We start from the raw sequence: 72,089 nt of genomic DNA, 5'->3' as shown, positions 1-72,089 counted from the left end.
TACTTACGCGGAGATTAGTTTAATGATTTTAGTTTTTATGATGATGATGATGAGGGTTGGATTTTGTATGAGTTTGTTTTTGTTTGTTTTGGAGTGATTGTTGTTTCAGAAAGAATTCTTTATTAATTAGTTTTCAATATACAGGAGCTGTTGAACTCGCTGCAGTTGGGGTTTCAGCTTCTGTGTTTAATCTAGTGTCGAAAGTATTCAATGTTCCTCTACTTAATATTACTACCTCCTTTGTTGCCGAGGAGCAAGCGCTGATTGGAAAGGAGGAAGATTCTGGTGGAACTGAGGAAAATGGTATGAAAATTTTCCTGAATGGTTTCACAGTTTTTTTTGGTAGGATGTCTAGTTTTCATGGATATGGTTATAGGTTTTCTTGATCAAATATATCAACGGATAGTTTTGGTCTCATGTAGTTGTGGTAAATTTCTCAGGCATTTTCCAACGCAAGAAGCTCCTTTCATCAGTATCTACATCTTTAGCACTTGCTGCAGCTCTTGGAATTGCTGAAACTGTAGCACTCTCACTTGGCTCTGGCACTCTTATGACTATCATGGGTATAGCTGCTGTATGTCAAAGCTGATTATTGATCCATATATTGCCTAGTTTTTGTATTATCTTTCTTCATGTTTGAATTTCTTCTAAGTCTGCAATTTACCAGGAAAAACAACCTCGCCAACCCAAAACAAAGAAAATGAAATAAATAAATAAAAATTGATGGTTGCAAATACTAGATGCACATTTATTTAACCAGCTATCTGTCTATGTACAACTTTAGTGGAGACTGAAGAGGTAGAGCTACAAACAAAGTCCATCTTAATTGACAGTGATATTTTGAATTTAATTTGATTTTGCTCATAAACATGAAATAACTTGCTTATAAAATTGTTTTATTGGTATATTTACCTATGTAGCACCGACACCTGTGTCAGTGTAGGACACCTACACCTACGCCGATGCTTGTAATTATCTTTAATTTATTCAATTTTCAAATTATTATCAGAATTGATGTGTCGGTGTCGATGTCGTGTTTGAGGTGTCCGTGCTTCATAGATAATTACAAATGAAATTTTTCTCTCCCCATCATTTTATCATCTATAGTGGTGCATAACTGTTTTCAATTTTCATGAAGCATGGAAATATTGAGATGAAAAAAATGAAATTCGGTGTAAAATAGTTTTTATTTTAAACAGAGCTTTTTATTTGTGTCGGAAATGGTTCTCCTGCCTAACTTTAAGTTTTGTAATTTTTTTGCATAGTTTTCAAGTCTAATTGCATTCTGTAGTTGTGGTCAGTTAATTATTCATATTGTAAAGTGAAATGTTACCAATCATTAGAAATTTACAGTTATGCATCACATTCATCAGTTATCAGTTCTATGCTATGCTTAACAAGAAATATATCATAGCCTTTTGTTGCTTTATTGTTGGTTTGAGGTTATAAAAATTGAAAAAAGTTTCTACTGCTCTTCATGGATATGTCATTTTTATATAAATGAGTTTTACTTCGTATGCTGTACAGGACTCTCCGATGCGTGGACCTGCCGAGCATTTTCTTACATTGAGGGCTTTTGGTGCTCTACCAATTGTGATTGCATTAGCTGCACAAGGAACTTTTCGTGGATTTAAGGATACAAAGACGCCTCTATATGCCGTTGGCAAGTATTGCAACAGCTTTCTCCCTCCCTCTCTTTCTTTTTCTCCATTTACTCATAAGTTGCATACAGTTGACTCCAGTTACAATCACTTATAGCCTTTAAATAGTTCTATTTATCCAAAAATGAACACTTCAGCACGCCTCTGAAATATGTATAAATAAATAAAAGAGACAAAATTGTACAGATTTTGTAAATTTGAATCATAAACAAGTATCCTTGGCAGAGATGATCCATGGAAAATAAGTAATGAATATTGCATAGCTGACATAATTGCTGAAATCATAATTATCTGCTGTTTATACTTTTAAGAAAATTTTAACTTTGTTGGCGATAGGAACATCTCAAATTCATGGTAAAGACCTTCTTGGCCTACTATATTAAATGCAGGCTCAACACGATCTTACTATAAGGAATCATGAATGAACTGGGGATTGAGCAAATCAAATAGCTATTAACTGTGAAAACCTTTTGAAGTTTTCTTTCTTTCTCCATAGAATAACAAGCAGATCCTCTACCAATTTTGTAACTGTTTTTTAGTTTATATCTGTGATTTCCCTGGTGATTTTATATAACTTTTTACTACTATTCTTCTCTATGAGCTGCCAATTTCTTGTTTTTACATGTTCATATCTGCAAAATGCTCCCTGCAGCCCTGCCAGTGCTGATATGGAGAAATACGACTGCAATTCTAGGTAAAAGATTTTCTGGATGTATAAATGACAAAAGCTTATCTTTGACATGTCAGGTGCTGGAAACTTTCTTAATGTCATACTGGATCCAATATTAATATTTCTTTGTGGTCTTGGCATTAGTGGTGCTGCAATTGCTACAGTGATCTCTGAGTATGTCAGGAGTGCGGTAAACTTAATACTATATGTGCATTTTGCACATGTCCTTTTATTCATGTGATCTTCTGCTTTTATCATAAATTTTCTTTTTGTTCATCAGATATTTAATAGCTTTCATTCTTCTATGGAATTTGAATTGCAAAGTCCTGCTAATCCCTTTTGACTTCGACGGAACAAAATTTTTCAGCTATCTGAAATCTGGTACCTGCTTTTCAATTTAGTTGAATTGTTTTTTTGACTGTCCATGTCCTTCAAAGAAATTAATAATGATAATGAAATGATGATAGTTTAATGGAAAGTTATTGAACAGTTTTAGCATTATATCTTTGAATTTTTCCTAGACACACTTCAACTGCGCTTGGGAGCTGATTTTAAATTTTATTCACCGAGTATCTCAATATTGTTGTATCTTTAAAATGAATCAATTAAATACAAGTGAATAACATAACTTTTGGTTTTTGTTGATTATATGCTTAAATAGTACCGAACATGATATATGAAATTATCACATCATGTAATCCTTGTTACCAACCTCATCTAGTGAGAAATTTTTGTTGTTGATGAATGAATTATGACAATGCATACTTCTGCATTTTTAACAAAATATGATGTTCATTGTCTTGAAAATGTTTTACTTGGTTAACCGCTATTTCTTGACAGAAGAGACATGCGAGGTAAAGAGTACTGCAGATTAATTTTTACATTTTATTGCATTTTGTAGGTGGTCTTCTAATTGCCAGAACTTTGGCTGTGTTTATAACTATGACACTCACAACATCTTTGGCAGCTAAGCAGGGCCCTATACCTATGGCAGGCCATGAAATTTGCATGCAAGTTTGGCTGTCTATTTCTTTGCTCACCGATGCTCTGGCACTGGCTGGTCAGGTTGGATCATACTATTGCTTTGGCTTATAAAGGGTCATTTAATTAATTCAGATATATACTCTCAGAATTGTGCTTGGATCTGATTCATCCCTACAAAATCAGTTTGTAAAGTGAGGATTACCCCCACTTATAAACATATGTTGACCTGATAGAGAAAACCTGATATCAAGAGGCCCAACAAATCTTGGTCCGGGCTCTGATACTATTTTAGAATTGTGGTTGAGTCTAACACAATCCCGTAAAACTGACTTGTAAGGTGAAGATTTCTCCACTTATAAACAAAACCATTTTAAGGGCGTGCAAGGTGGACTACCGCACAAGATCCAAAATTTGTCACGGTTAAACCGTAGTTAAATATCACGGTTAAACTATGGATAAATATGACCTCTATTTGTTTTGCCACAGTTGAAATGTGGCTAACCTACACTGGATCTTCAAAAACTTAAGACGACCCTAAAAATATATTTTCATACCATATATTGTCCGATGTGAGACTCTTAACACATCCCCTCACGCCCAACACTAAGGGTTTGGTGCGTGGATATAAATGGTGGATGATTTGATAGCAGAAACTTGATAGTCGGTGGCTCAACGGATCTTGAACCGGACTTTGATATCATCTTAGAATTGTGGTTTAAGACTAATTCAACCCTACAAAACCGGCTTGTAAGATGAGGACTGCACCTATTTATACACATATGTTTAGGCCACATATTGTCCAAAATTGAGAGTCTTTCACATAAACCAATGTTTACACAAGACTTAATTATCAAAGCATATAACATAGGTAGTTTAGCTCGTTCAGTTTGCAAATCACATGAATCCAGAAAAATACAGTTTTATAATGTTGAAGTGCAGAATGTTGAATATTAAAGGGCTTTCCCCGACCTTTAAATCAAACAAATTGGGTATCATCAAGTTTGAAATGCTTGCTGACAAGAGAAAACTGATCCAACTTTCTTAGCACGGCTGAAAATACTGTCACGTATTGCATGACAAAATCCATATTTTTCCATTCCACACGATAGTAGAATGACGTTAGCAAAAAGTTCCAATATTCTTATTATTAAAAAAACAGTTGGAAAATGACAGGTTTTGAAAGAATTGGTTGTATTATTATACTTCTTAAAATGATAGAAATGCTACAAAGTCTACCAATAGTGGAATTCCTATTATTTAGAAATCAGACACAAACAAACTGTTTGAAAATTATTAATGGGTGCAATGTGTTTGACGGAAACTTTGTGACATGTTATGCATTTATTTTGCAGGCTCTTCTTGCCAGTAGTTACTCAATGGGAAATTACAAGCAAGCACGCCTCGTCATATATAGAGTGATACAGGTTACTGATTGAGTGGTTGTTTATCCCCATAATCTGCTTCCCTTTATTATCAGATTAGGACATACACTGATTCATAATTCTTCTGATCTCCTTTTCTTCTACATTTCTAGCAGATTGGTTTAGGAGCTGGAATCACTTTGTCGATGATCTTATTTGTTGGGTTTGGAGCATTTTGTACCTTATTTAGCTCGGACTCAGAAGTTCTAGATGTTACCCGGTCAGGTATATGGGTAAGAAATCACAATTTTTTTGTCGAGAATTACTTTCTATAGCTGCTTGATTGCCGCAGGCTATGAGTTGAAATGAACTTCATTTGGATGTCTTTTTAGTTTTTAATTGAAATTAATGTTTAGATTCAGATTGTTATTCATTTTATATGGATGAATCCAAGTGTTGTTAAATGGCTGCCATGGCACCAACTTGAAGTGGGCGATATTTGGACAATCGCCATAGGCAGTTTATGAGGGAATGCCTGCCATGGCAGTGCCATAGGCCGTAATGGCATGTTATATGGGAGATTTGTGGTCTTCCGCCGTCGACAACATTGTTGAATCTAATAGAAACTGGTATAAAAAATGTATTTACGGAATAAAAATAGAAGTTTATTGAATGTTCTATGGAGAAAAGATCTCAACAGAGACATAATACATATACACACTATTACATAACTGCTACTATTTATTAATTATTAAAAAACAGTAACTGCTAACAAAAATAAATAACTGCCTACTGGCCACATAAATATTCTTTATAAGAGGTCTAACAGAATCATACCCTTCCGTAATAGCATTGTTGTTTGAAGAATCTGAAACTTACCCATGTGTGCAGTTCGTAGCTGGATCTCAACCAGTGAATGCTTTGGCATTTGTTATTGATGGGATTTATTATGGGGTATCAGACTTTGAATATGCTGCTTACTCTATGGTAATTACCTACTTCAATGATTATTAGATGCTTAGACATTTCAAGTTGTTTCATCCTCTTAACTGATTCTCTTTTGTACTCCCTCTTTTCCCCCCTCTTTCTTACTTTTTTTTTTGGCTTTTGCAGGTGCTGGTTGGATTAATTTCTTCAATTTTCATGCTGGTGGCCGCTCCAGTAGTTGGACTTCCTGGAATCTGGTCAGGATTGTTTCTCTTCATGACATTGCGTGTTCTAGCTGGAGTTTGGAGGTAAAGTGTATAATTTATTTTTATGGGCAATGCAGTGTACTATTCATATTTGGATCCCAGCACAACCAGAAATAGTAGAATGATACAGGAGACATTGGTTTAAACGGAATTGACACGATGTCTTGAATCTCGATCATTAGTTTTTTTCTTCTGTCTTAATCAATCCTACTGGGATTGGGGAGAAAGCAGGATACTTGTTGGGTTCCATGAGAAGATTTTGATAGAGATAATATGTCTATTTTTCATTTTTTTTTTAAGATTAAGCAGCAAAAGCGGCCCATGGAATGTGATATGGTATAAAGATGGAGGAGAAGACTGATTTTCAAGAGATCCAATACGAGGATACTTGCTTTGCATCCTCTCCTGCTAAATCCTTGCACTCAAAGAGAATCCAGTAGCAGTACTGGACTAATATTTTATTAGAATGTGGCAGAAATTGCTGAAAATCAAATGCCAAAGTCTTTCTGGAACGAGAGAGTTTGAATGGCTAAATGAGCACAGTGATGGAGAAAATCGTTTAATGAAGGAAGCTGTACCATAGAAGTCAAATCTTATAACTTTCTGGCATTTTGCAATTTTCATTGCTGAAGGAAGCTGCATCTTAGAGCTAGGTGTCGGTAATGGCATGTGCTCTGTAATTTCTTCTATATCTTATATAAATATAAAGTCTTTCTAGGAAAAAATAGGTTAGAGGGTCTTAGTTTCTTTCTTTAGGAAATATATTTTTAATAAATATGAATGTGTTGCCTTGGTTCATGAAGGTTTCTGTAAATAAATATCTAAATATATTAATTTCTTCACAAATCATTCTTGTGTCTTCATAATTTGATTCTTTTGTGAACTATCACCAATAGTGTGTAACTGAATAACTGCTGTCACATAGTAACTAGTAATAACTATGCATGTATAAGGCCATGTGGTACATCAATTGCTTACATGAATCCCTATATCATGTCATGTCATGTGCTCCATCATGAGACTAAAAGATAAATTTTGAAAAGGAGACAAACTAGGAGGCTTTAGACAACCAAAGTAATAAGAGTTATTATTATTTTAGAGACTATTTTAGAGACCAAAGTGTACATGAAGTTCATATTATGGATTGGTAGAGTATCATGTAAAGAAGTGTCTCTTCCAAAAGGTACAAAAGGGCGTCATAGTTATAATTATAATTCAATTGAAAGTTCATAGTACACAGAGCATAGTACACAGAGCATCTTTACATTATTGAGATGCTGAATAGAAAGCAGAAACATGGTATTACTTGAATCACTGAGGTGGGAAAAAAAGACTCTGCTACAAATAACCTCACCAAAGTGAAAAACAAAAAAAACCATGTAAACAGCAAGAAACTTTAAGATCCTATATGTGAAAAACATATATCTAGCAACTTCTGCTCTTCTAGTAAGCCAAAATCATAATCAGGTTTTAAGAAACTATAATCATAACCAACTTCAAGATCTGCAAACTGCATATTATTCCAATTTTCAGGCAAGTAACCTCCCAATTTCTGGAGCTGTTGAGAAAGATCACTCAGCTTCCTACTTTGCTCTGAACTAAATCCATGAGGTGCACTTCCATTATTTCCTCTCTCTTTTAAATTACTGCTTTTATTAGTATTGTTGTTCAAAGCCTCAACTTGGGACATTCTTTCAATTGGTCCAACACTGCCACCACCAAACAAACGAATTCCCTGCACGCAAGGTAATCTCTGAGCCTCGTCATTTTCGCAATCAATAGATTGGCCTCTCAGCTTGCATTCCAATCCCTTAAGCTCATTTTTCATCTCATCAAAATGTCCATTCTTATGTGTCTTTGCAAGAGAAGCGTCGGTTTTGATGTTAGAATACTCAGAATCTGGTCTTGGATTGATATCTGGAAGCATATTGTGCAGGTTTCCAAGGAAATTGTTGTTGCAGTTCAACTCAAAGGATTCCAAATCCTCCACTGATCCTCTGATTGTTTCCTCACTCTTCACCAGAATCCCATTTTCTGCTATATCAGAAGATCCACAATCAGCTCCTGAGTTCATGGCTAAATCTATATACTCCTTCTGTACATGATAACACTCTCCACCCATGCCAGAATTCTCCAAAACCTTCTCTGATTCACTCTCTAGCAGTTCGTTTTCTCCACGTGTTTCAGATTTAACATTCTTGTAGGACTCTTGATGAACAATTTTCTTACATCTCTTATTGGTTTTACATTGGACAGTGCCAGCTATTATCCCGTCCTTCAATTCCTCTACCGAGTCGTCATCAGCAACAAAATCTTCAGAAAGAATCTTATTCTCTTCATCAGACTGATGAAGATTACCCTCCAACTCTTCAACTTTTGCAAGATCCTCCTCACCATTCAAAGAATCAACAGAACCACCACTTGACGATGAAGGTGGTGATCCACTAGGAAAGTTCAAACGAGCACTAGGTCCATACATAGCCTTAGCTGCTTTATCATAAGCAAGAGCAGCTTCATGTGCTGTAGAGAAAGTACCAAGCCAAAGCCTATTTGCTTTCTCACCAATATGTTTACCATTGATAGGCTCACGAATCTCTGCAACCCATTTACCCCAAATCCTCTGTCTAACTCCTCTGAAATTGCAATCTGAATTCTGAGGACCACCTTTACCTCTCATGCACCCTTTTCTTGAACCTTTTGCAGGAGCTTTGTGAATCTTTTCAGCTCCATTATCTCCACATCCAAGTTTTTGTTGCTGTTGCTTATTGTATTTCTTCCACTTCTCAAGAGTATCTTCCACTGAGTCCCTTCTTCCACCACTGCGTCTCTTGCGTGATTTCCTTTCTCTGCAGCCATTTCAACAAGCAAATAAACAACAAAATTTTGTTAGTTTTCTATTAACAAAGAAAAACTTCATGAATTTAGAACAAAAAAACTGACCCAGAAACAGTATCAATCTTCATACGCTTTATGTTACTGAAGAGGTATACAACTAAGTTCCTTATGTTTTTGTGTATAGTTTTGGAGTATGTATTTTTTCTAAGGGTTTAAAAGAGGTTTTATGATTTGTATATTGAACTATTGCTGCATGAAAGCGTCATCACAAACGCCACTCTTGACTTGGAAACTAAGAAAAAAAAGTTGAAGTGCTCAATTTAGTATTTGTTATTTTTTTTATAACAGTGACCTTTCTACAAAAGGAAACATAGATTTTGGATATGATTGATGACATGACATCACCCATTTTCAGAATCTAATGCATAGGCTGATGAGCTTCTAGGGTTATGACACGTGGCAGATGTTGTTTCATTGGTGGCAGCCTGTCAAGAGCTTTCTTCACTGTGAAGGGCTTGCTCTCTATTTGGTGATGCAGTTTGCAGCTAACTTTTTTTGAACAATTTTTGTTTCTGGCTGATTCTTGTATTTTTCCAAAGCATTATCTTGAGTCTTTTTTTTTATTGATTTTTTTTTCTGCAAAGTTTTCATTGCTAAATGATATAGTTGGTAGGGTGATATGCATTGAAATGTAATTTTGATTGATTTATTTATTTTAAAGGGAAATAAAAACTATATAAAGCAATTATAAAAAAGAAAACTACGCAAATTAGATACAAAATATTCGATTTAATATTTGGATTGATATATACTCTTTCCATGTACAGACATACTCATTAAATATGCATTTAAATTATATTATCAATATTTCGATATTTGTTTGGAGAAAGAAAAAGTAGACAAAAATATAAGTTTTAATATATATATATATATATATATATATATATATATAATATGTTAACTAAAAAAAATTATAAATTCATCCATTAACATCACTTATATTATCTTATTTGGTTCAGTCAATTTTTGTAAAAAAAAATGTTAAGGTCTAATGACGTGGTGTGATGACAAGGCTATTAGAACAATCTTGAGTCGGTTTGTGTAGTTAAAAACGGTTTGTGTAGTTAAAAACTGATACATGGTTTAAACTATAAGGATTTTCTGAAAACAAAATCCCACAGTTTTAGCAATGTATTAATTTTTAACTGTTGACTCAAATTTGTAGTGATAACCTTGTTGGCCACGTCACCAAAATTTATTTATATATTTTTTTAGAAATTTCCGGAAGAGACCAAATAAAATATCGACAATGAAGTTAAAAGATTAACTTATAGTATTTTTAATTAATGAACTAAAATAGAACATTAAATTAGATAAAGAATTTGATAATTAATTATGTCATTTTAAAGTTTCAAATAAAAAATTAATATGAAATATTTTTTTTATAAAATATCATTTTAGATATTCATATTTAATTTTTTTTGAATATCATCAACATTTCAAAAATTAACTTAAACTTTTCATAAAAATTAATTTTAAAATTTATCTATTCAAAATATTATGATTTTAATTGTGTTTTAATCTTTAACAATGTATATTATATAATGTTAATATGCATAAAAAAGTTAGAAAAATGACTGGCGATTTTAAAGATAGAGCTAACATTGTTCATATCGCCCGACCTAATTGCTCATCATCATCTTCTTCTCCGATTCTGACAACAATTGTTGCTTACAACCTATACCTTGGATGTGATTGGATCACAATCAGGAAAATACAAAGGAGAAAAATGCATCTTGGAATCAAACAAAAATAACAAAACTAACAAAAACTTTTGCTGAAGCACTTTTGAATGTGTGTAACATTCCCTTATTTCAGTTACCACAACCTTGCCTAAAAGGTGATAGGTTGGCCATAGAAATACTAGAGGAGTAGTATCTAGCAGGCGTTGAGGTCCGTAAACACAACCTATATGGAACGGTGGTTTGGCCTAAGGGTAGTACTCCATTGACAATTGTCGCCTTGAAGAACAAGGTAACGCCTTTATGGAAGGGAAAAGCTAAATGGGGAATCATCTCCCTAGGGAAATGGTTTTATGAGTTCTCTTTTACTTTGTTGGAGGATGTCAAGCGAGTTAGGTCTTCCCCCTCATGGAATCTACAACCAGGTTACTTGAAGCTTTTGGCTTGGTCAAAGGACTTTAACCATAATATCCATGAGAACACCTCAACTCATGTTTGGGTGCGAATGTATGGATTGTCAAAGGAATATTGGCGATCTAAGATATTGTTTTTCATTGCTAGTAGTAAGGGTACACCTATTTGCACTGATTCTTTTGCTTCAAAGCCAATGACTGGCCGAACATTTGGGCATTATGTTCGTGTTCTTATGGAGTTGGGCTTGTCTCAGACCTTGACTTATAAGGTTTTGGTAGAGAGAAAGAACTTTGCTTTCTTTGTGGAAATGGATTATGAGAGTTTACTTACCTTTTGTAGTCACTGCAACATGACTGGCCATGATTTAGAGTCATGTTTCAAAGTTACTTCAAAGAAAATAGATACAACACATCACAAGATCAACATATACCTAGGGTGGAGCCAAAACAAAAATTTCCTTAAGTAACTGATAAAATATATCAATCAGACAGAAGGGATGTATAGGATCCAACTCTAGAGGTCATTCCTGAAGATAATGCTACTGAAAGTCAGGGTGAACATACTATTGAATTAGAGCCAATCACCCCCTTAGAAATATAAAAAGTCTCCATTTGTGACACCTACGAGGACTAATGCAGTTGAGCAACATAACTATTTCAATGCCTTACCTATTCAGGAAATCTCTGATGAGGATAGCTCACAGGGATCTGAATTATTGGATGCCACGCAATTCCATCTAGAAAAAGACAAAAATGTCAAGGAGGTGACAATAGCTAAATCTCAAGAGATGGAAAAATAGTGAATTCTTCAGAAAATCATGGGCCAATATTACAGAAGAATTGGAGGATAATGATATACAATCTGCACCACCAAGGCTTTTAAGGGTTGGAACAACAAAAAAGTAAGTAAAAACAAGTATTCAACCAGGTTAAAAGTTGGTAGCTCCAAACACTCAAGATAAAGTGCCTCTGCTAGAATATTAGGGATTTGGCTAATAATCCCTCAAAATTAGCTCTGAAGAATTTTATACTCTCTAATAATTTGATATAATCATTATAGTTTAACCTTGGATTAAGTTCAATGATTTTTCTATTACCTGACTGTCGCGCCGCGAAAAATACAGAGTCGTCGCCAGGTTTTGTTTATTCCAATGAAAGGGAAAATAACGATAAAACCCCCAAAGAGAATGGTCTTCACAACCAGAGTGGATTCAGAAGTCGGTTATGCAAGGGGAAGGTATTAGCACCCCTCACATCCATGGTACTCCATGGGAACCACTAGCTTGTATCAATGTGTATGGATGTTGTTTATCTGAGTGTTACTTGTTATCAGTGAAATGAGAATAAGATGGGAAGAGAGACTAGTTGGGAAAAGAAAAATAAGTTCTAATTTAGTGTGCCTACGTATCCTCATTCGTGCAATAAGGAAGTCAGAGTTCTGTAGTTCTGCTCACAAACAGAGTATTTGTTTGGTTGTCTTATGAACAATATTAACATTCGCGTTCTACTATCAACTTGCTTGTATGCTCGGGCATGAGAGCTTTAAGTGTTTGTTTGTTTCAAATAAAATGGATGTGCTTGGATCACACTCTAGCAATTAAACATTACTTGCTCATGCATGGAGGCTTAAGCTTCGTTCACAGTAGAACATAAGTAACACGCCATTTCTGAAAAGGTATGAAAGATGCCCTAAGGCAAAAAATAATTTGATTGGTTGAGGTTGATTTTAGTACACAAGTATCAGACCCTTGGCTAGGTATGGCCAACAATCTAAATACTTGAGAGTTGAGAAGATAGTGGCATCCTAACCAATCTTTTTCATCCAAAAGAGGTTTGATTTGTGAAATGATTTGGCAAGTTTAATCGTTGGTACTTAGAGGGGGATAAGTATCTAACCTTTGGCTAAGTACAACCAACAATCAGAATACTCGGGAGTTAAGAGGATAATGGCATCCTAACCACTCTTTTTCTCTTTTAAGAGCAACTTAGATTGAATTTGTTTTATTGTTAGATGTTTTGAGGAGGAAGTCAAGCATCGAATCCCCAAGCTAGGTACGACCGACAATCCAAGTACTTGAATTTTGTGTACAAGCACGTACACCCCATTTGTTCATTCCAGTTTATTGAGAAAAGATTTTGAAAAGACACTTGACGTTGGATCAAGTGTTTGAAATTTATTGTGAAAAAGTGCGTGTAAAGAATAGAGGTAGATAGAACGAGATAGATTGAGAAGTTAAGAAGAGAAGATATCGAGAAGAAAAGATATTCTGAAATGGATAAAAGATACTTGACGTTGGATCAAGTACTCACGTTGCTTTTGTGAATTTGATTTGGAAAACACTTGACATTGGATCAAGTGTGCCTTTTGTCTTTTAAAAAGTTTTGTTTTGTCATTTGGTTTTATCTTTTTAGTTGGTATGCATGAGAACTATAAAGTATATAAACTTAAACTATTACACTTGCATGGGATGAGGGGACATGTGACCCATAATGGGGGGATGAAACCATACAATACAAACGGTAAGGGATGAAGACTAACAAGTTACATACCAAACACCATGCCTAAAAAATCAAGTGGAATGATTTCCTCAAACAATACAAGGCAAATGAATGATTAAAGATCATAACGGATTTGACCCACACTTGAATTGGACTTGAAATCTCAATAGCATGTAATCACACAAACACATGGAATTAGTATGAATTAAAACAAATGAATCAAATGGACATATTAAATGACAATGCTAATTTAAATAGAAATGGATCATGAACAAACAATCAAAGACTAATCACATAGCAAATAGAATGGACATACACAAGGCATATATCACGTAAATTGAAATGGAATTTTCAATTTCTATAAGATGATCACAAACCAAATGAATCGATTAAATGGACAATTAAAGTAAGCATTAAATCTTATGTTCAAAAATCCACCTAAACATGAATTAAGAGTTCAAATTAGTCAAATCAAATCGACAATCTAAATCACAACTGAATCTCATAAACATGGACATGATAATCACAAGGCAAATGGAAAATTGAGTGAAAATTAACCTAATGGACAAATCATGGTAAAATCAACATTTAAGCATATTATTCAATCATGAATTAAATCAACAAAATGGATTAGCGTGGAGTATTAAATCCTCATGGAAATTTTATACTAATCATTGTAAGATTAAACTACTATGGAATTAATTCTGAAAAATCAAGATCAAATCAACATGGTGATTAAACCTAAATCAAATTTTAATTAATAAATCAATTTGAATTATGAATTAACCCGATTAATAAAAAAAACCATGTTAATCCCTAATTAACAAAAATGAAGAAAAATCCAAATTTAAATCCTAACAAGAAAAAAACTCAGAAGTGAGGATTAATTAACAAGAAATTACCTAACATTAAAATAAGTTAATTGAGATAAGAAATGGATTATGGGAGGATTAAGAACTTTAATGGGCCAGGGGTGAAATCAATTGGAGGGGTGTGGATAAAGAACAAGGAAAATGCTTGGGCCAAAGGCCCAAACTCCTAACACCAAGCTCGGATCACACGAACATTGCCATGGCCTCAATTTGGAAAAAACCCACGTCAAAAAATCACAGGTTAACGCTCAACGAATAATCCTCATCAAGAACGTGATTTCAAATCTTCACTTTCCCCAATTCGACTCCATGCCGTAAGCATCACATAATCATCACGAAGAAAAATCAAGAACTCAACCTCTCACGAAGTGGTTGTGTAGTTTCAAAGATAAGATGTTGATAGGTTGTTTAGAATCGGTTAGCATTCAGTTTGAGCGAGTGAAGTTAGTTCGCTTGGTGATGAGTTAGTTGGTTTTGATGCAGTTAGAAGGTATACGTGAATTGTTTCAGTTGGAGAATTGTAATTGTTGTGAGAGTTGATTATGAGGTTGTTGGAAGGGAAGTTACAATTAATAAGGTCTGTTACAATTCCATTTTGAAGGTTGTTTTGAGTGAGTTAGAAGTTGTTGAAGAGTTTTGCACGTTGTTGTTAGTGTAAGCCCTAAAGGCCAATACTTTTGGTACTTGAATCGAATTATTTATTAATAATAAAAAGATTTTTCTTTATTATGTTTATTTAATAAAGTCCCTAGAATAGCTAGTTCGTTTAATGTATCAAGTGTGATTTAATCATGAGATTCCATTAAACATAAGAACACTATTATTAAAGTATCTGTAGTCGAGCTTTGTTAAGAAGTGGGATAACATTAAAGCATTAAGACTATTATGTATAGAGACTGATGATCACATCTCATGGATCATGGATAAGGAGTTATCAAGTCTTAAACATAGGTATGAATATTAGGAGTAATATTTATACTGGATTGACCCGCTATGAGAATACTACATAAAATGTTATGCAAAGTGTCATAAGTTATTCTCATGGTGATGGTGGTGTATACCACCCTTCGACCTGAAACCACTATGGACCCTAGATGTAGAGTAAAGTGCTTTATTGCTGATCAAACGTTGTCCGTAACTGGATGACCATAAAGACAGTTGATGGGTACTCCATGAAGCATGTTGAGGGACATGAGTGACCTAGATGAAATTTTCCCATCATGCGTAACAGGATAAATGTCTAAGGGTCCAATATTGAACTAGACAAGGATAAAAAAGTCTATGCCTTGTGTTCAATATAGACATAAGGGCAAAAGGATAATTATACAAACAAGTATTATCACCAAAAGATTTGTCAGATCACATGACACTTTAGTATCTTGAGTAGTAGTGATGTATTGCTAGATACCGCTCACTATTTATTATGTTAAATACGTGATTTAATATAACTACCAATGTCGCAAAAACCTACAGGGTTACACACAAAAGGACGGATTGATGAGAGATAAAGTAAATAAGGAACACCATAAGGTATGGTGCACTTAAGTGGAATACGAAATGTGGTAAGGTATCACGCGCTTAAGTGGTTTTTGGTATATCATAAGATATTGGCCACATACACTTAAGTGGGATTTTTAGCTTGCAACCCACACAAGTGGTTCTATAAATAGAACCCTTATGCAGAAGCATCTGATTATATGGAATTTCATCTCTCTCTCTCTCTCTCTCTCTCTCTCTCTCTCTCTCTCTCTCTCTCTCAAATCCTTCATTCGTAGCAGCTAGCACTGAGACTGAAGGAATCTGTTCGTGTGGACTGAGTAGAGGCGTTGTCACCATTCAACATTGTGATCACTCCTTAGATCTGCATCAAAGGTTTCAATCGCCACAAGAGGTAGCGATTTCTATCACTGATCATGCTCATTCATAAGGATCACTAAAGGAGAATTTTTGTAATTTCCGTTGCGTTTTGGAATGCAATTTTCCTTCAGTTGTTAATGTAGTTCTGTTAGGTGTTAGATGATTTAACTTCAGGATATGAATGTCTAACTTGGTGTAACTTCTTCCTTGTAGCAAAGTGATAATTTTAAAGGAATAATGAACTTGAAGCAATATTGTAAAGTGAAGAACAAGTCATGGAAGTGAAGCTTGGTGGAAGATAGAATTTGTTGGAAATTAACATTTGACATAATCATGACATAAGTTATTTTTTTGAATAATGATGAATCCTTTGATCAAATGCTTGTAGAATAGGTCTAAGAAAATTCATGAGTCAAAAACAAGTCAATGATCAACAATTGATCAAAAGTTAACAGTTGACCAAAAAGTCAACTATTTGACCAAAAGGTCAACTGTACCCAAAATATGTAAACCTTATTTCCTTGTAATTCATTCCTTTGATTTATATCTCAAGAAATATCCATTGTACCATGAATTTCTAATAAATGAATGAAATCTTCTTTGTATTCTAATTTTGCTCTTTTCTTTGTATTCAAGCAATCTTCCAAATTACGTAACAATCATTTCAATCCCCCTGCTAACTATGAATCTAAAATAAAGAGATGGCCTGCATCACAAGTAACATGGGAAATAAACCCAAATAATTACCAAATAATATGTGACTTGAAAACCCCCGTATACTGATTAAATCCATTATTATTGAACCTTTAACCAACTGATGAATTATGCGAAATGCGATGAAGGAAATGCTAAAATGAATTACCTAATTGGATAACTTGATAATCATGCATGCAAATGATTTAAGCATGAGCCAAATGGAAAATTAAAAAAAGTGGGGCAAAATTAGGGTATGACATGGGGCAGTTGGTTATTTGAGATTTTTTAGGTTGTTAGAAGGTTAGATGGCAATTAGATAAGTTACTGTTAGTTAGAAATTGGTTTAGAAGTTGTTATGTATATTGATGTTTGCTTTGGACTTCAAATGCTTGTATCTAGCTTGTATCACATTTGCATCTAGCTCTTGATATTTGTATTGAACTTGCATCATACATTTGCCTCTACAAATTCCATTTGTGACTGTAATAGGTTGTGCATCTGCCACTTGCATCATGTTCGTATATGCATCATGCTCTGAATCGAGCTTGCAACATATGTACCTTGCATCTATGTATCCGCATGTGCAATGAAATTGCAACTTGTATGACTGCATTGTATTAGTTTTCCATTTGGCATGAGCTGTAGAATGGGACTGGTATTGGTCTTGCAGCATCATGAGGTTAGCTTGCATCTGTTACTGCATCTGAGTTGAGACTTGTATTTAATTCTGCATTGAAGGTTATTTGGATTGTGTATTGCTTTGGATATTGCCACACCCTGAATTCTTCCTTACTTAGTTCATATGCATCCATCCATTTATGTTCATCCATTTGTAGTCATCTCATTCATCAACATCTCATTGTTTGAATAAATTTCTTATGATCATTTCATTTGGTCATAAAGGTTTATTCTCATGCATAAGTCACGGTTAACGGTTAAGAACTTTGGGCCAATTTGTTTGGTTGATATGTCTTGGCAAATTCATATGTTCATTTCATGCACCATTAGAGGTTAGTAATAAGTCTTGGTTCATTTGGGTTTTTGTGTTTAAGGTATAAGTTTTGGTTTGCTTGTAAGTCTAGAATTAATTTCTCTCAACCTCTCAGAAAAAGGGATTATTATTTTTAGCCAATTAGAACCTTACTTGATTCCTTGTCATGATCTATATGTTCCTCATATTCATTCATTCATGTATACTTTAGTTTTAAATTATTAGTGAGTGTCTCAATGACACACATTTGGTTTTTTTTTCCAATAGATTTCTCTCATTCAAGAATTATTATTGAATCAATTGTGTTCAAGTACAAATGCATTTTTATTTGTTGCATACAATTTTCATACACATTTGCATACACATTAGCATATATTTTGTTTTCATCATCATAAATTCAAAACTCAAAAAAAGAGAAGGAATCTTTTGTTCACTACAGTAACAAAATCATTATCCTGCAAGTTTTACTTTTAAACCAAAGTTCAGAAAACAACAAAAAGTCCAAGGAACAGCAAAAACAACAGAACTTGCACCAAAATTGACACTCTTTCTGCAGCAAATTAAAACAATTTTGATTCCTTCCTTTTTCATCAAACATACAACATCCAAACCCTAAAATTTCTAACATAAATACACACAAGATGAACATACCAGACCCTAGCCACCATCAAGAATTCAATTCCTAGTAGCCACTAACATACATCAAAAGCAACCATAAAAAATCATCAAAATGACTTATTGAAGATCTAAAAGTTTTCTTTCTACAAACCCTCATAGATCTCTCTCTCTCTCTCTCTCTCTCTTACAAGTTCATTGAGTTTCATTTTGAAACTCAGAACATTTTGATCTAAGACCCTTCACTCATAAATCTCTACTCACAACTCCCTCAAAGAAATCGTGCCGTTACATTACCAAAGTGAAACTTCGCCCTCAATCAAGCAATATGCAGGCAACCTCAACAAATTAACAAATATTATCCATGAAAAAGAAGGAGTAGACATTTGTTTCTGCAAGTAAAGCTCGAAAACCAAGGAAGCACATACCTGAGGTAACATATCATATCAGTTTTGACCTATTTATGTTTCCTCTCCCAATAGTAGGCCAACACCCCCTATTTATGTTTCCCCTCCCAATAGTAGGCCAACACCCCCTAGGCCCATTTTATTATTGGTTTTAACAATTTAGTTTAAGTTTTAAAAAAAACAAAAAATTCTAAGTAATAAAAAGTTTTTAGACTTTATCAAAATATTTATTTTCCTTTTATTTCTAATATTTTTTATTTTATTTATCAAAGATTAATTTTAGTTTTTTAGATGTTTGATATAGGTTTAACCTTATGATATTTCAAAAAAAAATCACTAAAATTTTAATTAGTCTTAGACTTGGTCTTGATCCATTGGATGTTCATTTGGATTGATCTTTATTTGTGTGAATACTTGCTTGAATACTTGACATTTGATTTGCTTAATTTTGTATATGGACCTTTAATTTTTAAATAAAATTATAAAGGGGATGCATAATCAAAATCAATATTTTAAGATAAGTTTCAAACATTTTATCAAGCATCAAAGTAATTTTCAAGACCTCACCATTTTCAAATCATTTTCCATTCACAAATCAAAACTCGATTAACATCGAGCTATTTTCCAAATTCAAAAATAAAATACTTAATCATACTCGAACACCATTTCAAAGGGTGAAAAGGAATATGGTCTAGAGCCTTCAAATGCTCTCCTCAATTGTTTAGATACAAGCTCCCTTACTTGACCATTTGAACAATTGTCATCCATTAAAATACTTCCAATCCGATTCACCTCAAACCTTTTCCTTAACCAAACCTAAATTAATTTTCATAATAACTTGGACGAAAAAGGAGGTGGTATAGAGCTTTCTATTCCTTTCCCCGAGTACTTCGGTACGAGTTTACTTACTCGACCATTCGAGTATTCGTCATCCATCCAAAATATCTTAACAATATTAAAAATCCTTTTACAATTAAATAAGAAATTGGATATGGTCTAGAGCCTTCCATTCCTCTCCTTGATTGTCTGGATACAAGTTACTTTACTCAACTATTCGAGCAATCATCATCTGACAAAACTCTCAACAAATCAAATTCTTTTCTCGTCGTCGTGCAATATCTTTCAAAACCTTTTCACAAATAAAATATATTTTGTCTTAAGATGATGCAAAACGATGCTTCATCCACAACCGTTAATTTGAGATAAGTGACGTTTTCCCGTGAATATTGATATGTAGAAATCCATTCAATGTGATATAAACACCCGCTCCTCACCTGTTTTGGGTAAAAAAATGTTTTCCATCGATTAATACAAGATAGCTTTCGCTAAAATTGACCAAAAAACAAATATTTTCTACCCAGGACTAAGTAAGCCTTTAGTTCTCTATTGCATCCAAAGATACGTATGAGCGAGGTTCAAAGTCTCGTCAGGAACATTAATAAAAAAATTCAAAAATATTTCCCCTTTTCTTTTTTCGTACCCTAATAAAAAATAAACATTTTTGTCTTATTCTTTTCTTTTAATAACTTGAGAAGTCTAATATTTCTAAGCTAACACTAATGCGCACAACTAATTAAGCGATTCTCGTTGAGTACAACGGACGTGAGAGGTGCTAATACCCTCTCTTGCATAATCGACTCCCGAACCCTGATTTAGTTGCGACGACCAATATCATTGTCGTTCTTTTAGGGGTTTTATCAATATTTTTACTTTACCTCTTTGGGAATAAATAAAGATCGGTGGCGACTCTATTAAGTCCATCCCACGACCATATGACTACGTTTCGCGAGCGTCGTGCTCTCATTTTCCGAGGTACAACATATGGCGACTCTGTTGGGGATTGAACTTGGGAGTTAAGCCTAGTTAGGTTGTTTTGTGTGTTTATATTTGTTTACTTGTGTGAATTTTATTTATCTTATTGTTTTTATACTCATTGTTATATATATATTTCTATCCCCTACACTACTTATTTTATCATCATTCTTCTCACCTAAAGCATATATTTCTCTAAATGTTTTATGTATCACCTTCATGTTCTTTGGTGAATGAATTTCCTCTTTAGCTTTCTCTATTCACTAAATTTTTTCACGCTCTTCTAATGGATTATCTTTCAAAATTATATGAAATAATACATCTTGATTATCATTTTTTCCTTCCAGAACTTAAGCCTTAATTCACTGGTTTTCAAATAAATATTTTTTCTTGCAATACACAAGAATGGTCTATCTAAGATGATGAGGAATTCAACTTCCTCTTTGATGTCAATGATCACAATATCATTGGATACAAAAATGTTACAAAGGTTACTAGCACATCTTCTAGGATTTCATGAGGAACTATAGTTGATTTATCTATTAAGGTTAATGCCATGTTGGTGCTTCTTTCTTTTCCTCCTAGTTTGTTCATTATAAAGAGGGGCATCAAACATATGCTTTCCCCGAAATCACATAATTTTATAGTGTTAATACCTTAGGATTGGCATTAATTTTGTAAAACAAATAATGTAATCATCTCTGTTGTTTTAATATGTTGGGTTGAAGAAGTTCAACATCTGGACCAACATGTCATGTACGATGTCACGACATCATGTCTGTGACATCGCACATGTGTAGAAAACTGAATTAATTAATTCAGTATATATTCTGGGATTAGTAAGGATATTTGGTGAATATCCTAACTCCCATGTGGAGGTCTTAAAGACTCAATCAGAAGATATATAGGCTCAAAATAAGGAGATATATATGGAGAGATTTTAGGATTGAAGACCTTGTTTGTAGCAGAAATTTTCTGCTGTATTTGTAACAGCAAAGAACAAGTTTGCTGCGATTTCTGAAGGCCCAAATCCAGTTGGGTGATTAGGTTATAAATAGCACATTGTAACCTAGTTTTTGTAAGCCTCTTAGAATGAATTTTTAGGGGTGTGTGTGAGGTAAACCTCCCAATCTGTGGGAAGGTTACCATGTGTTTCTCAGTGGTCAAAGCTGAGAGTATTTGTAACTCAAAGCCTGTAGGCAAGAGTGATTTTGTTCTTGAATGAAGTTGTGAAGCAAGTTCAAGGTGTGTTAACATTACATTGTATTTGTAGTGATAGGAATGGAAACTGGTGGTTTCTATCTAGGAGTTCCTAGGTATAGATTGCATTGGGTAGGGATTAAGTGAAGGGTTGTAAACGGGGGAGTTTAACTCTAAATTAATACTGCTGATAGTGGATCTTCTTCCTGGCTTGGTATTCCCCCAGATGTAGGTCGTGTTGGACTGAACTGAGTTAACAATTTCCTGTGTTTGTTTTCCTTCTGTATGTTATAATCCTTCAGCCATAACACAACTGGTTTTCCAGTCTGCTTGTCAAGATGATAACAGACCTGGTACATAGCCTTCTGGTTGAATGTCAATCAGAATGTCTTGACATTCATCATTGACAGCATATACTGAATAATAGGCAAGTTGGCTTTATGCTTCAGTTCAGTATATATTTAAGTCTGGTTTTCAAGTGGTAAACAGACCTGGCCAAGGATCATTGTGAAACTGTCAAACTGGATGTCTAGACAGTTGTGCATGTATGCTGATACTGAATTAGAGACTGATTGGTCTTTTACAGTACAGCAAATTTAGCACAGTCTGGTTTGTTTAGGAACATAACAGAATCAGCATGTTGTATATGTTCTGACTGTCAAACTGAATGTTGTGACATTAATTCCTGACAGCATGTGCTAAAGTGTAGGATGATTAGTTTTTCTGTTACAGCATTTTTCTCAGGCTATTCTTTAGGAATCCAACAGCTGAGCTAAAATCCAGAAAACCAACTACTACCCTACAATTAATGAACCTAACAAATGGCCTATTTGTTAGAAATCTAATAAGTGGTAATTAGATTAATGTATTCAACCTTATTTCAGGAAATACAAGTAAAAGGCTAACATACTGGAATAATGTAACAGATGATGGCCAAACCAATACTAAGACATCATGCTGATAACTGTGTAGGAAAACAACAGAAGTGAGTACTATGATGGATCTCTGTTGAGTTTGTATACCAGATGCACAGGACTAGAGGTTCCTTCCCTCTAGGGTGACATAGAAGGAGATGTCGTGACATCTGTGAAAGAGTGCGTCAGTACAGGGTTTTTAATGTGTTAACTGTCTTGCTGCATTAGTTACAATGTTGGATCAGATGTCATGACGTGGAGTAGAACATCTGAATTCTGACTATGCCAGAATTTCAAATGGTATCAGAGCAGGCATCCTGTCTGTTTCTGGATGAGATCCATGGGTGATACTTTCTGGTATCTTGCAAGGAGTTATGTTAGTACTGATGCTGAAACCTGTGAAAGGCTCTGTATTTTCCCTGAATGGTCCCTTGAAGTAGGTGGATGGACTGTTCATGACGGGAATGGTGTGTACCTGTCTCTGGAGGTTGGCAATTGGCCTGTGTGTGGGACAGTTGTGCCAGTATTGAATCACATTCAAACTTGGTATGGTCTTGGAGGCTGATCTGGTGAAATGTGTGTTCATAGGTTGAGTTGTATTATGATTTCCGCTGCATAATACCTGGCAAAACTCAAACTCTGATGTAGTTTCCCCCCCCCTCCCCCCCATGTGGATGAAGGGCTGTTGTATTCAAGATTTCATCATATTCTAGTGAAGACGTCAAAGATACTTGAGTCTCATCAAGTCCACTCTTCTTGGTAAGAATCACCTGATCACTGATTCTTGTACTCTCTTAGGTAGTGTATATGAAGACCTTGAAGACTTTCAAAGTGGGCCTGCTTCAAGGAGGTTAAACTAATGTTCTATGTGATGTTAGAACATGTTGTTCAACAAGTATGCAGCTACTGGTTGAAGAGCAGATGTTTTTAGGAGTCAAACAAAGGAATACCTTGGTTTGAAACCTACTCCTGACCTGGAAGAGGAGACATCTGTGTGTGCTAAGTTGACAAGGGTAGGGTCAACTGTGTGTGTGCTCAAGAAGGTCACTTTTAGAAGTCTAATCTCTAGAAGTGGAGCTGGTTGAGATGTGACACTGTGCAATCCCCACTGTGTGCCTTATTCCTGTAGATTGATCAGGGTTGGATAGTTGTTTCCTGAAGTACTATGGCGTACTGGAAGACAAGTCCCCTGGATGATAGAAGTCAATAATAGGGTAACCTGACTGCTATTCCATTTAAGAGGATTGGGACCATGAATCTTGTTATTCAAACACCACGATCAGAAGTGGCAGTTCTTTCAAGGAGTGAGAATATGAAGATTCAGAGGTTGGTTGAGGTAGTATGCTCTAGCAATGCATATCTACTATGGACTGGTGTTGTTGTCTTTCACTGGTACTTATGGTCAGCTGAAGTCTGATTGGCGTGATTGGAGTATGTCTAGGTATAACTCATAGAGTTAGGTGCCACTGGTAGGGATGGTGTATGTCATGTTGAGACATGTCTGTACAATGCATGGATATTGGTGTGAAGTTTCCATGATTGTTAATTTGAGGGGGAGTTTTGGTTAACCTCCTCACATTTGGTCAGCCTAGGGTCTGGTTGGCTGTTGACCTGTGTCACATGGGTTCTGGTGGTGGTGTGACACATGTGCAAGGAAGAATTCATCTCTCTCATTCCTAAGGGTGAATTTAATTTGAGAAGATTTTCAACACTGTTGAAGTGCCTGCAAGCAGAAGATGTTGACACTAGAAGAGTATTTTCAAAGTAGTCTTATGGTGGAAGTATCTGAAAGGAATATTGGGAAAGGATTTAAGATCAATGTCAACTTGTGCCAAGTACAAGTATGTAATTGATTATCCTTGGAGCTCAAGATAACTGATGTTCTTAAAGATGTTGGAACATCTCTTCTTCAAGACCCTGTGCAGAATCACAGGAAGGATAGTACATGGGTTTACGATCTATCTCTTTGGTGGCAGCAAAAGCATATGATCTCTGAAAAGGTTTCCTGGCAAGAAACATGTTCAGCCTTGGTATGTACAAGAAGAAGAAGACATCATAGTCTTGATGGTGGTTACTTGGATCAGGTTATTTCTGATCTAGGTAAGGAAGTGCATTAGCTTATGCACACTGTGGAGTCAAGAACAAGTGGCAGCAGTCTTGACATCATGGAAACAACCTTGCTTTAGGATGTGGAATCCTTGGTATAGCTGAAGGGTTAGGTTCTAACTGGTCCTTCTGAAGACTCATGCATCAGAGTGTCTGATGTCTTTGGAGAAGAAGCAGGGATTCATCAAGGTGTGAGCTTGGATGACTTAACTACAAACCTGCAGGATGGAGGTTGTTTACTCAAACCTGGTTCCACAATCAAGTATATGAGAACATTGAACTCTTGTTCTGTGAAGGGAGGAAGTTCTTTCAAGTGGCAGAAGAAGGAGCTGAATTCAACAGCTAGATGTCAAAACACAATGTTGTGACATTTGGTTCAACATCAGATTCTTAGTTGGTGAAGTGGCACATCAACTTGAGATAGAAAGGTCTACAGGGTTGTAGATTGGATACTTCAAAAAGGTCGTTCTCGTTGCAGTTCTTTGGAGTTGCTGGATAGAAAGGATGTTACATGTCTTAGAAAATCTAAGTATTGTTCAACATGTAGCTTGAAGTTCAAGTCTCACTTGGAAGGTCAGAATATCTTTGGGAGAGGTCTGATAAACGTGGAGAGGTCAAAGAATGGCATTTGACTTTTTCATATGAGGATTCGTGAAGGAGGCAATCAACCAGTGGCATTTGGTCTATCTCAGAAGTGAGTTCGAAGAATCAAGATAATCCACATATGGCAGCTGATTATTCTTGAGGAAAGTCTGAGACAAATTACTTTTGAGCAGAAAAGTAGTAAGTTGAAGACAAAAGGAGGTGTTTTCTATTCATCTCTTGGAGCTTGTGGTAGGAGTTCTGAGATATCTATGGAAGATTATCTCTTGTAATGGGATGAAAATGTATATGTCCCAATTTATGTCTGGGTTCTTCTTGATCAAGCTGGTGACTCAGTGATATCTGAAGACTATCAGATGGTGTTCCTTTGTGAAGGATGTCCCAGCTGATGTTAGAACATCTTGTGAAGGGGTCTTCTGTTCTGGTCAGAAGAGAGAGTGACACAGAGTGTGGATGTGGTCAGCCAAGAGGGTTGAACAGAGGGGGTACTCTTGAAGACATGAAGATGCGTCTTATGTTTTCCATTCATCAAGTGGTCTGGATTCTCTTTGAATCAGGTAGTATGTGAAGATCCAACTTTGGGGTGTTGGATATGCTCATGTGTGACCTCCAAGTTTCAAGAGGAGAGCAGGTTGTCCATGACAGGGGGAGTTTTGTCATCAAGCTTGTGGTCTACGTATTCTCAGATAACTAGGTATGGCACCTTGTCAGTTATCAGGATGCTGTGATGTATGTCAAGGCTGAGTGAGCAGAAGAATGTCTGACCGGATGTCATGACATTGCCCTGGACAATGCTGTCAATTCCTTCTGAATCTTAAAGTCATTAGGAATTATAAGGGTGATGTGTCTAATTCTGATAAATCAGAATAAGCCTGATGGCTACAGCTGTGTGGTACAGGGGGAGTAACCATCTGCTGAAGTGTGGGAATTTGGCTGTAGTAGTGCCAGATGTCAAGTCTCTACTAGAGGTATGACAGGGGACTTGGGAAATGTTGAATGCTGGCAGAATGCAGGAAAAAGCCGCGTGGAATGTTAAGACATCGCTTGCAACGTGTCTGACTGCATATATGGAATAGTCTCCATACACTGGAACTGCTGTTTTGGAAAAGAAACAGTCAAGAGCTATAAAAGGTATTCAAAGATAGCCTGAGATTTTGTTGGTGATTCTCTGACTGTTTCTCAGCAAAAATTAATGAATCTTGACCAAGCATTTATTCCTACCGTTAATTCCTAAGCACGGGCTGGACTATTTAAAGGATGTAATAGCCCTCTTCTTCTCACAAGAGAAACACTCCATTCCCTCAGAATCATGGGGTATGTTAAGGTTTGGGCAAGTTGCGCCTGGATCTGGTTTTGTGAGGGGTGCCTTTACAAATGTTTAGCTAAAAAGGGGGAGAGAAATACAGTCCTGGGGTTGAGAATGTACCAGAAGCAAGCTGGTTGTGGTAGCAAACAGAAACTGGCGTCAGGCACAAAATCCACTTCAGGAAGCTGGTTGTAGTACCACTTGTGTCTTGTGACCTGATTTAAGAAGACAGTTGTGCCTTGTGATCTGAGTTACATTGCCTATGTACTCAGCATTACATACTCTTCAGGAAGCTCTCCTGTTGAGGGGAAGGGATCTGGTACAACTGATTCTTGTACCTCTACTTCCTCATGTACACCAACTTTGGTGTTTGTGGTGGTGGAGTCAATGACAGAGATGAAGAGCATACCCATATTGGGATGTTTTGTCCAGTGCAAAGTTTATTTGTTTTAGCTAAAATTTGCCAAAGGGGGAGATTGTTAATACCTTAGGATTGGCATTAATTTTGTAAAACAAATAATGTAATCATCTCTGTTGTTTTAATATGTTGGGTTGAAGAAGTTCAACATCTGGACCAACATGTCATGTACGATGTCACGACATCATGCCTGTGACATCGCACATGTGTAGAAAACTGAATTAATTAATTCAGTATATATTCTGGGATTAGTAAGGATATTTGGTGAATATCCTAACTCCCATGTGGAGGTCTTAAAGACTCAATCAGAAGATATATAGGCTCAAAATAAGGAGATATATGTGGAGAGATTTTAGGATTGAAGACCTTGTTTGTAGCAGAAATTTTCTGCTGTATTTGTAACAGCAAAGAACAAGTTTGCTGCGATTTCTGAAGGCCCAAATCCAGTTGGGTGATTAGGTTATAAATAGCACATTGTAACCTAGTTTTTGTAAGCCTCTTAGAATGAATTTTTAGGGGTGTGTGTGAGGTAAACCTCCCAATTTGTGGGAAGGTTACCATGTGTTTCTCAGTGGTCAAAGCTGAGAGTATTTGTAACTCAAAGCCTGTAGGCAAGAGTGATTTTGTTCTTGAATGAAGCTGTGAAGCAAGTTCAAGGTGTGTTAACATTACATTGTATTTGTAGTGATAGGAATGGAAACTGGAGGTTTCTATCTAGGAGTTCCTAGGTATAGATTGCATTGGGTAGGGATTAAGTGAAGGGTTGTAAACGGGGGAGTTTAACTCTGAATTAATACTGCTGATAGTGGATCTTCTTCCTGGCTTGGTATGCCCCCAGATGTAGGTCGTGTTAGACTGAATTGGGTTAACAATTTTCTGTGTTTGTTTTCCTTCTGTATGTTATAATCCTTCAGCCATAACACAGTTGGTTTTCCAGTCTGCTTGTCATGATGATAACAGACCTGGTACATAGCCTTCTGGTTGAATGTCAATCAGAATGTCTTGACATTCATCATTGACAGCATATACTGAATAATAGGCAAGTTGGCTTTATGCTTCAGTTCAGTATATATTTAAGTCTGGTTTTCAAGTGGTAAACAGACTTGGCCAAGGATCATTGTGAAACTGTCAAACTGGATGTCTAGACAGTTGTGCATGTATGCTGATACTGAATTAGAGACTGGTTGGTCTTTTACAGTACAACAAATTTAGCACAGTCTGGTTTGTTTAGGAACATAACAGAATCAGCATGCTGTATATGTTCTGACTGTCAAACTGAATGTTGTGACATTCATTCCTGACAGCATGTGCTAAAGTGTAGGATGATTAGTTTTTCTGTTACAGCATTTTTCTCAGGCTATTCTTTAGGAATCCAACAGCTGAGCTAAAATCCAGAAAACCAACTACTACCCTACAATTAATGAACCTAACAAATGGCCTATTTGTTAGCAATCTAATAAGTGGTAATTAGATTAATGTATTCAACCTTATTTCAGGAAATACAAGTAAAAGGCTAACATATTGGAATAATGTAACAGATGATGGCCAAACCAATACTAAGACATCATGCTGATAACTGTGTAGGAAAACAACAGAAGTGAGTACTATGATGGATCTCTGCTGAGTTTGTATACCAGATGCACAGGACTAGAGGTTCCTTCCCTCTAGGGTGACATAGAAGGAGATGTTGTGACATCTGTGAAAGAGTGCGTCAGTACAGGGTTTTTAATGTGTTAACTGTCTTGCTGCATTAGTTACAATGTTGGATCAGATGTCATGACGTGGAGTAGAACATCTGAATTCTAACTACGCCAGAATTTCATATAGGAATATTAAATTTCCCTATAATGCAAGGTATATTGAAGCTCTCTGAATATGGTTGCTTCAGTGAAAGTTTAGTTCTAATGATCATATTCCATTCTTCTGACAATTTTACTATCTCCTTGTTTGCAAATTTTATTTTCTTTGTTAGAAGATCCTTTATAATTTTTTTCATGAGTTTGAATTTTTTGAAGTTCCTTAAAGAATGGTATAGTTACATGCAAACTATTAAACAATGATAGAAATTTCCTATATTGGCCTTCTTTCATATCTTTCTTCTTTATATGTGGGTAAGGTAATGCCTTTGAAACAAAAATTTCATTTTCTCTACTTCTCTCTATTTCTCCTATATTTTCTCCACTCTCTTTTTCTAAAATATAATATTTTTCCACTATGCTCAACGTTGATTTTCTCTCTTCATCATCACAATCACTCCATAATTAAGCTTTTATGGTAGCTTATTTCTATAATGCTTAAGCCTTTGGGTTGTCACCTGTATTTATGTCATAAATATTAAAAGATATGTTAGGTTGTGTGTTTTGTGATTGGCAGCGTTTTGTTAAAATAAGTGAAATACCAAGATGTTGGACAAGATATCTTGACATGCTTGTATGACATCATGGCGTGCCGTGGTTTTATATTCTTGAAAGATTTTATTTTAGCGTGAGATTAGTGAAGATTCATTGATGATTTGATTCATGCATTTTGCGATTCAAAGTGCCTTTTTAGAAGCTCAAATACTAGTTCCAACTGTGCAATGTTTCCTAATAATGGTTATCAAAACATTTAAGGAGATATTATATTTGATTTGATTTGATTCTGAAGAAGATTGCGCAGAATGGATGTCAAAACATTTAAGGAGATATCATATTTGATTTGATTAGATCTGTTGATTATTTTATCCTGAAGCCCATGTTATTCTGGGGCTATTTAAAGAACGATTCTAAACCTAAGAATGATGCTAATACCCTCCCCTTGCATAATCAACTCCTGAACCCTGATTTAGTTGTGATGACCAATATCATTGTCGTTCTTTTAGGGGTTTTATCGATATTTTTCCTTTACCTCTTTGGTAATAAATAAAGTTCGGTGGCGACTTTATTAAGTCCATCCCGCGAGCGTACGACTGCGCTTCGCGAGCGTCGTGCTCTCATTTTCGAGGTACGACAAATGGCGACTCTGTTGGGGATTGAACTTGGGAGTCAAGCCTAGTTAGGTTGTTGTGTGTGTTTATATTTGTTTACTTGTGTGAATTTTCTTTATCTCATTGTTTTTATCCTTATTGTTATACACACAAACACACACACACACACATATATATATATATATATATATATATATATATATATATATATATATATATATATATATATATATATATGTATGTATATATATATATATATATATATATATATATATATATATATATATATTCCATTTTTGAATTGTTGGTACTTGGCTACTTTGATCTCAAAAACTTTTTGAGCTAGCCTCTCCACCCAAGTCTAAGGAAAGCCATATGATTAAGATGGTGGTTGTGCAGTATCGACCCACGAGGTATCTTCCTCGTTAGGGATGATACGAAGACCTAGTCTAGAGTATATTCTCTTGGATATGTTATTTTACGAAGAGCCTTCGTTACAGTGATAATATTTTCAAGTTGGATCGATGACTCTAGGGACCTTTTAGAACCTTGGAGTTGATGGTTATGCAGTATTATCCTGCGAGGGATCTTCCTCGTTGGGGATGATACGAATACCTCACATAGATGAGATCATCTTAAGGGTATTATTGTCCGACGATCCTTCGTCATGGAGGTAATATTCTCAAGAAGGATCCATGACTCTAGGAACTTACCAACCGTAGGGCCTACCAATGAGGTTTCTATAATCATAGATGCCAATTACTTACCCGTTATTATGACCAACCTGAGAACTTGATTATACACATGTGTCTGAAACCATGTGTAAGACCCCAATTTTGACCCTAAGATCCCTCATGGCATCATAACATTGCTTTTGCATTGCCTCAAGGATCATAAGCATCTTAGTTCCCCTTACCTTTGGGTGGGACTTCTTGAGAGTGGTTTGAGTTCACCAAGCATGCTTGAATTGTATATTATTATTTTTATTATTTTATTTACTAATCAAAAGCACAAAAATATGTCACTAACATCTTTTGTTTGTAGCTTGAGCAATCACAAGGTCAAAAGCCTCTAGGAGATCATAAGTACAAAGGTATGGCCAAGAGAAGAGGAAGGCAAACACGGCAATGGTTCCCAAAGCTCTCATCCATCAAATATGCCTCCCTGGCATTTCAATTCATCATTTTGATCAAAGCAAGTCAAAGGGTTTGAGGTTTGTCTCCCAAGGAAACCCTAATTCATTTGTGTACCACAATGCCTTGCTCTTGAAGCAACCTCAACCCATGGTCAAATACAATCAAGGGAAGTTCTTTAATTCATCATTGCATGCATATTTGAACTTATTTTAGTACCCTCAATCATCAATTCATCAAGATATGAGTTGTGGACTTGAGAAGTTGATCAGTCAATTCATCTGATTATTTTGAAATACACTGAGACCTAACTTTTTATGTGTTGGTCAAATGGAGATGATCCCAAAATAAAACATGTTCCTAAGGATAATATGAACAAATTTCATGTTCATCAAAAATTTATTTGAAGCTTGGAAGGTCATCTCCCATTCCAAGACATTATAGGTCATTTTGACTAAAACCCTAATTTTAGGTCAACTTCCCAAGAACATAACTCATTCATTTTTTATGATTTTGAGGTGGTATTAAATGCATTGGAAATATTAAGATGTCTACTTAAAATGTTATGTTGAACAAAATTTCAAAATCTCAAAGGAAATACATGTGATAATGCAAAACATTATAGGTCACTTTGGACCAAATGCATTGAAAGTCAAAAAAGTCCAACTTCAAGTGCCCATAAATCTTTCATCAAAAATACAAATGATTCAAAATGTAAGTCCATTTTGATTTTCTTGAAAATATCTACAACTTTGATGTTGGAGGTTTTTTCATTTGACGCTTGCATCATCAAAACAGAGGGACTTGAACATTGGCCAAATTTGGAAACCTTGCCTTTGCATGTTTTGCACCTTACACTTTAAACTCAAATTTCACTAATTTCCACACTTCAAATGGACTTTTGCATAACATAACATTTGTTCCTTACATCAAGACCTTTCCAACCATTACTCACATGCTCATGTTTGGATTTGGCAAATGGCATTTTCGAAGAGGAGAAGTTTTAGGCATGATTATGCATAACATGTTGAAATTCATCACACAAGCCAATTCACTCCAAACTACACGTCCAAACCATCTCACATTCATTTCAGCTTGCATTTGCACCAAGTTTTGGGCCTCACATGCGCCTGTACAGGCCCATGCATGGAGGACCCAATTCACATGCACACGAGTTTGATCATGCATTGCATCAGCTCTTGCTATAAATACACTTGCTTGCTTCACTTGAAATCCAACCTAATGGCGCCTGGGATGCTGCACAACTGAATCCATAGCCATTACCAAAGGAACTATTTCACTTTTCTTCAAATTTTTCAGATCTGAAATTCAACAAAATCTGGTTGAATCTTTGGATCTAATGTTCCTAGACCTCTCTCTCATAATCCATTGAAGCTCTGTTTGGCCAAAGGAAGCAAGGAAGCAAGCTCAGATCACCATAATCCAAAGGTTCTCTTCAACTGGTTTTTTCTTCGAAACTCACTATTTCTTGATCTATTTGCTTGGATGTTATGTTGGCTGAAGTCCTCTTCATAGAGGCAATTGTTTTGAATGCTCAATTGTTGAAATCCATGAAGTTCAGCATGAACACCATGATTTTCTCTCTCTGATTTCTCTCTCTATGAGGATCTAGAGAAGAAACCAATGGTACAGGGATGATGTACATCATCCCAGCTTTCCAATGATATGAGCATCGCTTCATTTGGTTAAGTTTTCATTACCTACAATTTTGGCCGGAATCTTCATGCTCACCGGAGAAGACGGTGGCTCCGGTCACCGTCCCTTTGCCAGATGCATCGTGAGCCCTTGGATCTGATCTCCAGATTTAATCTCCACTGTCCAATGTTATGACTTTGTTTTAATGTTTGTGTGACGCATTGACTTGGACGTACCATGGAAGCGCGCATGTGGAGCGTCTGATCAGCCACGTCAATTAATGAGGCTTGATCAGACGCTCCTGGTTTTTTTGATTTTTCTAATTTCTGTTTTAATTTCTTTTGTTTCCTTTATTTTCAAAATTTCATATCTTCTTCATTTTAAATCCAAAAAATATGGGACCAATTGCATTCTTCTCCAAATAAATTCTAGTTTCTAATTTTGATTTTTAACATTTTTTATTTTATCATTTGATATTTTTTGTGAATTTTCTCTTTTCTGGTTATTTTTAATTCATTTTAAATAGTTTTTGATATTCAAAAAATACAAAAATATTTTCCTAACCTATTTGAATGATGATGGATCTATGAAAAATATTCTCATCAATTTTTTTAATTCATTTGAGATTTATTTGAGATTTTAGTTCAATTAGGTTATTTTTATTCATTTTTAATTGATTAAAAATAGTTTCTGACTTTTAAAAATGCTGATTTTTTTGTCAAACTTTGTTTGACCTTGTTGAACTTGGGATAAATCACTTGGACCTTGCAAGGTTGATTTGAAGTGATTTTGATGTTTGACCTTTCTTTTATTTTTAATTCAAGTTTATTTTTAATATTAAAAATGCCAAAAATATTTTGCTTATTGCTTGACCTCCAATCTTCATCCCATTTCTGGATTCTCATTGTTTGACTTTGACTTTCAATGTCATTTGGTCAACACACATGGATTGGTACATTTTATTCACCTTATGCACTTAATCTTTCCATTTCCTTTTCCATTATTCATCTCTTCCTTCTCCTTCTTCTTTCTTCTTTTTTGATCAATGAGTTAAGGGTTGATAAGTTAGCATTGATTAGGGAGACTTAATCTTCCTTGATTCAAATCCAATTCATCTTGATCAATTGATCAAGTGAATGGCTTTGCATTAAGGATAGGTTGTTTCCTAAATCATGCAAAAGACTTAAACCAATACAAGATCAATTCTCTTCTTCTTTTTGGCATGGCAAGTTGTTGGAACTTGGTTCACTAATCAAGACTTCTAACCTGTGTTATTGCCTACATTATTATTGACCGGCCTCAGATAGTTGTGACTTCTACATAAGTCCAATTACGATTGCTTAACATAGCGCTAAATTTGCCTTATGGCACACTAACTACTAACACTAATCATTAACCATTAACATTTACTTCTTGCACTTTACTTTTATGCAATTTACCATTCTTGTACATATTATTCATTTGCTTTTCCCTTTGCTCACTTGAGCACATGTTTATGTTAATGCCATTTGCCTTTTGCTCACTTGAGCATATAATTGTGTATATATCTTTTGTGTTTGTGTTTGTTTATTTGTGGTGAACCAAATGCAAAGAAGTGGACAAAATGGACTTAGATCTTAGGACTTTACCCAAGCTAATGGAGTTGAAGAGAAACTAGGCCTCATGCCTTTAGAATGCTTAAATGTCAAAGAGCAACTAGGCCTCATGCCTTTAGAATGCTTAAAGCTTGAAGATGAACATTGAAAGGACCATATTCTAAACTCCCTCTTGTCCATTCTTTGATTTGTAAATAGAACCTTTTGATGTATGTGTTTCTTTGTGCTAGGGATTCCCACTTGAGCCAAATTGAGGAACCATTACCATGAGCTCTTAAGAGAGAGAGATTCAAGATACATTGTGGAACCTTCCAAGAGTTCATTTGATTGTTGATTGCTTGAGTTTATGCTTATGTGATTGCTTATTCCAGAGGATGAGAGCTACTTGGATCATCAATATGATCTCAAGAGGGGAACTCCATTTGTGGTTTTGTTTCTTATTCCTTACCTCTTTGCATGTTTAGGACTCTAGCCACTCTTCTTCTTCCCTCCACTCTAACCTAAGCAAACACTTTTGTGCAAACATCTAACACTTGTTTTCAACATTAGAAACCTAAGCCTTATGCTTTTGATTTTCAAACTCCCTTTTCATAACACTTAGTTTGAATTGAATCTCTAAGTCAACTTTGACCATATTTTGTACATACTTTTCATTGGTATATATAACCCATTCAAATGTTTTTTTTGTGGTTTCAATGGCCACTTTCTTAATCAAAATTTTCATAACCTTTAGCTATTAGGTTTGAGTTATCCTTGAGGTAGACATAATACTCACCTATATCCTTAGTGATGGACAATGAGTCTTCCATGTTTATTATAGGGTTAACCCCCCACTAGCATGTTGAAGTTATCCTCACATGGTGGATTTGTGGTTTTAGGTTGAGTTTTTTCCCTTTGATAACAAAAGACCTTAAGGCTTTTGGACCAATCAATTCACCAACTCATTTTGAGATTTTTACCCCGAACTACGAGGTTTTGATCCTAATCTTTTTGAAGATGGTACGTAGGCAATGGGTTTATCCATCCAAACACAAAATGTAAATAAATTTGTACATTCTCCTCTCATCTCTTCAATCATGTTTGCACAAACAAATTTTCACAAAATACCAACCTTACAACAAATGTGAAAAGGGCTCCCTAGGAGTACCTAGGATGTTTTGGGTGCCTAACACCTTCCCATTGCATAACCAACCCCCTTACCCAGATCTCTGACTCTCTTTTACTAGTTTTTGATTCGATAAAACTTTTAGGTTTTTGTTCGCTTTCTAACCATTCCTTGGATAAATAGAAGTGCGGTGGCGACTCGACTTGTATGATTTACCTTGGATTTAGTCAATATCTCTAATGGTAACGAATACCCCGCTACACCATGCATATGCATTATCATAAACATAACATTTGCATTTCTTTTCCAGGGAATCTGAGAATTACAGTTACAAGCATTCAGAAAGTATGGGCTCAAACAAATGAAGTTACTCATACAAATTCAAAAAACCTCAGTTGGATAGTCTTCATGAGTTAGTTTCCCAAATTAACCCGGTCTACAAAATCAACTTTGGGAAGGGTTAGAGTAATCTGCTCAATCTCTTAAGTCAAGAAGTGGACCTCAAAGCACTTGTGAACTTGGCCCAGTTCTATGATCCACTAATGAGGTGTTTCGCATTCCAGGATTTTCAGCTAGCGCCAATGTTGGAAGAGTTTGAACATCTTGTCAGAATCCCCATGAAGAAAAAACTTTTATTTAGGGGGGTGGATGAGTCTCTCAAGTATGAGGTGATAGATGTTGCCTTTCATATGCATAAGAAGGATGTTATCTCTAATCTAGAAGTCAAAGGAAACACCAAAGGGTTCCCACTCAAGTTCCTCATAGAAAGAGCCTATAGTCTTATGAATGCTCAGAGCTGGAAGGCTTACTATGCTGTGATTGCTTTGGCTATTTACGAAATCTTTCTATTCCCCAATTTGGACGATTTCATAGACATGACTGTCATTAGCATCTTTCTCACAAAAAATCAAGTACCTACCCTTTTGGATGACGTATATTATTATCTGAGTTGGAGGCATGAGAAGAAAGGGTGGATGATTGCTTGTTGTTCTCCCCTATTATACAAATGGATGTTAACCCATCTTTCTAAGGAGGGACCTTTTATGGAGCAAAAGAATGCCAGTTGGACCCATAAGCTAGGTTCACTCCTATCCAATGATATTTCATGGTATTATAGGGAGTACGATGGAGTAGAGATCATATCCAGTTATGGAGACTTTCCCAATATACCACTTATCGAAACTCAAGGTTGCGTCAATTATAATCTAGTTTTATCTATGAGACAGCTTGGGTACCCAATGGAGGATCCTCCTGAGGAAAAACCACTAGAAGCACTTTTACTAAGTGATTTAGGGATTGAGAATCCTGCTCTATTCAAAACAATTAAGAAATCATGGGAGAATATCTTCAGGAAGGGAAAGGTTGACTTAGGAAAGAAGAACTATATTTCTAAACAACCTTATCTTCAATGGATAAAGGATAGAGTAAGGTTGATCAAAATGTCGTTCAAAGTTGAGATTCTTGTTCCTCGCCCAGAGCCTTAGCCTACTCATGTTCCTATTGAGGAGGTAGGTGATCTCAAAGCTACCATAGTTAGACTCACCAAAGAAAATGATGAATCACACCAAAGACTTTGTAAGGTCACTGAAGAGAGGGATGACTTCAAATAAAATCTCCACCAGGTCAAATAAGAACTTTCTATAAGCCAAGGGACTACTTCCAAATAAACTGGAAAGAGACAAAGGATCAAGTATGACCTATAAACCTTGGGAAACGAGCTTAGCACAAGAAACAAATAACTGCAAAAAGACGTCGACATTAACAACGAGTGGGAATATTAGTGGGAAAGGGCTATAGAACATAGAAGGTTGACGAAAGAGGTCTTTGAAGCAAGAATCCAATACCTCACAAATTCACTTCGAGAATCCCAAGGTCAAACAATACGAGAGGCTTATCTCCAAGAAGAGGTAGTGAGAACTTATCCTCCTAGAATGGCAGAGTCCACAACTTAGATCAAGAATCTCAAGTATGATATCCATTGCCTGAAGATCTCCAGAGATGAAGATAAGGCACATTTAAAAGCGGAAATTACCAAGATGATGGAGAAGTTGGACTAATAGAAAGTAAAAACTGATGAGGCATAAGTAGTTGTATTGTTGGTGTAAGCCCTAGAGGGCCAATACTTTTGGTACTTGTATCGAATTATTTATTAATAGTAAAAGTCTTTTTCTTTATTATATTTGTTTAATAAAGTCCCTAGAATAGCTAGTCCGTTTAATGTATCAAGTGTGACTTAATCATGAGATCCCATTAAACATAAGGACACTATTCTTAAAGTATCCGTAGTCAAACTTTATTGTAAAGTGGGATAACATTAAAGTATTGAGACTATTATGTATATAGACTGATGATCACATCTCATGGATCTTAGCCAAGGAGTTATCAAGTCTTAAACATAGGTATGAATATTAAGAGTAATATTTATACTGGATTGACCCGCTATGAGAATACTATATAGAATGTTATGCAAAGTGTCATAAGTTATTCTCATGGTGATAATGGTGTATACCGCCCTTTGACCGGAAACCACTATGTACCCTAGATGTAGAGTCGAGTGCCTTAATGTTGATCAAACATTATCCGTAACTGAATGACCATAAAGATATTTGATGAGTACTCCACGAAGCATACTAAGGGACATGAGTGACCTAGATGGAATTTGCCCATCCTGCGTAACAGGATAAATGTCTACGGACCCAATATTAAACTGGACAAGGATGACACGGTCTATGCCTTGTGTTCAATATAGACATAAGGGAAAAAGGGTAATTGTACACATAAGTATTATCACAAAAGGATTTTTTAGGTCACATGCCATTTTCGTGTCTTGGGTAGCAGTGATGTGTTGCTAGATACCGCTCACTGTTTATTATGTTAAATATGTGATTTAATATAATTGCTAATGTCGCGAAAACCTACAGGGTCACACACAAAATGACAGATTAATGAGAGATAGAGTAACTAAGGAACACCGTAAGGCACGATGCACTTAAGTGAATTGTAGAACATCGTAAGGTAAGGTGTACTTAAGTAGAATACGAAATATGGTAAGGTACCACACGCTTAAGTGATTTTGGCATATCATAAGATATGGGCCACATACACTTAAGTGATCTTTTTAGCTTGTAGCCCACACAGGTGGTTCTATAAATAGAACCCTTGTGCAGAAGCATTTGTTCAGTTAAAATTTCGTTTTTATCTCTCTCTCTCTCTCTCTCTCTCTCTCTCTCTCTCTCTCTCTCTCTCTCTCTCTCTCTCTCTCTCTCTCTCTCTCTCTCACTTAAAGCCTTCATCCGTAGCAGCTAGCACTGAGATTGAAGGAATCTGTTCATGTGAACTGAGTAGAGGCGTTGTCACCACTCAATGTTCATGATCACTGCTTAGATATGCATCAAAGGTTTCAATCGCCACAAGAGGTAATGATTCTATCACTGATCATGCCCATTTATAAGGATCACTAAAGGAGAAACTTTTAATTTTCGTTGCGTTTTGGATCGCTATTCTCCTTCAGTTGATACATGGTTCCTGGAATGCGAAGAAGTGGTTAAACTGGCTAATATAATTATGCACGTTTTCCTCCCAGACTAAGAGACGCGTATGAAGAGATGACTTACAAGAAAACCCCAGTTGTTTTCTTCGATTGTGTCATATTTTGTAATTAGATCGTCACAAATCTCAAGGAAGAATTGGTTTATTTGAAGGAAGTGAGAAAAGTTGAAGAAGGTAGGGGATAACTTTGTATTCTTATTTCCTGCTTTGTAATCATGACAATTGTATTTGGATTATTGAATGAATGAAGACTTTGTTTTGAATTACTTGTGACTTCTCTATTTTTTACTCTTAAACTTTTGAATGCACAAATAACTGACAAATTCAAAGGTTCCTTGTAAACGAAAAAAAAAATCTTGCATACATTTACATTCATCAGCATGCATATAAGTTTTTTGCAAATAAAAAAAACTCATTATGTGATCTTCCTTCAGTTCCACATTGAGTCCTCAACACCACTACAACACTCGAGATAACCCTCGTCAAATGATGGTCGATCAAGAATAAGATATGGAAAGAATGAGTTCAGAACTCGATGATCTATGAGGAAATATGGGTCAAATCATGGAGATGCTTCAAGTCATCAAAGCCAAGTAGGAAACTCAAACAACGGTCGTCTCAGAGGTCTCTGGCCCACCATTGAGCCCTAAACTGCAAGAAATGTGCCAACCACATGGCCTCTTTATGGTCTACCTCCTTGCTTCACACCCATATTTGAAGGTGCCCCAGGTGTTATGCAGTACATGCAACAGGCATTTCCTTTACCCTTCGCCACTAAGGTGCATCATATGGTACATACTATCGTTCCACCAATTATACACACACATGTGAAACCACACTTTGAAGATCAGCATCATATCTAACATGCTCCGAAATCTTCTGATGAAGAGGATGAAAGGCATGAGGATATAAAGGGTATAAAGGAGAGTTACTGGATTCTTGAGAAAAGATTGAGAGCAATGGAAGGTGATAATGTCTTTGGTTCTGCTTCCATAGAAATATGCTTGGTGATCGGTCTTATGATCCCCACAAAATTCAAGACCCCTAATTTCGATAAGTACGAGGGTCATTCATGCCCAAAAAGTCATCTCATTATGTACTATTGGAAAATGGTCGCGCACATCGAGGATGACAAACTGATGATACATTATTTTCAAGATAGCTTGAAGGGTGCATCCTCCAAATGGTACTTGAGTCTTGATCAAAGTAAAAATTGATTTTTCCAATACTTATCTGACGCCTTCATCCAGTACTACAAATATAACATGGATATGGCTCTGGATAGGAGGCAGTTGCTTAGCATGTCCAAGGAGACAACAAGTCTTTTAAGGAATACACACAACAATGGAGAGAGGTGGTCTCGCAAGTTGAACCACCTCTTCCCGAGAAGAAGTTGGCATATTGGTTCATGGACACTGTAAAGCCGACATTTTATGAAAGAATGATGAGTAGTATATCAACAAATCTCTCTAACTTAGTTGCTGCGGATATAAAGGTTGAGCTTGGATGGAAAAATGGCAAGATGAGAACCACTACTAAAAGATCCAATAACAATGTCAAGAAGTTTTGTGGAGGTTTTTAGAGGAAAATTGAGGGTGAAACAAATGTTGGTTCGGCCTGTCAAGGAAGAAATCACCCATGAAGGAAACAACAACGACAAATTTCCCAACAACAACCAACTTATCCAATGCAATATGTCCAACAACCGTATGTGGCAGAAGACACACCAGTTTTCAACCAACCACAAGCTCCTGTCTATTAGTCTATTCAACAAGCAATAATATATCAGTAGGCCCAATCTGCACCTACATATAGACAAGCACCTATGGCGCTAACTTATCAATAACTAGGGGCTCAAGCTCCATGTCCGCTGAATCCTCCCAATCAAAATAGGGGATAAAGGAATAAGGCCATCTTTGATCCAATTCCTATGACGTTCAGTGAGTTGTACCCTTCTTTGTTGTAAAAAGGACTAGTAGTTCCAAGACCTTTTGGTCCTCCACCTGGTCCATTACCACCGTGGTTCAACACAAATGCTCATTGCCCTTTCCATGAGGGATCTCCCGGACATGATCTAGAAGGATGTTTTGCATTACCAAGCAAGGTACAATAATTAGTGAGAAGTACGATTTTGTCATTCAGAGATGTTAGGTCTAATGTAAAGAACAACCTTTTGCCCACACATGATGTTGTCAATTCCATTGAAGATATATCTGATGTTTGTGTGAGACAAAATGTTAAAGATATTAAAACTTCATTGCTAGCATTCCATGCAAGATTGGTGGGAGCTGGCCTGATTAGTACTTCCCATGATAATTGTAAAGATTGTGTCAATCATCCAAGAGGATGTAAGATGGTACGAGCTGAAATTCAAGACTTGATGGATCAAGGTATGTTGCAAGTTTCTGGCCTTGCAAAGAACGAGGAAGTTTAGGCAATTAAACCCTATTTTAATTTACCAGAACCTATTGAGATAACCTATCAAATAAAGGATGTTGTCCAGTCGACTAGCCATCCATCTCCTGTGGTGGTTTGTATGCACGTTCCCTTTCCATTTGAAAGCACCAAGTTCATGCCTTGGAAATACAAAATAATTGTATTGGATAGGGAGCTTGAAGAAGATGAACATGAGAAAACCCTAGAATTTATTAGTGTCGATGTCACAAGCATCACGGGTACAAGTATAATGACCCATAGTGGTGGAATTTATAATATATATTTCAATGTGACCTCTCAAGCACAAACGAAGGAAGCTACAATTGCAGTTCCTACTAAGGAGTCTGAAGTGGTTCAGTTTGGTGAAGTTGTTAAATTTTTGAAAATGATAAAGAAGAGTGACTATAAGGTAGTCAATCAACTACATCAAACGCCATCGAAGATATCTATCTTGTCATTGCTATTGAACTCTCAAGCTCATAGGGAGGCTCTGCTAAAAGTGCTTTCTCAAGCTTATGTCACTCAAGATATAACGGTTGGCCAGTTCGATGGAGTGGTCGCTAATATCACAACTTGCAACACTTTAAGCTTCAGCAATGAAGAGTTGCCTAAGGATGGACAGAATCACAATTGTGCCTTACATATGTCCATAAAATGCAAATAAGATTATCTAGCTAGAGTATTAGTGGACACGGGGTCTTCACTCAATGTTATACCAAAAAGGGCACTTGCCAAGTTATCCTACCAAGGGCCAGAGATGAAACCCAGTGCACTTGTGGTAAAAATGTTTGATGGGTCCCAGAGGACAGTAATTGGGGAGGTGAAGTTCCCAATCTAAATCAGCCCACATGTATTCCCAATCACTTTTCAAGTCATGGATACTAATCATGCTTATAACTTTATTTTGGGATGCCCATGGGTACATGTTGTTGGGGTAATGACTTCTACTTTGCACCAGAAAATGAAGTTTGTCATCAACGACAAGCTCATCATTATCTCAGGCGAACAAGATTTCATCATAAGTCAAGTCTCCTCCTTCAGGTAAGTTGAGGCTGATGAGGATGCCATAGAAACTTCTTTTCAGGCACTCGAGATAACCAATGTCATGTTTATGGAAACGGAGGACCCTGTTGAGAAAGCCAGTTCTTCATTTTCATCTTTGAAGAGTGTGAAATTGGAAATTGAAAGTGGAGGCCCTGCGGGTTAGGGGCAAGTCATTGATATCAGTGGGAAAAAGGATCGTTTTAGTTTGGGGTACAATCCTTCTGCTAAAAAAGGATCCTTGGTCCCTACAAAGGACGACATACAAAGCATCTAGGAAGTGTTCCTTAACACATGCTTTGTTCATGGAGAACGAGTCAACATCGTTGAAGATGACACCGCATATGAAGAAATTCCAAATCTAGTATACCAGTGTGAAGTATCGCTGACAAATTGGGAGGCAATTGAGATCCCATATGTCTTCCCTATGTCGAAGTAATTATGTTTTCCTTTGTTTTTCAAATCCTTAGCTCTGCCCAAGGCTAATGGATCATTTGAAGGGCCACTTTAAATTTCAAAATATCATTATAAAAAATAAAAGGCATTTTGTACAAGAAAGTCCATCTTCGAGAATTCATAGAAGAATATCTCATGCTTAAGAAGATCTTGCATGTACGCAAGGACTCACGGGGGAAGTGGACCCCTAATTACGAAGGTCCATATGTTATAAAGAAATACTTCTCCTGAGGTTCCCTAATTCTTATGACTATGGATGATGAGGAGCTCTCACACCCCATGAAATCTGATGTAGTCAAAAAATACTATGCCTTATAAAAATCCACTAAGTCGAAAACCTGAAAAGCCAACTTAGGAAAAAATAGGTATCTTGGTAGACTAAAAACCCGAAAGGGCGGTCCAGGCAAAAGTTAGGGATAAATAAAAAAAATATAGCTCACTAAGTTAAAAACCCAAAAGGGTGAATTAGAGAAAAAAAAGCGTCTTGGCAAAAATTAGGGACAAAAGAAAAAGATTGCATCAAACAAAACTAATTAATACAAATAGCCCAAGGCGGAAGATCAATCCAGTTGCTCCCTTCATAAGCAATATTTTGTGGAGTCATGGTTATTAGGGATAATAGTGGTTATTGTGATTCAATGTAAACCTTTTCCCATTTCCATTTTCAAAATTGTAACATTCTATGGAGCTACGCCATTTGCATGCTACCATTCTTGAATAAATACAAAATTTGCCCATCAATTACTTTTTTTTTCGTATTTTTTTATGTTTTTCTTTATTATGAAAAATATCATTTGTTTATTAATAATTCCATATTGAGAAAACATGAATATGCTTTGACATGTGTGAGGATTAAAAGGAAATCATTTTGTTTCCCAAAAGTCTCAAGGTTGCAAAAACACTCCTAGATCACCACAACAGTAATCTCCATGGAGCACAATCTATCAATCCTCTGGAATGAACCTTTGTTTGGTTACAGTCGTCAAGCTTGGTGGATTCTCCTCTGATAATATCTATCACAAAATACTTGGTTGAGTTATTGATGTTGAGGAATCAGAACCTCCATAAATAGTCTCTATAAACTCCCAGTCTGCATCGTGTCATCATTTGCATATCATGATCATTCATATATCATGCATAAAAGCAAATTCAAATTATGCATAGCCGAAGTTTAATTCGCGCTCGTTTTGCATTGATCCTGATCTATTTGGTTGATCATATATCCATTCACCTCAAAAGTCCAATTTTGTTTGGCGCCCTCAAACCATGGTTCGATTTCCGCAAGCAGTAATCTGTTTGAATCTAGTAATTATTTTACTGATGCCTTCGATTAAGTCCAGTGTTATATGGAAAATTCCATTTGAAGCTGGTAATTATCTTACGGATGCCTTCAGTCAAGTCCAGTCTCGCCTGGAAAATTTATTTGAAGCCAATAATTATTTTACTGATGCTTGTGTTCAAGTCTAATCTCGCATGACAAACTCTGTTTGAAGCCAGTATATATTTTACGGATGCCTGCGGTTAAGTTCAGTCTCGCATAGCCTTTCATTTTTAAAGTCCAACACCGTCTAGCGTTCTGTCATTTTTAAGTCCAGCACCGTCTGGCATTCTATCTTTTAAAGTCCAGTATCGTCTAGGATTCTGTCATTTCTTTTCCCTAGCAATTTGTTATCCCTAGTGAGTCTTCACCCATCCGTCTTTGACATCTTTCCGTGGATCACTACTACCATATTTCCATCATTTCCCACAGGTATGTTTATCATCAATCATAAAAAATAGTTGTTAGGGTTCGTTTCATCTCACATTATATCCCCAACAAACCAAAAAAAAAGAAGTCATTCAACTCATAGCATAACATCTCATTGCATCTAGGGGGGAAATCCAAGTCTTTTATATTTAAATACATTTTATCCGGATTCTATGACGATTACCACCACTCACGCCATCCGGTAAATACATTTAAATAGGGGCAATTATCACACCCTGAATTTTTCCCCACTTAGTTCATTTGTATTCATTCATTTATATTCATCCATTTGCAGTCATTTCATTCATCTGCATCTCATAATTTGAATTAATTTCTTATGACCAACTCATCTGGTCACAAAGGTTTATTCTCATACATAAACCAAGGTTAAAGGTTAAGAACTTTGGGCCAATTTGTTTTGTTGATCTATTTTGGCCAATTCATACGTTCATGTCATGCATCATTAGAGGTTATTAATAAGTCTTGGTTCATTTGGGTCTTTGTGTTTAAGGTATAAGTTTTGGTTTGCTTGTAAGTTAAGAATTAATTTCTCTTAACCTCTTGGAAAAGAGATTATTCTTTTTAGCCAATTTGAACCTTACTTAATTTCTTGTCATAATCCATATGTTCCTCATATTCATTCATTCATGTATACTTTAGTTTTAAGTTATTAGTGAGTGTCTCAATGACACACATTTGGTTTTGTTTTTCAATATATTTCTCTTATTCAAGAATTATTATTGAATCAATTATATTCAAGTACAAATGCATTTTTATTTGTTGCATACAATTTTCATACACATTTGCATACACATTAACATATGTTTTGCATTACCAAAAATTCACAAGTTACCAAAGGAAGCTTCATTTATTCTTGAATTGTTTGTTTTACATTAATTTAGACTATTGCATCATTTTTATTTTACAAGTTTTGTTTCTTAAAACTTAAGAAAATCCTAAAAAATTCCTAGTCTTCAATCACCCAAGTCTCCTCTTGCTTACTTCAAAGTTCCAAGCTTGCCAAAGCCACCTCCATGCCAATTTCCCCTAACCATGATTTTCATCCATCATTTAAAACCATAAAACAAAAAAGAGATATTTCAAATTAAATATCTAGTTTGCATCATCAAAAATTCAAAACTCAAAAAAAAAGATGGAATATTTTTTTTCACTAGAGTAACAAAACCATTATCCTGCAAGTTTTACTTTTAAACCAAAATTTAGAAAATAACAAAAAGGCCAAGGAACAGCAAAAACAACAGAACTTGCACCATAACTAACAATCTTTCAGCATCAAATTAAAGCAACTTTGATTCCTTCCCTTTCCATCAAATATACAACACCCAAACCTAAAATTTCTAACATAAATACACATGTATCAGGATGAACACACCAGACACTAACCACCATCGAGAACTCTAATCGTAGCAGCCACTAACATACATCAAATGCAACCATCAAAAATCATCAAAATGACTTAGTGAAGCTCTAAACAATTTCTTTCTACAAACCCTCCTAGAGCTCTCTCTCTCTCTCTCTCTCTCTCTCTCTCTCTCTCTCTCTCTCTCAAAATGACTTAGTGAAGCTCTAAACAATTTCTTTCTACAAACCCTCCTAGAGCTCTCTCTCTCTCTCTCTCTCTCTCTCTCTCTCTCTCAAACACACACACACACACACACACACACACACACACATACTAAGCTTCATTTTGAAACTCTAAACATTTGGGCTTAAGACCCTTCACTCATAAATCTCTACTCACAACTCCCTAAAAAGATCGTATCGTTACATTATCAAAGTGAAACTTCACCCTCAATCAAGCAATACGCAGGCAACTTCAAATAAATAAACAAATATTATCCATGAAAAAGAAGGAGTAGACGTTTGTTTCAGAAAGTAAAGCTTGAAAACCAAGGAAGCACATACCTAAGGTAACATATTAGGGGTCAACAAACTCTCGTCAGAGTCTTAAATTCTAGCAAGACTTTTGCGCATAGATCTTATATTGTCCTCTTTCCTTTTATAGTTGTTGTTATATTTTCATGTTTTCTTTGAAAAAACCTTGATGCAGACAATAAAAATGGTTTAAGCACATAACTAAGGTAACATACTAGGGTATTTTTATTTTGTGTTGGAATGTTTTTCATTTCTGCTTGATTTCGTGTTAGCCATGAATATAGGTTAAGGTTGTTTATTTGATTGAGTTTTTGTGCTATGAGCTTTATATTTGTTTCGATCGAGTTTGGGGGCTATAAACGTTTCTCGATTCATTTAAAAAAAGAAATTAGAGGAGAGTGAGATAGAGAGCGTGAGAATCAAGTTTGAAGAAAAGTTGTTTTTTTTTGTGTGTTTGATTTACGTATGTTTCTTCTACCTGATTTGTTTTGTTTGAGCTTTGGATTGCAAAAATGAAGGAATCACATTTTTCAGAAGTATAAACATAAGGAACGGCGATTAGGTTTAGATTATTGGTTTCTTTTTCTTTTATTTTTATGTTGGGTATGGGCCGGGTCGAAACCATCCTATTTTGTTCCCTATGACCCGCGCCCTGAGAACCATGGGCAGGCTCTCTCTTGGGCTTCAACGCCCTATTTGTGTTTCCCCTCCTAATAACAGGCCAACACCCCCTAAGCCTATTTTATTATTCGTTTTAACAATTTAGTTTAAGTTTTAAAAAAAACAAAAAAAAATATTCTAAGTAAAAAAAAAGTTTTAACTTTATTAAAATATTTTTTTTCCTTTTATTTCTAATATTTTTTTATATTTTGTTTATCAAAGATTAATTTTAGTTATTTATATGTTTGATTTAGGTTTAATCTTATGATATTTCAAAAAAAGCACTAAAGTTTTAATTAGTCTTAGACTTGGTCTTGATTCATTGTATGTTCATTTGGATTGATCTTTGTTTGTGTGAATACTTATTTGAATACTTGACCTTTGATCAGCTTAATTTTCTATATGGACCTTTAATTGTTAAATAAAATGATAAAGGGGGTGCATAATCAAAATCAATCTTTTAAGATAAGTTTCAAAAACTTGATAAAGCATCAAAGTGATTTTCAAGACCTCACCATTCTCAAATCATTTTGCATTCGCAAATCAAAACTCGATTAACATCGAGCCATTTTTGAAATAAGAAAGGGTGACGAAGTAGTGTAGTGTCATACACTTTATTTGATTTGCACTAAAAACTAATGCACTTTATTTGATAAAATTTCCAACATGCATACATAAACATAAATACCCTTCCATATTCACGGAGAGACAACCAATCAATTACTTCATTTATAACTTCATATATGTTTAGAATAAAAGTAGACTTGACATAGTCACTATGATACAGTACAAGTTGTGAGTCCAAACATACAAATTCAAACTCATTGCAAAATCAAACATAAAATTTCACTGGAAACATGCATTAGGACTTGACATTGACGAAATCGAGGCAAATTCAGACACATACTACATATGTTCTCACGTAACTTTGAGACTGATATGTCAAGTAAATGACCTAATATAATATGAAGAACACTCAAATAATTTTTCTGAAACATAATCATAGGCCTTTTATGCCTAAAACTTCCAAGATATTTTAGATAACCCCAAAAAATCGCCATGTTCACAAGTAATATTCATCAAAAGCCACATAATTTAAGCTAATATTTTGAAACTAAAGAAACCATAACAAAAGTTTCTACTATACTTAAAGTATAAGGAAATAAAAGGGAAATACAGAGAACAATATGATCCAAACATGAAGGTCACACAACAAGTTACATAGTGCAAAAGTTAACAAATTACTCAACAAGAGAGTAATCTACTTCATCATGAAGATTTCGAAAACACCAATCTAGCCAATAAGTTCTTGATCTACTTGATCTACGACGAGGTCGACGTCTACCAGATGGCATAATGCATTTCAGCAGTTCATTACTACTCCCTGAATATACTTCACATTCTGTAGTCATACAATTAATGTAATACACAGAGTTGTTCTCATAGCCCCATTTTCTTGGGTTCTCTATTGCATAACATTTGTTACGCGAATAAAATAATGAAATTTCACCCAAAGTTTGTACCTTGACATAACTCATTGTTCCCAAGTCTATCTTGTAGACATCCAATTGTCTCCCTGGTGTAAAATCAACAACTAGAAGCTTCCCATCACAATTAAGTAACTTAAGGTAAGAAGAAGTTATGTTTGGAGTATTTTCTAGCTTTAGAAATTTCAAACTTGAAGAGTTCAAGCTAAGTACCCCGATTTCAGCTTTGTTAGTGATAACATAAATTATATTATGAAAAACAACAAAGTCCACAACCTTCCATGGATTCCCTCTTTTAATATAAGTTTCCCAATTAGAATTTCGTGACTGATAGACATGCAAGCTGAACAAACATTTGCAGGAAGCCACTATGACAAACTCACCAGATCCTTTCGCAAAAGCAAGTAAGACTCGACAAGCATAATAATTCAACTCATTTACAATTGTTGAGATATCAATAATCTTCTGCTTTCTTGTAAATGGATTCATTAGTTGAAGTATATTGTTGCCTGCCATGATTAGATATCCACTGGAAGAACCACAATAGAACAATCCCCAAAAATAGCTCATTTCAGAGAGGTAGGCTCGTTGGTCAGGTATGCTATAAAAAGAATAAAATTTCTTAGCATATGATGTTGTTTCCACAAGTAATGGTGAATGAGATTCTAGAAAGTTTTTCCAATAAATCTTCTTAACTACCCTCCACTCTTTGCAAACACTTGCAAAATCAAATAGCTCATCAAAACTTAGTTTATGGGAAATGGTATCAAGCACATTCCAAGGAAGGTGGCTGAAATCAATATCATTTTCCACTTTCTTCCCTACTGCAATGACAATGTTAGGCAATTTAGAATATTAATAATAACATTACATATAATTTTATTCATTTATCTTATAATAATTGAAAATCACGAGATGAAGGAATGTTTCAAAATATTATAATAATCCAAGAAAGAGATTTTCCTAAAAATAAGGCATTGTTTCTAGAGTACGTGTAACTAAATCCACACATAGTATAATTAAAGTAATTGAGACTGCACTAAGGAAAATTTAAATTAGTTACAAGAAAGGTGACTAGGGATAATGAAAAATTAAAAGGAATTTCCAAAAATTATGCCTAGTGTTATGCACTTGAAGCATGGAATTCGAGGGTGGCCCAACAACAAATTTAGGATAAACCTTGATACTATCTTAGAAATTGGACATGAGATAAAAGTCAAAGACACAATGTTGACTTGAAAACTGAAAGCCTTATAAGAATTACTATATATTTGGATAATTAGAAACTCAGCACACAACTTAGAAGCTATATTATGACCTATTCGAAGATGTAATAGTGGTCATCAAATTTTTTTGCATTTATGGTGGCTTTTCAACACAAGTAAATTTCCTCGTACAGAAGAGCCATATAAATAATCGAATGAAACATAAAGAAAAAACTAAAATTTTAACAAAGGAAAAATGAAATGGGAACATGGTCCGACTGCAAAAACAGCCTCAGACTCCACAACAGCGAAAGTCATATGCACTAAGACACTACATATTTTCAAAATTCAAGTGAAATAGGAAAAAAATCAAAAAATAACATATACAAGAAAACTATATGCTAAAGATTTGATACTTAATTTTTTTAAAAAAATATACTGATAATGATATGACAGGCATAATAATACATCTTTAAAATTAATAAAATTAAAAGATGGAGTATATAAGCATATGAAATCATACTTGATTGTCGCAAAGGTACGCCATTGTAACTATTAGATCTGATAAAATCTTCTTCATCGTCTCCTTGTTGCATTCCTAATTTCTCTGCGGCTATCTTGTCTACTTTATTCTCTTTTTTTGTGTGTGCACGATTGGGCTTAAAACCCTTTTATACAGAGCACATAAACGAAACTCACATAAAATAAAAAGAAAAACACGTCAAAGCACATTTTCCATTGGTCACCTCATCCCTAATTAAAGAAGATTTTAAAATTGGAAATATAAATTCATTTATTTTATTTGAATGACAAAAGTAAATATTATTATACCAAAGTTCATTCAATATCTATAGCTATGGATTGAATTTATAATATTAAATTATAAAATTTGGAAATAAATTGACTAAATGCATACTAGCGAAAAAGGGGCGTCTCATTAAACATTTAATTTTGAATACAATGAAGGTAGTCAGGGAAAATATGTTTAAAAAATGTACATGTCAATATATATAAGAATGACTATTTAAAAATAAATAAATAAAATAATAATTTATTTGAATATTTTGTATTCTATACTTGTCCTGAGTAAAATATATGATATCATGCCCGTGATGATGTATGCAAGATGGCTTAATGTTTTGATCTCTAAAAAGTGAATGGTTTACTCAACTACCTAGTTAAGTATTTGTAGACAAAAAATCTGATGGAGAAACCAATATGGAGACTAATTTGTTGACACAAGTGACTTCAAACACATTAGGGAAGGGGGTAAATTATGAAGTACATAAATCATGATTAATTTGAAAAAATATTACTTTGAAAATGGGTTATGTTAGTACAGAGATAAGGGTAGAGAAAATTAAGAGAGAAGGAGATAAAGATGTGTACTTGTCAAAAATTACATTTGTGCATGGTATCCTTACATGGGTAGGGGATACTCAAAGGCCTTAGTAAATGAAGGTGGTAAAGGCTTACTCACGGCGGCGAGAGTCCCTAGTTGGTGATGTTTGTGGTGATGAGAGAGGCCGACTTAGATGAGGTGAAAGGCTATGTATTATATGTATACTGGTTATGTTAGGATCCTTCTCTAATTTCAAAGGGTCGGATATTTATAGAGGCTTTCCAACCTACGGTTTAGGAAACCCTAAGAAGTAGTAACTACTTCCCCCTTTGACTGGGGGAGATCGTTTGCAACCTATTTTCCAGGAAGCCGCTGTATGACTCAACCTACATGACTAGTGGATAGATAATGATATTGCACATGTGTCTATTCTGAGAAGTGATGTTCTCAAGGTTCCAAAACTTGTTGCAGGACTCAAGGTTCTGGATAAAGGATATACTACAACAGATCATGTCAGGAAGATAATCAGAAGTATTTCCAAGAAGTGGAGACCTATGGTTACTACTGTGAAATTATCCAAGGATCTGAACAACATAAGTTTGGAAGAACTTATCAGTTCTCTCAGAAGTCATGAAATAGAGCTAGAAGAAGATGAACCTCAAAAGAAAAGTAAATTTGTTGCTCTAAAGTCTAGATCAGAAAGAAGAAATCCAGAAAGGAACAAGCCTTTCAACCTGAAGAAGAGGAAGACAGTGACTCTAAGAATGAAGATTCTGATGATGAAGAGGAATTATCTCTTCTTTCTAGAAGAATCAAACAGCTCTGGAGAAAAAGAAATAACAACTTCAGAAGGCCCAGATAGAAGGGAGAACGTCCATATTCAACCTCCAAAGGCAAACCCAATAAGGAAGTGGCCTGTTACGAATGCAAAGAACCTGGACACTACAGAAATGAATGTCTAAAGATAAATAAGAACAACTTCATAAAGGAAAGTTTCAAGAAGAACTCTTTCAAAGAAAAGAAGAAGGGACTCATGGCAACATGGGACGACTTTGAATCTGAAGCTTCAGAATCTGATTCTGAAGAGGAGCAAGAAAATGTAGCATTCATGGCCACTACCTCTGGAAGTTCATCTGAAAGAGAGTCTGACTCTGAAGAGGTATTCTCTGACTTTTCTCGTTCTGATATGGAAGCCTGTTTATCAGAATATTTGAGCTTGTATCAGAAGCTTTGATAGAAATTCAAGAACCTGAAAAAGATTCATGAACAGACTGTTGAATAGTGTGATAAGCTTGAGAAAGAAGTTTCTGAACTTAAACAAAATAATTTTATTCTTGAAAAAGAAAATGAATTTTCAACCAAGAAATGTTCAAAACTTGAAGAAACTATTTCTAAAGCTCCACCTACTTCTGAAACTATCATATACAAATATGAAAAATCTTTTCAGAAATTTCTGAACAACGGACTTGAAAGAAGCAAAATGGCTTATATGATTTATGGTGTTAGTCATAATAAGAAAAGAGGAATTGGTTATGAATCTAATAAAGATGATCTGAAACCTTCTATAGAAAACAAATCTAAATCTCATTTTTCTTATCATTATACACCTGTACAAACACATAAATTCAATAATGCTATAAAAACCCAAAGTTTTCAGAAACTCTGGGAGAACTAATCCTAAAGGACCCGAAATAGTATGGGCACCAAAAGATAAAATAGTGTATGTTGCAGATATCATGTGCAGCAGAGTTAAAACACCAATCATGGTACCTAGACTCTGGATACTCGCGACACATGATGGGAAGAAAGCATATGTTCCAAAAACTGGAACTTAAAGATGTTGGCTTCGTAGGCTTTGGAGGAAATCAGAAAGGAAGAATCAAAGGATCTGGAACAGTAGGTAATGGATCTCTTCCCTCTATTTCTGATGTCCTTTATGTTGAGGGATTAATGCATAACTTGTTATCCATAACTTAATTAAGTGATAACAGTTATGATATAATATTTAATCAAAGAAGGTGCAAAGTTATTAATCATAAAAATTGCACAATCCTTTTCACTAGAAAGAGGAAGAACAATATTTATAAAATAAAACTTTCAGATTTGAAAAATCAAAATGTAAAATGTTTGGTGTATGTAAATGAAGAGCAATGGGTGTGGCATGGACGCTTGGGTCACATTAACTTAAGGAGGATTTCTCAGCTAAATAAACTTGAGTTAGTCAGAGGCCTACCTAAGCTGAAGTTTTCTTCAGATGCTCTTTGTGAAGCATGTCAGAAAGGTAAATTTTCTAAAACCACTTTCAAAACCAAAAATGTTATTTCTACCTCTAAACCCCTGGAACTTCTACAAATTGATATTTTTGGACCTGTTAAGACATCGCCAGTCAATGGTAAGAAGTATGGACTTGTCATTGTTGATGATTATAGTCGTTGGACATGGGTAAAATTCTTAAGGCACAAGAATGAGTCACATTCCGTGTTCACCAGTTTCTGTTCAAAAGTGCAAAATGAGTTTGACTCTAAAATCATCAGAGTCATAAGTGATCATGGTGGCGAATTTGAAAACAAACTTTTTGAAGAACTTTCTGACTCTAATGGAATATCCCATGATTTCTCCTGTCCTAGAACTCCACAACAAAATGATATTGTGGAAAGGAAGAATAGGACTCTTCAAGAAATAGCTAGAACCATGATCAATGAAACTAATGTGGCTAAGCACTTCTGGGCAGAAGCTGTGAATACAGCGTGTTACATTCAGAATAAAATCTCTATCAGACCTATTCTGGAGAAGACTCCTTATGAACTATGCAAGGAAAGAAAACCCAACATTTCTTATTTTCATCCTTTTGGATGCTCTTGTTTTATTCTGAATACTAAAAATGATTTAAACAAGTTTGACTCTAAGGCACAAAAGTGTATTATGTTGGGATACTCAATACGATCCAAATGATATAGAGTATACAATACAGGAACACAAATTTTGGAAGAATCAATACATGTCAGATTTGATGACAAGCTTGACTCTAAAAAGTCAAAGCTAGTTGAGAAATTTGCAGATCTGGAGATAACATTTGCAGGTTCTGACGAAAAGACCAAAGAATCTGAAGAAGCAGAAATAGGAACTTCAGAAGCACCTGAAATCACAATTAGTCAGAAAAGACAAAGAAATAGGCAGAATGTTTCTGAAGAACTGATTCTGGGAAACAAGAATGAACCTGTCAGAACAAGATCAACATTCAAAGTTTCTGAAGAAACACTTATGGGACTAATATCTCTGATAGAGCCAACATCCTGTGAAGAAGCTCTTCAAGATAAAGAATGGATTCTAGCAATGAAAGAAGAACTTGATAAGTTTTCCAAGAATGACGTTTGGGATCTAGTACCAAGACCCAAGAGAAACCATGTGATTCGAACCAAATGGGTCTACAGAAACAAGCTAAATGAAAAGGGTGAAGCGGTCAGAAACAAAGCACGGCTGGTGGCACAAGGTTATAGTCAACAAGAAGGAGTTGACTACAATGAAACCTTTTCTCCAGTCATAAGGTTAGAATCTATTCATCTCCTTGTATCTTTTACTGTAAATTATTCCATTAAATTATATCAGATGGACGTCAAAAGCGTGTTTCTGAATGGTTATATTTCTAAAGAAGTGTGTGTATATCAACCTCCTGGCTTTGAAAACTCAAAACTTCCAGAACATGTTTTTAAACTTAAAAAATCTCTTTATGGTCTGAAACAAGCTCTCGGAGCTTGGTATGAAAAACTTAGTTCATTCCTTCTAGAGAATGACTTTATCAAAGGCAAAGTGGACTTCACTCTCTTCTGTAAAAACATCATAAACGATCTTATGATTTTTCAGATTTATGTTGATAACATAATATTTGGCTCTACTAACCCCTTTGTTTGCCAAGAATTTTCTGAGTTAATGCAGGCAGAATTTGAGATGAGTCTAATGCAAGAACTAAAGTTCTTTTTAGGGATTAAAATCAATCAAGCATCAGAAGCCACGTATGTCTATCAAAGCAAATACATCAAAGATCTTCTGAAGAAATTTGACATGTCAGAAAGCAAGCTAGCCAAGACTCTCATGCGTCCTACCTGTATTCTGGAGAAATAAGAGGTAAGTCAAAAGGTTTGTCAGAAACTCTATCGTGGTATGATAGGTTCTCTCCTCTATATGACTGCTACACATCCAAATATATTATTTAACGTATGTCTTTGTGCTAGATTTCAGTCAGATCCAAGGGAATCTCATTTAACTACTGTTAAGAGAATCCTTAGGTATATGAAAGTAACACCTAACCTTGGCCTGATGTATAAGAAAACATCAGAGTATAAACTTTCTGGGTATTGTGATGCAGATTACGTTGGAGATAGGTTGGAACGCAAAAGTACATCCGGGAACTGTCAGTTTCTGGGAGGAAACGTCATTTCATGGGCAAGAAAAAGACAATCAACCATTGCACTGTCAATTGCAGAAGCAAAATACATTTCAGCTTCATTGTTATCATACCCCAAAATTCACCATACCTTTCACAAGTTCATCTAGGTCACTAACCCTAAGCATTTGCATATCCTTATAACCATTCATCTCATCTACACGTCAATTGTATCATAACATATTCCACTTGCATTTGAGAAACGTAAAATAACGGGTTCAAGGGTCTTATCACACAGGGCATGGAAGTTTAAGTCTCCAGGCTAGGGCTCATGTGATGGACATGATTATATCGTTTGGCTCATTATAAATGATTCAATTGTTGTTCACGGTCCATGATTCTGGTTCATTGGTTAGAATTCATTAAAGATGTTACAATTGGTTGCTTGATTAAGTATTGGTTAGTTGGTTTGGCATGATTGAACTTCAAGTCTTGGAACTTGGCATGTTTTATTTGGTTTAAGAACATCATACTTTTCAGTCACATCCATATTCAGTCGTGGTGCATTCATGTTCATAATTGGTTAAGACCTTGGTTTGTGTTTGGTTCATTAGACAATCAATTCACAACAGTTCCAGTTCATTTGTACATTGCATTATCATCATGGTCCATTTTCATTTTCCACAAGAAAATACACATTTTTACCTAATTTGACTTTTGGTCAACTATTGACTTTTTGGTCAATCAGTTGACCAAAATCAACCATCTAGCTTAAGTCCATTTTTAATCATTTTCATAAACCACTTGAAATCATATCCATACATTTTTAATCATTTTCATAAACCATTTGAAATCATATCCATACATTCACCATTCAAAACCATGCTGATTAATCCATTCAGTTCTATGCCAATTTCCATGTTACATGTTTTCAACCATTTAACCATTAATCCAATTTCCATTTTAAGCCATTGTTCATTTCAATCAATCCAAAGCCATGTTAAACCATTTTTTTTAGAAAATTTCCATTAAACCAAATTCTATTCCAATCAAAGTTTACAAACATCAATCATTTTTTTCCAATTTATAACATTTAAATTCCCAAAACATCTCCATCATAAACCAAGTTCCATACATTTATCATTCATACATTCAACTTTCGATTTCATATTACAACCATTCCTATTGCAATTATAATTTCAAAACCATAATGCACTTACATAGAATTCCCAATTTCAATTACATACAACCACAAATTCATATATTTCAATTAAAAAGTACATTACAATTTCAATCAAAAATCCATCTACAATGTTTTAATCCACTATTACATCCCAAGCAAACTCGAGTCATTTGCACCAGGTCATCGTCCCTAAGCCACCATTTCGATGTTGCACTTCTAGCCATTCAAGAGTTTCACCAATACTGCCCTACATCATCAATGCAAAAGGTCTTGAGAATCCTGTAAAATTCAAGAACAACCATCAATTAGAAACATAAGAAAAATTTACAAAGCAGCATAAGTAGTAGCTTCCAAGTACAAGCGTTAATTGGTCTTATAGTCAAGCAACCAGAGACTAAGAACCAGGTGGTACAGACAAAGGTTTACACAACTTGCAACGTTTTGTGCGCGAGTCACGACACATATATTAAACATGGAAAAAGCACGCAACTCAGGTTTGCTTGATGTCTAATGGAGGCATTGGTCCATCTATTCCCGAATTCAAGCGTAACGGAGTTGCTCCGTTTCAAAAAGTCACTAAGAAAATCAAGGTTGCTCAATCTGCATGGTGTGAAACTTGTAAGATTAATTGTAACAGCAGGGATATGTACATTACACACTTAGCTGGAAATAAACACTTGAAGAACTTGGAGAAACTGTCGAACCCAAAAATCGATGTTGGCTCCAGTTCCACTTCCATTGCTTCAAATACTCCAATCTTCTTCAGAAAAAATCAATCTTGAACGTCTTCCAAACCTTCCCTTTCCCCACTCTTCAAGAACCCACCTCATTAATTTCCAACTGAGAATCCTATAACTTCCATAACTCGAACCAACCTTTCACAACCTTCAAATGAGAAAATCAGAATGTAACAGAAAGGAAAAACCTCCCTAACAAACTCATAACCGAAGCTCTAAGAAAATGGTAACAACCTTTCAACAAACTTTTCCCATTTTTTCCTAACAGAACTTCGAGAAATTGTTTTATAACAGAATAACTTCTCTTCATTCAACACTTACAACCTCTTCATTTAAAACATAATTTCAAGCTCATTAGCCAACTGTCAACAAACTCCAACCAACTTCATAACCTCCCCAACTGACCATAACAGAAATCGGTTGGAACCACCTTCACGATCCTCCATCATCTTCAGAAATTGAACTCTCTTCTTCTCCTTCTTCTTCAACAAAACCACAATACCAACCACTTCTGCATAATGAATCACTCTCCTCAACTCTCTTCACCCCACCATTCCTAACAACTCATCACCCTCTAACGCCCATAATAGAACCTCACAGTCAAAACTCACAACGAACCGAACTTTACTTCTTCACAACTCCCCCCTTTCTTCTCACACACGCTTCACCCTTTGTCACTTTCTCAATAGAACCATCTTCTTCACCCTCGCTCTAACTTCTTGATCCTCATTTTCAATTCCACTTCATCATCTTCATCATCATCCTCCCAAACCCTTAACCACCAAAATCCTTCTTCAAACCACCCTTCAACGACCCTGGCTCACCTTCAACCAACCTTTCAACAACCCAATAATCAAAACAGAAAACTGAATCAAAAAGAAAAAGAAAGGAAGAAGAAGGAGGCATAATCAATTAAGAGAGAAGATAAAGTCGAGGAGTTCATACCTGTACCATTTTTGTCTTCTTCCTCAGATTGCAGCTAATACCGGATTTCAATCATCTTTCATCCTCAACCTTATAACGCACCGTAAAAGGAAAATTAGGAAAGGGAGTTAAAAGCAGAAAGATCGAAGAGGAATGAGGCACGTTCTCACCTATTCACATTTTACCAGAGGGAGTGACTTCGTCATCATCTTCATCATTCTCCTTCAACTTGCAACGAGCTGAAGAAAACCGCCGTCACCAACACAAAGCTTTCCATCGCTGAATCAGCCGTTTGCACCTCGCTACGTTCCGCATCCCAATCGACCATAATCAGAGGAACATTTTGAATACTGAGGTGAGTTCTTGAAGAGTCGTGAACGCCATCGGTCGAGTCTTCCTCCGGCGCCGTAATTTATGTTCGCGTCGGAGTCTTAGGTTTGGGACACGAAGGAGACGAAGCTAGCTCTCGGGTCTTTTCGCTGGACTCTGGAAACCCGGCAGCTTCTATCAAAAGGAACAAACAATGGTAATGAGTAACTCTTAAAGCAAAGAAAAACATTTCGGTGAAATTCAGTTCCTATTGAAGTGTATGTTTGAACATTTATGACTAACGCAAAAGATTGACAGCTTGCATTTATTATTTATAGAAAGCAAGATACGTATTAATTATCAATCATCGTCAAAACATAAACACAACATTACCCCTTAGAAACTTAGCCAATAAATGATTAGATGACTTCAAAAGTTGTCCTTCCTCGGCGTCAAACTTTATCACAGAAAACAAGCCGTGCTCATCTCCGACATAACTGCAGATTATAATAGAGTAATAATATTAATAATCACGTAGTCGTAACCATTTGCAAATGATTAGTAGCAACAAGACGTCAAACACACAGATGTACAAAATTAAAAGTATTTCCCTAACATACATGAAATGTGAGCCGCTGATTACAGAGAAAGCGGTAATATTTGATTCCCATTGTAATGAACAAATAAGACTCCGAGTCTCGAGATTCCAAACCTGCAAAAAAAAATTGAATGGTTTCCATTTAGCGATATAAATCACAACCTATAATGAGCAAAGCGAATCAAAATCAATCACTTCTCGGCGCCTCTATTAGAAAGCGATATTGACATAAACAGAAAATAAAATCTAGAAAAATAAAGTTACCTGGATATCATTATCATTTAAGACCCCAACTAAATGCCCCTGATTTTGTAGGAACTGCAAGTGCCAAAGAATCCAAACATCAAAATCACATTCATATAGAAGCTTAGCTAGCTAACATTTTGATTTTGATCATTCACATGATAGAAAATCCAACAACATCTAACTCTAAACGAATTCGAGAGCTGCAAATGCTGCGTACCTCCAAGTATTTATAAGGCAATTGCTTAGAAGAAATCAAAAGTCCTTCAATATTATCACCGCCAATCACCTTAAGTCTTTCATCCCTGCCATTAAACTAAACAATATGAGCAACTGAAGAACCGACAACCTCTTATTACATGCATTTTCCGTCGATATATAACTCGACTTGATACACCAAATACACCAAATAAGAAGAATCAGACATTATAGTAATAAAAATGATCCTGTCATTATTACCACATTGTCTTCCTAATCATGCCAAGGATTATGTTGATTATACACTCCCTTAGCAAAATGACTGCACCGTATAACTTTCAAATGTTTGTTTATTACCATAAGAATCAGAACGAATATCATTACGGGCGAAAAGAAAAAACGTAAACACTACCCAAAAACTAAAAAAAACCTAATTTACTCACTGGCATAAACAAAGCCTCTTTTTTACAAAAATTCAAAAGGAACTAAATTATCCTTTACCCATATAGATAATTACAATAGCCCAAGGTAACATTTTTACTCAATTGTCAGTCCATAGTCCATTAAAACACCAACACTGACATCTCCACACCAGTAACAATATGAAAAAAGTGAGTGTCGTGGTGGTGGTGGTGTTAGTGGTGACAGAGATTACAACTAACCAACATTTTATACATGCAATGGGAGCATTTCAGACTGCAATCACTAAACAAATAATAACAGAATCAATAAATGAATAATCATAGAGAGAGAATGAACTGACAAAGTCCCAATAGCCAAGAGTCGAAGCTAGCTCTCGGGTCTTTTGGGGGGAGTTTGGGGCCGAAGGAGCAAGAGGCCATCGCCCAGGCGGTTTTCAAAGCCTACACCCCCCGATCCAATCATCACCTCATGGCCCATGATTAGTTCCATGATTAGTTCCTAATCCTCCATTTAATCCATAATTAATTCCTAATTACTTGGTTTTAATTCCTGATTTTTTTTTTAATAATCTTGGTGTTGGATGATTAATTTAATTATGATTTAGGTTAGTTCTTAATTTTAGGTTTTATGTATTAGCATGTTCGGTTGATTAATTAGTTAATCCATGGTTAGAATTGATTAGCTAATTAGGATTTAGAAATTAGGTAATCATTTTAGATTAGAGTTCATTCTGAATTTTCCAAAACTAATTTGCATTTGATTAACCATGCTATGATTAGCTTTTAGTCATTTAGTCTTGATTTTCATTTTGTTTATTTAATTCAAGATTTAATGCTTAGTGGTTGATTTTACTATGATTAGATTTTAGATTAAATTTTCTTTCAATTCGATTTTTGTGGGGTGATTTGTATGATCATGTTCATTTGGTTCAATTCTTGAATTTGGATTGGTAATTTTCCATTTGATTAATTTGTTCCCTAATTCATGTTTAGGTAGATTTTAATTAATAGTCACTTCAATTGTCCATTTAATCGTTTCTTTGATTTATGATCATATTGTAAATTGAAAATCCCATTTCAATTTAGATAGTGAATACTTAGTATGCTTAGTTTCATTTGCCATGATCATAGGATAGATCTTTGATTGTTCCTCATTGATTAATCCATTACCTTTCAAATCGATTCTAACCATTGTATGTACTTACATATTATTGCATCTCTCCTATATTCTCTTCATAACCTCATTCTATTTCTCACCTCCATTCTTCACTCACTATTTTCATAATAAATTCAAACACTTGATCCAACATCAAGTTTCTTTTTCAAAAACATTTTCATAACAAATTGGAATGCCAAATGGAGTGTACGTGTTTGTACACAACATTCAAGTAATTGGGTTGTCGGATGTACCTAGCCTAAGGACCCGACACTTGACTTTCCCCTTTAAAACATCTAATGATTCAAACAAGTTAGATCTAGGTGCTATGAGAATGAAAAAGAATAGTTAGGACTTTATTGTTCTCTCAATTCCCAAGTACTTTGATCATTGACCGTACTTAGTCAAGGGTCGGAGACTTGTCTCCCTCTAAGTTCTAACGATTAGACTTGTCAAAATCCTTTCACAATTCAATCTCTTTTTTGGATGAAAAAGAGTGGTTAGGACAACATTTTTCTCTCAACTCCCGAGTTATTGGACCGTTGGTTGTATCTAGCCAAGGGTTTGATGCTTGTCTCCATGCATAAAATCGACCCGAATAAATCAAATCATCTTTTGCCTTAGGGCTTTCTCTTCAAAACCTTTCAATAAGTACGTGTTACTTCCGTTCTACTGTGAACAAAGCTTAAGCCTCCATGTGTGAGCAAGTAATGTTTAACTGTCAGAGTGTGAACCAAGCGTATCCACTTTACTGCAAACAAGCAAATACTTTCCGCTCCCATGACAGAATATACAAGCAAGTGAACAGTAGCACGCGAACGTCAATAGAGTTTAGTAAAAACAACCAAACAAATACACCATTTTGGAGCCGAACTACAAAGCTCTGACTTCCCTATTGCATGTATGGGGATACGTAGGCATGAGGGCCCAAATCCTTGGCGAGCACACTAACTTAAAACTTATTTTCTCTCCCATCTTATCTCTCATCTTATTTCCGATAGCAAGCAACTTACAGGTAAACAAACATCCATACGCATTTGATGCGAGCAAGTGGTTCCCATGGAGTACCATGGATGTGAGAGGTGCTAATACCTTCCCCTTGCATAATCGACTTCCGAATCCGCTCTTGGTTGCGAGACCGTTTCTCTCATTTGGGGTTTTATCACTATTTTCCCTTTCCTTTGGAATAAATAAAATCCGGTGGCGACTCTGTATTTTTCGCGGCGCTTCAACTGTGTAGCACTCAGATGCTCTAGATAAAGAATCAGCTTAAGGACTTTCAGATTTATGAGAGTAACATCCCTATATTTTTTATAATACTGCTGCTATATGCTTAAGTAAGAATCCTATTTTACATTCCCGAGCGAAGCATATAGAAATTAAGCACCATTTTATTAGAGACTATGTTCAGAAAGGGATAATTATTTTAAAATTCATAAATGCAGACCATCAATTGGCTGATATCTTTATAAAATCATTAGCTGAAGATAGATTTCTTTTCATTCTAAAAAAATTTAAATATGACATATTTCCTAGAATGATTCTGAACATGTGTTTTTCATCTTTGATGTTAAAATAGACTCTGACTCAAGCATATGATGTGTATCTGATTCTGGTTCTGATACTTCTATAAGTTAGAAGATATCTGGATAAGAAACCTTCTAAGTCAGAAACCCTTTGGTCTCTCAAACATGTGGCTCTGGATCTTCTAGACACCTGTCTAACTCAGTACTCAAAAGCCAAACTGTTGAGATCCCCTCGAGCAGTGTGCACATCTTGAGATTAGACATCCATCATTAGCTGCATTTAGTTCTCCCCAAGCTTGTCAACTCAGATTTTAGCAATCATAATTACTTATGTCCCCTCTTAAACTAACGTTATCATTTTGCATGTGTTTCGAAATTATGTATATATACTTCCACTTTTCACACATTCACACTTTTACACTCACGACTTACACAAACCCTTAAATCCACTTATCTCAGGTTTCTTTGCAACTATCTTCATCTTCTTCAATAACATGAATCCTCAACAACAACAAGTGTTTGAATACTCCTAAGAAATGAACGCCACCGAACAAGCCGCTCCTTCACAACAAGTTGCAATCCCTACTGCTTCTCCTTGAACAACCTCATACCAAGAACCTCATGTTCTTGATCGTCCTGCACATAACAACCTTTCAACACCTTTTGATAAGCTTGAAGTGTTGTGTGAGATGTTAGTTAATTTTGACAACCTCAAAGCAAATGGAATGGGTTTGACCAAAGAACTGGAGAATCAAGGGTGGGCTAACTATTTCAATCGTTTATATGGCCCCATTTACTAAAACTTGGTAAAAGAATTATGGAGATTCATAGATTGTGATGACCACTACATAGTGTCCCATGTTTTGGGAATCAAGATGGTGATAACTGAGAAGTCTATAGCAGCGCTCCTGAACATGGAAAAGGTTGGGAGGAAAAGGATCTATAACATAAACTCTAGGGTAAAGTATATGTTCCAGGAAATTATCCCCACAATCTTCTCTCAGAACCCAGAAGGCAAAACTTCCAAGAACAAAGAGCTTCATCAACATATAAGGGTGTGGCTCAAGATTATTCTGGGCACCATTCATCACCGTCCCTCTTCCAACTCCTCTGATTACATCAACACTGATCAAAAGTGCATTTTGTACTGTTTGCATAAAGGGCTGAAGTTGAATCTTCCCTCCCTTCTCTTCAAGTATCTGAGGGACTCCGTCAGAGATACAAGAAATAACATGAAGCCCAAAAACTACATCCCTCTGGGAAGATTAATTTCTGATGTTCTGGTAGAGAGTGGTCTGGTGAACCATCTCATCTCCTTAAATCTGATGGAAGACGTCATTGTAGACATGGGGAAGCCTCTGAACAGGAGGAATCTGAAGAGCATGGGTATGGTAGACAAGGTCAGAGTCAAACCCTCTAATGGCACCTCCTAGGAAGCTCTGAAGAATCAAAGGGAGATACCTAATGGGATGTATCTCTTCTCTAAGATTGATCCCCTAGAGGTAATCGCATGCTATCTGCAGGAGATGGAAGCCCAAGGTTACGACATTTTTAGCTTCAGCTTGGACTGGCTCCCAAATCAACCATCAAACTTGACGAAGAGGAAGAGAGAAACCTCTAAGAAGAAGAAGAAGAAGAGTCTCAATCTGGGAGAATCTTTAGTAACTCAGAAGCAATATGTGCCTCTGAGCTCTTCAACACCTGGTAAGTCCCCTATCTCAGAAGCTTCTAATGTTTCTAGTTCTAGGCAAATAATCTCATCATTACCTCAACCACCCCCACTCTCTAAACCACCATAACCACTTCCCCCACTTCTCCTTCAAAATCTATATCTCAAAACCTAAATCCCTCAGAACCAAATATCTCTATACATATCTTCTCTGAACCTTATACTTTTGAACCTCATACTTCTGACCTTAATCAATCTTCACCTCCACTACCTCAATTGAACCTCACAATAACATTCATCCCCATATCTGAAGCCTTATTGCTCAACGAACCCATATCACCCCATTCCTCTAACCCCAGTTCCCTTCCATACTACGACCTAACATCCCACTCTGAACATTCAGATATCCCTGACCCAACCTCCCTAACCCACGAAGAACTTTAGGCCACAGTTGATTTTAAAAAGACTCGATCTATACCAGGACCTTCTGAAACCATTCCAGCCCCCTCTAAACCCACTTCTGAACCATCTGAACCCGCCTCTCAACCCTCTGAACCTGGTCTCACTCTTTATACCATTTATGAGGCTTTTGCCAAGTTCTCAGAGAACTCTACTTCAAGACTCAGGCCGATATCTGATGAATCTAGGGTCAGTGACAATCCTTCTGAATTAAGGACTTACTAGAATAGATTTCTCAGGTGGATGAGTTCTGAAGTCTTCAAGTTGAAGGGACTTTTTGAACAAGTCAGAAATGACTATATCAGAAGTGTTGAAGAGAGGCTGGAGGCTCATCTAGCGCAGGAGGCTGCTGAAAGGGCTAAGAGAGAAGCTGAGGAGAAAGCTTCCGCTGAAGATGATGCTAGAGAGGCAGTGGAGAAAGATGCCACAGAGGCTGAAGCTAGGGAAAAAGGTGAAACTGAAGCAGCATTGGCCGCTGAAGCTGCTCGCAAAGTTGTTGAAGACGTTGAGAAGGCTAATGACTTTGCTCTGACTCGAGGTGAGTCATCAACATCTGACCTATATCCTCTAGTTATCAAGACCCTAGAAGAGATACAGAAAGAAGAGCAACTGGTCAGAGCTAGACTTGACCAGCAGGATCAAGTCAACTTCAACGTCCAAAATCTGCTTGCTCAGTTACTTCAGAGGATGCCTCCTCCTCCAAACCCTTAGGCACTCTAGGATATTTGTTTTTATTTTGCTAAGATTTTTTGCCTTTGAGGCCTTTTATCTTCTATGTTCTTCTGCTTTGTAACTCTGATTTATCAATGAAATTTTTGCTTTCTATGAACTGTTCATTTGTGTATTTTTTTAACTTTTTGAGTCTGACAAAAAAGGGGAGAAATAAATATAAGTATTTTTTATGAAATAACATATATAACTCTCAAAATACACTACTTACATTCTAACATTAAAATCAATTGTGCAGTCTAAGTGTTTTTACATGATCTATCTGAACAAGGAAAAATGAATATGTATTTGATAATTAAATAAAAACAAGGCAAGCAACCTAAGAAGATCTGGTAAGAAACTATCTACCCCAGAAACCCCTTTCTGATACAAATGTCTTTAAAAAAATTATAAGTATCAGACTTAGGGGGAGATTGCTAATCACAAGGGGAGGCATACTCTATATGACTCTGACTCATTTAAATCTGTATCTTGGAAAAGTACCATTATTTCATCAAAAGTCTAAGTTTTTGTCATCATCAAAAAGGGAGAGATTATTAGAACAAGATTTTAATTCTGCAATATATCTCTAAATTTTGATGATAACAAAGAATGAACCAATTTGGTACCTTAATAATTTTCTTTAAGTGTTCAGGTTTGTAAGGTAAAATGAATCTGAGGAAACTAATATCTGGCATCTGATGTAGTCCAGAAAAGTTAATCCACCACGAAGAAATCAAATCTGACTCTGAACAAGAACACTTCTAAGAAGCAATTACATACAGAACCTGACATTGTAGCTCAACTCTGATATTTGAAGCTTATTCAAGATAATATCTGAAGACTATTCAAGATAAAAATTGAAGACTATTCAAGAGAATATCTGAAGACCTTGCAAGAACATCTGAAGACTGCAAAAAGACTGCAAGAGATATCTGGACTCTGCTTAAGACTTTTGAAATTCTGGTATGAGATATGAGATGTCGAAGGTAATGTCACGACACTAATATTTGAATAACAAATAAAATATAAACAGGATAAAAACAAAGAAACAATTGAACAAGCGACACAAGCAATTGTTAACCCAGTTCGGTGCAAACTCACCTACGTATGGAGGCTACCAAGCCAGGAAGGAAATCCACTAAACAGAATTAGTTCAAAGACTCTCAGTAAACAACTTCAAGTTACAATCTTTTCACCTAATCTCTACCCGTGTGACTTCTATCTAAGAACTCTTAGATATGAGACCCTACTCACTCCCCCCTCCCCCCCTCAATCACAACAGTGATATAAAAACAAATACAAAAGAAAGAAGACACACTTCAATAACACATACTTGATCTTGGTTAAAAGCTTCAACCAAGTAAACAAACACTCGTGCTTCCAAGCTTAGAGTGGAAAAAATACAACAGAAAAGTCAGTCCAATTCATACATCAATAAGATGAATGAATGGCACACAATACACAAGCTCACACAAGACTAAAACCCTAAAACTCTCTCACTCTTTCGTTCGTTTCTTGTATATCTAAAACAGGTTTTACATGGCCTTTAAATAGAAGCTTTTGAATGGGCCTGGGCAGCATAAAACCCTAATTCTATTTTCCTTGCGTATCTTCTAAGAAACAGCAGTTAATCATCCCTTATTGGAAAATAGATCATTCTGGTTTTAAATCAAATTGCTCCTTGAATAGCGCATTCAATCTCCACATAAGCACACACATATTTGCATGAAAAGCACAATCTCAAGATACATAACATTCAGACTGAATGTCCTATATACACATGTCTTAACATCGGGTCTGACATCTTAGTTAAATCCTGCACAACCATATTTAAACATCCTGCAGGAAGCTGATATCACATGTCAAGACAACACGCGTGACAACTTGTGATAACTCTAAGTTTTACCAAAATTGATGCCAACACATAGAACCAACAAACTCCCCCTTTGGAAAATTTTGGCTAAAACATACATCAGATCATACGTTCAGAAGAAATCAAATAAAGTATCAGTTCAGCAGCAGAAGTAAACATACACAAACATACACACGTTACTAGCAAAAATAGCAACTAGTAAAAACATGTGCGCTTGTGCTCAGAACACACCACCTCCCCGTTCAGCTAGTCCACACCAAGCACCAATCTGCTTTACACAGACAAAATATTTCTCCCTCCCTCATAACATCAAGCAACAATTATGGCTATAACTACATCTCCCCCTTTTTAGCCAAAAGACACCAAAGAGACAAAATAAATGTCTACTCAGTCATAAACCAAACTGTTAAAAGTTAAGGGTTACAAAATCAAGTACATATTCAGCTGTAAGCAAGCTGAGATACAAACCAACAAAACATGAATGCAGTAGAACAGAATTGCCAAAATCAAGAAAATCCATCAAAACAGCAACACAAATCATCACATAAATGGGGGCCAAATTCAAAGGAGCTAATCAGAGGAGCTTGAGCTTGTAGCTTCATCAGCATCAGAAATAGAATTGCCACTTGTCTCATCATTAGTTGCAGACCTCTCACTGGAGGTGTGGGCTTCAGCTTCCTTAGCATGTTCAATATTCTCACCTTCAGCTTGCTCCAAGCTTGCAATCAGGGCTTCCAATGATTCTTTCCTAGATGTTGTTACCCTTATCCCTTCACCCAGCTCTTTACAAGTCTCCTTCAGCTCAGCAATAGTTCCAACTTTTGAGGCTGGCTTTTTCATAGCAGATGTCATGACAATGTCTTCGACATGACTACCTTCAAACAATTTATAGTGCACTGACAAAGCAGGTTTTCTTCTACTTGGTAAGTCATTGAACTCAGAATACCAGGGTGTTGATTCAGGATAATCCCACAAATCATAGAGGGAAAGGCAATAGGCAGCTTAACTGCATTAGTAGATGCATGCTTGATAATTTGTTCAAACATAAATCTACCATAGTCAAAATTCATTTTGGTTCCAACAGCAAAAATAAATCTTCCAAGGGTATTAGCAATTGTGGAAATGTGGTTGGTAGGCACCCAATTTGCAGCTCCTATTTTATGCAATATTGCATACTTGATAGTTAACTTCCCAGCAGGAAGATGCTTTTTAATAGGCCACCCTTTCACCTGCCTTGCTGTAATTTCTCTACAGACCTCATTGTCGGTAGCTTCCAATTCACCTGCACCCTCAACTCTTCTTCCCAAAAAATTGTTAATGACAGTGGGAGAGAATGTGATACACTTACCTCTCACAAATACTTTGCAAAATTCCTTGTTATTCTTATCATCAATATCCTCAGGAATGTTGACAATGAATTCCTTAACCAAACACTCATAGCACTGAGAGAACCCAGCCACAGTCTTCATCAACCCAACAGTCTTTATTAGGTCCATGACCTCCTTGACTTCAACATCATCCTTTTCTAACTCCCTTTCCACAACCACCCTTCTTTGAATCACAAATTTCCATTTGGCAGCTCCATCTTCAAGATAGAAAGAGATATTATCCAAATCCACAACAACAACTTTCACAGGGGACTTCCTCACAGTGGTCTTCTTCACAAGAGAGATGTCAGGGACATCTTCCTCAACATCTTCTTCAGACTCAGAGACTTCTCTAACCTTCCTCTTATTCACTTCAACCTTGCTCCAGGATTTGGAAGGACCAACACCAACAGTTTTCTTAGCTGTTTTAGCTGACATCATTTCAGCCACAGATCTTCCTTTTCGAGTCTTCATACGCTTAGCCACACTTGGCTTTAAGTGATGAAGTAAGCTATCCTCTTGCTCATCAGACCTATCATCCTCTAGGTCAATCACAATGTTTACAACATCATGCTTCTTAGAATGGGAAGCATTGGCAGTTTTAGATGCCATAGATTTTCCTTTACCAGACACAGTTTTCCCTAGAGAGCATAAACCTTCAGCAGCCATGTCCTTCTCAGAACTGAAGGAATCGTTATTCTTCTCACTATGTTGTGCAACCTTAGGAGAGGGGTACATTTTAGACATGGGAGTAGAGACTCCCTTCACAGAATGTCTTTCATTAAGGATTCTAGTGACTAGGTTCCTTATGACACGATCAGTGTGGTGTATATCTTCCTTAGAACTAGTGGCATGAGTTGAGCCAGAAGGGATACTAGAGATGTTACCTTGATTGGGGCATGTAGAAGCTGAGGCATCCATGGGATAGTTTAAATTAAGGGCTTCACAGGGAATAACTGATAGAGGAACCACATCCAAAATCTCATCATCGTGAATATCCATGGAAGGAGCGCTAACCTTGTGAGTAGACTTAGTAGCTTTTGAATCAGATGTAGTTTGATGTTGTGACATCTTGACGTTTCTGTGGAAAAATTGCAGTTGCCCTAGCAGAGGGGTGTGAGAAAGAATCAGGGAGTTGGAAGAGTTGGAGTAGGTAGTGAGGTTACGTGTGCAAAGGTAATAGATGGTATTTCCAAAACTAGGTGATGATTTACCATAATGGCTTTATTTTAGCCACATAGACACTATTTTACTTACTGTTCCCACTCCATATTAATTGCTATAAGTCTTCATAAATGTAAAGCCCTAATTTTCCTCTCAGGACTTCAAACTGATTTGCATCCAATGCCTTTCTAAAAATATCAGCTAACTGCATCTCAGTAGCAACATGCTCTAAGGTTACAATCTTATCCTCCACGAGTTCTCTAATAAAATGGTGACGAATATCAATATGTTTTGTCCTACTTGTAACACCTCAAAATTTGCCCTCCTCTCTTGGGACTAGCATTAACATATTTGCATATCATTTTAGGACATTAGGCATTTCATATTGCATATCATGTGGTTACATAGTGCAAGCCATCTTCCCAAGTCTTAATCAGGAGATGAGGAAGTTCAAAGGTGCAAGCTAGGGTTTAATGACTGATCATGGGCCATCTGAGGATTGGACTGTGAATTAGGGTTTCGTGATTCTTCAAGGGTATTGGTCTTCATCTTGTTTGAATTGATACATCATCATCATCATGGTTGGATGTCATCAAGTGGTTGAAGAAGATTCCTTGAGATTAGGGTTTTGACCACTGGTCAACCCTAATAAGTTGTATTGGGCCAATCAGGGCTGGATCAGGAGATGGGGTTTCTGATGATTCTGGGGTTCATTCTTTGGTTATATTGTGCTAATTGAGGCTAGGGTTTCACCCTTGAGCCATTTCAGTTGAAGATTGGGGTTCAGATTGATCTATGCATTGCCAAATTCATCTATCAGATGAAAAGTCAACTGTGGTCAACTGTACATGATCTGATGGATTTGGAGGTGAAAATGAGTTGGATACATTTCATTCATGTTGGAACAAGTGTTGAATGACATCTCAAATCTTAAGAATGAAGAAAATCAAGTCAGGACAAAAACTGCCAAAAATAGAAAGTGATCTGTAACTGAAGTTTCCAAAAATGGAAAGTTTTGGACCTCAAAGCCACGTGTCCAAGGAAGCTTCAAATGAAAATTTGTTCAACATGAAAGTTGTAGATCTTGTTCTCACCTTTCCAAAAAGTCCAAGAACTTGAAAATCCAATGTATGGTTGGAAAGTTATGGCTCAGTGAATTTCCAAAATGACCTGTAATCAGGAGGCCATAATTTCCACATACTTTGTCCAAATTGCAAGTTCTTTATATGCACAAACTCCATTTGACATGTACTTTGAGGGTGCATCATTGGATTTGTTCAAAAATGGCCAAGGCAAAAAGCCACTTTTCAACTGGACAGCTGAATTGGACCAGGGGCAAAATTGTCCAAATGTCAGAATAATTGGAATTTGGAGATGGGACTTTTTCCAACACCTCAGGAATGGCATTTTAAGTGTGTTTGAATATTCATTTTATGGTTAATGCACATGGTTTGAGTTTTGGCTTGGAGAATGAAATGGTCAAAAATGGATCAATTACCACACACATGGGATTTTGAGAAATACTCAACCAATGGACATGAAACAAGTTTCTACACATTACATATGTCATTTGGGGATTGCTTGAGCTGTCAAAACAGCTGGCACTAGCTGTCATAGTGCATTGACCATTTTACCCCTCCTTTGAAAATGACACTTTCACTTAACATTACCATTTAACTAATTAACTTGATTAGTGAATGATTAAGCTATCATATAAATTCATAAACACCTTCATAATCAT

The 72,089-nt window shown here is 35.9% G+C and overlaps 5 protein-coding genes across 9 annotated transcripts in view; 2 read left to right on the top strand and 3 right to left on the bottom strand.

Moving 5' to 3' along the window:
- The window catches only part of LOC127127398 (protein DETOXIFICATION 44, chloroplastic), a 7,362-nt gene extending 647 nt beyond the window's left edge, over nt 1-6,715 (top strand). Inside the window, exons 3-13 of one of the 3 annotated variants that reach the window (XR_007805340.1) lie at nt 145-303; nt 441-574; nt 1,528-1,663; nt 2,409-2,505; nt 2,612-2,712; nt 3,233-3,396; nt 4,668-4,739; nt 4,853-4,961; nt 5,568-5,663; nt 5,790-5,911; nt 6,170-6,238. Coding sequence is in view for 2 of the 3 variants with exons in the window: in XM_051056576.1 (XP_050912533.1) it covers nt 145-303; nt 441-574; nt 1,528-1,663; nt 2,409-2,505; nt 2,612-2,712; nt 3,233-3,396; nt 4,668-4,739; nt 4,853-4,969; nt 5,568-5,663; nt 5,790-5,911; nt 6,170-6,230 (1,259 nt within the window). In the remaining variant the exon portion in view is untranslated. Of the gene's footprint in view, nt 1-144; nt 304-440; nt 575-1,527; nt 1,664-2,408; nt 2,506-2,611; nt 2,713-3,232; nt 3,397-4,667; nt 4,740-4,852; nt 4,970-5,567; nt 5,664-5,789; nt 6,012-6,169 lie in introns of those variants that run through there. The other 2 variants (XM_051056576.1, XM_051056577.1) reach the window with 2 other exon arrangements.
- Nucleotides 6,716-7,065: 350 nt separating this feature from the next.
- LOC127127399 (uncharacterized) lies at nt 7,066-9,043 on the bottom strand. Its single transcript, XM_051056579.1, has 2 exons — nt 8,810-9,043; nt 7,066-8,715 (listed from the first exon to the last, which is right to left on the bottom strand). The coding sequence occupies exons 1-2, from the start codon at nt 8,830-8,832 to the stop codon at nt 7,266-7,268; spliced, it is 1,473 nt and encodes a 490-aa protein (XP_050912536.1). The 5' UTR covers nt 8,833-9,043; the 3' UTR covers nt 7,066-7,265.
- Nucleotides 9,044-36,226: 27,183 nt separating this feature from the next.
- LOC127131071 (uncharacterized) lies at nt 36,227-37,093 on the top strand. Its single transcript, XM_051060009.1, has one exon. It carries the CDS (start codon nt 36,227-36,229, stop codon nt 37,091-37,093), a length of 867 nt encoding a protein of 288 aa, XP_050915966.1.
- An 11,303-nt stretch (nt 37,094-48,396) lies between these two features.
- LOC127129215 (uncharacterized) lies at nt 48,397-50,765 on the bottom strand. Its single transcript, XM_051058481.1, has 2 exons — nt 50,610-50,765; nt 48,397-49,705 (listed from the first exon to the last, which is right to left on the bottom strand). The coding sequence occupies exons 1-2, from the start codon at nt 50,680-50,682 to the stop codon at nt 48,636-48,638; spliced, it is 1,143 nt and encodes a 380-aa protein (XP_050914438.1). The 5' UTR covers nt 50,683-50,765; the 3' UTR covers nt 48,397-48,635.
- A 6,162-nt stretch (nt 50,766-56,927) lies between these two features.
- LOC127127396 (uncharacterized) lies at nt 56,928-60,758 on the bottom strand. 3 transcript variants are annotated; one of them, XM_051056575.1, is made up of 9 exons: nt 60,263-60,758; nt 60,024-60,108; nt 59,825-59,878; nt 59,583-59,674; nt 59,356-59,459; nt 58,824-59,157; nt 58,675-58,743; nt 57,964-58,564; nt 57,280-57,877 (listed from the first exon to the last, which is right to left on the bottom strand). In XM_051056575.1, the coding sequence occupies exons 1-6, from the start codon at nt 60,280-60,282 to the stop codon at nt 59,066-59,068; spliced, it is 447 nt and encodes a 148-aa protein (XP_050912532.1). In that variant the 5' UTR covers nt 60,283-60,758; the 3' UTR covers nt 57,280-57,877; nt 57,964-58,564; nt 58,675-58,743; nt 58,824-59,065. The 3 variants fall into 3 exon arrangements, with proteins under 3 accessions (XP_050912530.1, XP_050912532.1, XP_050912531.1); XM_051056573.1 differs by lacking the exons at nt 57,280-57,877; nt 57,964-58,564 and adding an exon at nt 56,928-57,271; XM_051056574.1 differs by having other exon boundaries at nt 57,281-58,564.
- Between the last annotated feature and the right edge of the window lie 11,331 nt (nt 60,759-72,089).

The sequence above is a fragment of the Lathyrus oleraceus genome, chromosome 3, assembly GCF_024323335.1.
Source record: "Lathyrus oleraceus cultivar Zhongwan6 chromosome 3, CAAS_Psat_ZW6_1.0, whole genome shotgun sequence".
Lineage (NCBI taxonomy): Eukaryota > Viridiplantae > Streptophyta > Magnoliopsida > Fabales > Fabaceae > Lathyrus > Lathyrus oleraceus.
The sequence above is the reverse complement of the archived record's forward strand: the minus strand, read 5'-3'. Positions and strand labels throughout refer to the sequence as shown.

Coding starts and splice junctions, on each gene's coding strand:
- LOC127129215 (XM_051058481.1), bottom strand. CDS start 50,682: ATGCAACAAGGAGACGATGAAGAAGATTTTATCAGATCTAATAGTTAC. Junction 49,706..50,609: donor CGTACCTTTGCGACAATCAA/GTATGATTTCAT, acceptor TTGTCATTGCAG/TAGGGAAGAAAGTGGAAAAT.
- LOC127131071 (XM_051060009.1), top strand. CDS start 36,227: ATGAAGAAAAAACTTTTATTTAGGGGGGTGGATGAGTCTCTCAAGTAT.
- LOC127127399 (XM_051056579.1), bottom strand. CDS start 8,832: ATGAAGATTGATACTGTTTCTGG. Junction 8,716..8,809: donor AAGATTGATACTGTTTCTGG/GTCAGTTTTTTT, acceptor AAATGGCTGCAG/AGAAAGGAAATCACGCAAGA.
- LOC127127396 (XM_051056573.1), bottom strand. CDS start 60,282: ATGATTAGGAAGACAATGTG. Junction 59,879..60,023: donor TGCCTTATAAATACTTGGAG/GTACGCAGCATT, acceptor TGGCACTTGCAG/TTCCTACAAAATCAGGGGCA. Junction 59,675..59,824: donor TAAATGATAATGATATCCAG/GTAACTTTATTT, acceptor TTTTTTTTGCAG/GTTTGGAATCTCGAGACTCG.